The 72,089-nt window shown below is 43.4% G+C and overlaps 1 protein-coding gene across 4 annotated transcripts; it reads right to left on the bottom strand.

Moving 5' to 3' along the window:
- Positions 1-15,033: 15,033 nt before the first annotated feature.
- lmo3 (LIM domain only 3) lies at positions 15,034-66,204 on the bottom strand. Of its 4 annotated transcripts, XM_026146771.1 has the most exons (5): positions 65,569-66,204; positions 63,471-63,576; positions 60,967-61,180; positions 25,934-26,059; positions 15,034-16,553 (listed from the first exon to the last, which is right to left on the bottom strand). In XM_026146771.1, exons 2-5 carry the CDS (start codon positions 63,493-63,495, stop codon positions 16,448-16,450), a joined length of 471 nt encoding a protein of 156 aa, XP_026002556.1. In that variant the 5' UTR covers positions 63,496-63,576; positions 65,569-66,204; the 3' UTR covers positions 15,034-16,447. The 4 variants fall into 4 exon arrangements, with proteins under 4 accessions (XP_026002556.1, XP_026002557.1, XP_026002559.1 ...); XM_026146772.1 differs by lacking the exon at positions 63,471-63,576 and having other exon boundaries at positions 65,569-66,199; XM_026146774.1 differs by lacking the exons at positions 63,471-63,576; positions 65,569-66,204 and adding an exon at positions 63,981-64,899.
- Positions 66,205-72,089: the final 5,885 nt, after the last annotated feature.

Raw genomic sequence — 72,089 nt, 5'->3', positions numbered from 1 at the left:
GGACAGGATCCCTCAGAGTCTCGATGCTGGTGGTGTTGAAGATGAGGCTCGGGTGGAGCTCTGTCTGAGGTGGAGACGGGGAGGAGGTGGGTCTGAGTCTGAAAGGGAGAATGATGAAGAGCACAGATTTAAACTGTGCAGAGAGGAGGCTGATTGTCTCAAACAAGGCAGACAAGAAGATGATTGGACAGAGAAATGATGTCAGTGTAGAGACTGACAGTGAGGGAAAGTAGGAGAGATGTAGAGACCAGACGAGCAGCAGGAACACCAAACGAAACTTCATCTCCATTATCACTGTGCTATCTGATATGTTAGCCTTCTTATAAATAGCAGGTTCCACCTCGCACTCCTTAAATCCTTGTTAATCGACAGTAAATTAGGTACCCTCTCCTAGATGATCTAATTGGAACCCATTTATTCTGTTTGCTTGACGAGCAGCAGCTGCACTGCCGAAATGAAGAAACTGAAACATGAAGCAGAGTCTCGGCTTTTGTTGCAGCATTTTCCTGCCTAAGCTCCTGCACTGATACACTTTGGTAATCACATTGTATGATATGTCATCAGGTGTCACTCAAACAGGTTTTTGACATATTGCAGGGATTTGGACTGCAGATAGGTAACAAATAAACACGTTATTGAAGGATTATAGATGATATACAGTTCTGAAACCCTATGTTCTATAATAGAATAGTATGCAGCTAAACAGTGTGAATCAGAGAGTTTTACTTTGGTCATATTTAGTAAAATGATGCAAAAAATCAGCAAAGATTTTTACTTTGTTGATGACTTTAAGTCATTGACTGTGTGACTTAATCCAAAAAAAGAAACTCACAATCGGAGTGAAAGTTCGACACCCTCCGTGTGAGTCGACCATCCTGGAGAGACACTTGGATGTTCTCAGCACAGCCACTCTGTGCCTGATGAGAGGACGCATGCCTGAGGGTCCGAGCTGCCACCTGAACCATCAGTAAAGTGAATAAAAGACAGGTGACCCTCAACCAATCAGAAAACGTGACGTAGGCTGTAGATGATCAAAGTCCTAAAGAAAACCCAGAAAGCTGGCAGTCACCTCTGAAACATGGGGGCAGTTCAAAGCTCTTGATGGGCTGCAGCACAGTGAAACACTGAGATGTTGGAATGTTTACGGGAAGGCAGACAACAGAGACCTAATGTTTGATAATCCACATTCCCTGTTTGACTCTTCGTGGCTGGACTGAGCATTTGCTCGGTGGGCCGATGGGTCAGTTGAAGGGCTTCTGCCTGTCGGCCCTACAAGCACTGACCCACTCATTCGTTATCATTACCAACACTGTATTGCTCCGGAGCAGCGGGCCCTCCCCTACCTTGGCTGTGTGCTCGCACACTTTGGAGAACTCAGTTTGGTGTGGAAGAAGTGGAAAAAGGTGCAGCTGTAAAAAGACAGTAAAAACAGAAAGTGTCAGTTTGCCTGACATGTAACAAGCAGTACCAAGTCCTCGCAGTCACAGGAGGCTGCTGCTAGCATTAGCTGTGCAGAAATGCAGGGGGAGAAACTGCAGCACCAACACAGACAGAGGAAGCGGAAATTGGTCTGTTTTACACCATAAAGACTCGAGTGGATCAGAAAACGTACAGACGAGGCGGAGTTGGTAAGAAAACAAGTGTGAGTGTGTGCAGGGAGAGTGCTTTCCACTCCCGGATTAAGGAGGGAGTTACAGCAATGATGGTAAAGCAACATTAACTCATCATCACCAGCAATAACAATAATGAGAATAATAACACTATTATAAGAAGAATATAGACAATAACTCTGGAATGTATTTGTTGTGTTTAAAGCTCGTTGTTTTATGCTGCATAGTTGGTTTGTCTCATATTTGTGTTTCGTCCTTGTAGCACACAGACGTGCACTGTAGCGTCGTTTCAGATTCACACTCGGACACTAACATTAACAGAGAGAAGGCCGTCTCTCAGGAGCGACGATCTTCCTGGACCGCTGATGGTCCACGAGGTCCAAAGACGCTTTTCTTTGCGCTCCTGTTTAAATGCAGGCTTGATTATCTTATAAGATGATTCTGACCTCACTCGCCGCATCCTGCCAACCATGCTGCATGATCACATGAGTAAAAGGTGAATTATAAGTTTGCAGCTCTCATATTCACGTAAATATCAATCACACGTTTTTCTGTTGCTGTAAAAACACAAAAACAGAAGTTTAAACTTTTTATTCTACAATCTGTCACATTTTGCAGCATATTTCCATTCATAAAAAACCAAAGCTATATAAACAGTGGAGAGCAGGAGCGATACACCAATAATTAGTGTGGGATATTAACGTGACACCTAATTGTTCTGTAAATAGTTAAATAACACCAAAGCCTGAAGCATTGCTTGTAACGATTTCCACATAACGCTGCAAAATTTGTGCACGAGTTTTTGAAATTTACAATTTCTATTTGATTTTAATGGTAGAAAAGAATTTGCTAAAGTTTTTAATACTCAGATGTTTTTTTGTCTGTAATTTTTGGTTAATTGTGTGAATACAGTTTGTAAATGTGAGGTTGAAAAGAATGATACCAAAAAAGCAAGAAAAGCATTTTTAAAGGTGAAATAAAAGGATAAAATCAAACGTAGTTTCCAGCAGACTCCAGTGTGGTAAAGCCCTAAAGCACATCTAAGAATTAAAGCTGAATGTCTGGACTTCACTGTTGTTAACTGATGAACACAAAGAATAAATCCATGTGTAGTGAGATTCAGATTTAGGAGATTTTAAAGCATTCATTATAAAAACATAAAATCCCCTCATTGTACTGCAGCTTGCATTAAATTAATACGAGCTGCTGGAGACGTTGAAAGTAAAATGTAAAGAGCAGAACCTGCTGTGGTTCCACTAGAGGGAGGCATTTTAAAGTCAGCCGAGCTGCTCCGTGTTAGAAGTCACGTGGAGCAGATGTAGCTCATGAATGTGCTTCAGCTCAAGCAGGTTTCTTTATTAGATTTCCTGAACTGCTCCTGCGTGCTGCATTGTGTCCTTCACTGTAAGTAAAAACTCGTTTGTTCCTCCAGGGTCTGTCCCTTTCCTCAGACCAGAACAGGTACGTTTATAACCAACAGCCTCAGACACGCCCACTACGCCTTACTCACAACGAATGCAGCATAACTGGGACTGTGTCGACATCATCAGTTCAATTCCAGTTTTCTGTAGCGTCATCAGCAGAAATCCTAAAAGGTTGAAAACTTACAATAAAAAAAAGAAACAAGCCCCCAAAACATTAACACTGAAACAACCACAGCCATGAGCAGCACTTATAGGTAATTCCCAGTGTTCAGATAATATTTACCCATTTTACCCAGTGTGTGCGTGTGCGTGTGTGCGTGTGCGTGTGCGTGTGTGTGTGCGTGTGCGTATTGTATGTTTCTTTCTTTTTACTAACAAATGACTGATGAGTATTTTACTTAAAACAAGCACGCCTCAGCTGTCAGCCATTGTGTTCATTCTGTGTGGGAAACAGTTAAAGTAAAAATCTCTTGACTAAGTTAATATTTTTAATTGCTGCCATATTTTCAAACTATGTGAAGATCCCTGACAGAATCTGATGGATTATTAATTTAATATTTAAGACTAAAGTCAACAAGTAAATAAATAATAGATATTAATATTATAAAAATGGTACATATTTTTAAAAAAATAATTATTTATTGAATTCTGATTAAATAAACACTAATGTGGATGTTTCCCATCCATCTGTACGTCAGCACAATATGAGGGTAACATTTGTGAACACAGACATACATGATCCACTTCATATGTTTTAGTCGACGGTAGCACAGAGCCAGTAGCTTGTGCTGATCCCAGTTAGGGGACTAAAGGTAATTACCATCGGTAATTTAAATATTATTGATTTGCCCTCTTGCATGATGGAATTGAACACTTCAGCCAAGCAACCAGTTTTAATCATCCATCTGTGAGTTAAATAGAGTGGCGGGTGGGAGATTGTGTGGGTGGCAGGCTGCAGACAAAACTGATCTTTTTCTTTTTTTAAGAGTAATTTTCTGATAAGTCCACTCTTCAAGAGGCCGTCATTACTAATCAATCAGTGTTAACATAAAAGCCCCTTTTTTTAACTTAATTACAATTTTGGTGTTTTTAGATAACGAGGACTTTGCGCATTGTGTGTTTCTGTGCACAAAGTGGGATTGACAAAAAAAACGATACTGGCAATTCATTCATTAAAATATTTGCAAATCTCTTTCATATCTTCTTAATTATACTGAACCATAATGGAAGCCCAATTAATAAAAGCAGAAAACTCCACCTGGGAGACACACTTGTGCATTCTTCACTTTTCATTAGGTCATTTCTCACAAAGGATCGCTATTTCTAGTTTTAATATTTTAGTGTTCTAACTTAAGTTTTAGAATTCTCTGCAGGTAGCGCACTACATCATTTTGACAGTTCAAAGTACTGAAACCTTTGGAGTAAAGTGTTTTTTATTAAATTCTATTAACATAATTTATGCTTGTCAGACACCCAGCCTTAGCAGAAGCTGTGTTGGAGCTGTGGTGAAATTCCAGCTCAATATTTCATCCGCTGGTTCCCTCAAATGAAAGAATGGGCTGCTAAGATACATGTGACACAGCGGTGATGATTAGTGCCAGAGACAAACTGCCCAGCGCTCTGTGTCATCTTTCACTTATGGCACAAACCACAGAAAGTGTCTAAGATGAATATGTAACTCTTAATGTACCCATCACTTCAAAGAATTCATCAAATACATTGTGTTCTCCGCGTTTGTCTTTTGTAGCAATATGATCGATATTTCAAAATTAAGTCACCAAAATCCATCCATCCATCTGTCCATCCATCCATCCGTCCGTCCATCTGTCCATCTGTCCATCCGTCCGTCCCTCCATCCGTCCGTCCGTCCGTCCGTCTGTCTGTCTGTCTGTCTGTCTGTCCGTCCGTCCGTCCGTCCGTCCGTCCGTCCGTCCGTCCGTCCGTCCATCCATCCATCCATCCATCCAGCCATCCGTCCGTCCCTCCATCTGTCCATCCGTCCGTCCCTCCATCCGTCCGTCCGTCCGTCCGTCCATCCGTCCATCCGTCTGTCCATCCGTCCGTCCGTCCGTCCGTCCGTCCGTCCGTCCGTCCGTCCGTCCATCCATCCATCCATCCATCCAGCCATCCGTCCGTCCCTCCATCTGTCCATCCGTCTGTCCATCCATCCGTCCGTCCGTCCGTCTGTCCATCTGTCCATCCGTCCATCCATCCGTCTGTCCTTCCGTCCTTCCGTCCATCCATGTATAATACAATACAGATACATAAAAAACACTCCCAAAACAGAATAAATTATTACAAATAAAAATCTTTACTGCAGACACTAATTTTGTGTTGTAAGATTTGAGTTTCATGCTTTCATAGTGGTACTTGGGTACTTCTCAGGTGGTCCACACAGTAAAAAGTTTGAGAAACACTGATAAGTGTATGTGTGCTTTTGGAAAACATTTAAAGCTGCTGTACAGAATCTTTGAAACAAGCTTAAAACACTTTTAAAAACAGAGCTTCTACTTCTCTTTACAGCTCCTCACTCCACCAGGGCTGTTTGGCTCTTTCTGATAGTGTGCAAATGTGGCGCACATACTGCAGCAGTCATACAGACAACTGGACGGTCCAAACGTTGGCCTACCTATTACTGGCTGAGGTTTTAGTAGAGTTGTGGCTGAACCACATAAAAATATCTATACTTGTGTTGTTAAAATGTTATGTCTCAACCAACTACTGTATAATTGTTATATTTTTAGCAGTGTGTCATTAACAGCAAATATTGTCAAAAAAAGTAAGAAATCTTTGGGGGTGCTTTGATTCATTTTGGGGGTGCTGAAGCACAGAAAGGCCCTTTTCTGTCACCATGGGTACCTGCTCCTCCTCCATTGCCCCTGTTACCTCTGGTGTCCCCCTGGGGTCTGTGCTGGGTCCTTTGCTGTTCTCTTTATACTTGTTACCCTTGGGCCGAATCTTTGATAAATACAACTTTTCTTTCCACTTCTATGTGGATGACATTCAAATCTATTTTGAACTAGCTGAGGATGTCACGTCGTCGTTGCAACACTTCTCCGATTGTATGAATGAAGTTAAAATCTGGCTACTGAGCAATTCTCTCATTCTAAATGATAAGAAGACTGAAATTGTAGTCTTTGATACTCCCTCCTCTCGGGCTGAACTAACTGGTATTTTTGGGCCCTTTGCTGACTCCCTTTCTGACACTGTGAGGACCCTGGGTGTTGTCTTGGACAGTTCCTTCAAGTTGGACAAACGTGTCCTCTGTAGTTAAATCGAGTTTCAATCAACTACGTCTAATCTCTAAGGCCAAGCCCTACATACCATGTAAGGACCTGGAGAAACGTATCCATGCCTTTGTTACATCCAGATTAGATTACTGTAATTCCCTTTACACTGGTCTCCATTCTGCCCTCGTTCACAAACTGCAGCTCGTTCAAAATGCAGCTGCGCGTCTCTTAACTGGAACTGGCAGGTTTGAGTCTATTACTCCAGCTCTTTCCGACCTGCACTGGCTCCCTATTAAATTTCATATTGATTTTAAAATCTTATTGCTCACTTTTAAAATCATAAATAGCACCGCACCCAGCTATCTTAGGGATCTCCTTAGCTTTTATACCCCTGGGAGAGCGCTTAGATCAAATGCTCCTGGTGCGACCTAGATCTCGGCTCAAGACCAGAGGTGACCGCGCATTCGCCGCTGTCGCATCCTACCTCTGGAATAACCTCCCTCAAGCTATTCGGACGTCTGATTCAATTCAATCTTTTAAATCTCAATTAAAAACGTATTTGTTTAGCCTTGCTTTCCCCGCCTCCTAGAGCCCACATTTGTAAGTGTACTGTAACTTATCTTTTTTTGCTTTATTAATGTTTATAATGTTTTAACCTTCAGCCTTTCGGGTTGTGCCTACTATGCCTGGTGTATTATTGGTTAGTTTTGTCTCCACCTGTTGGTATATTTTATTTGTATTTATTTTATTTGTATTATTTTATTTATTTGTATTTATTATTGCTCTTATCTCGTTCTGTGAAGCACTTTGACATACCTGTGGTTTTTAAATGTGCTATACAAATAAAATTGCACTTTAAACGTTTTTTCTTCCCACTGCCATCACGTGCTTGCACCACAGCATTTTCTCTCTGTTTAGTAGAATTTGAAGCAGCTGTTGTGACAGTTGACTCAGGAATTGACTCTTTTTCTGCAGTCAGATTTATTCAATGACTAACGACATTTTAATTGTGCAGTTTATATTAAAAATCAATCAGTGCAATTATTCCTGCCACATAATTGTTTGTACATGTTAGCTAGAATCATGAGTTTTTACTGATTTCTTTTTATTCTTTATGTGACATGCAGCTCAGGGGTGTCCAACTCCAGGCCTCGAGGGCCGGTGTCCTGCAGGTTTTAGATGTCCTTGATCCAGTACAGCTGATTTAAACGACCTCCTCAGCATTTCTTGAAGTTCTCCAGAGGCCTGATAATGACCTAATCATTTCATTCAGGTGTGTTGCAGGACAGATCATAGCTATAACTTGTTCCCTGTATTGCAGTAACACTAAGTTCCCCTTGGATAAATGATAAATTATAGAAGACAGTTTGGCATCTTGTCCCTGTAGGCTGTCCCAGGTAAGTCCGGGGCCTCATTTGTGCTGTTTCAGGTTGGGAGAACCTTTAGCGGAGCCTCAGTTAATCTCTTTGGCCAAGCTGCTCAGAGAGAGTCTTGCTCAAGTGGTCTGCTTCATCTTAAGACAAACACTTCAGCCTCCACCAGCAGCTCCGCTTTTCTCTGCTTTCTCTCAGATTCAGTCTCTTTCCTGTGCTACCCACAGATTTTAAAACCTGCAAATACTGCATGAGGTGCACGTGAGGTTAAAGGCTCAGTGTTGGAGGTCACCAAAAGATGCTTTCAGGACTTTAACAGCATAATCTCATGTCACCAAATAAATGTTAGAGTGGAGGCACAGTCAGGTGCAACATGTTGCACATTTAACAGCAACACAGTGATCTTTCTTTATTACACTGCTTTGTATCCATATGGTTGATGACACACGTTCTCTCCAGTGTACACTTTTGCCTCGTTGTGACACGGACAGGAATCACAAAAACGACATTATGCAACATACATGTTGTGTATTGAATAGTCTACAATACACAACAAGAAACAAGATGGTTAAATAATTAAGTAAGGGCCATATACTATGATATACTGCAAGAATTTGTATATTTACAACAGTGACAAAAAGAAAGAAAAGTAAAAGTGAAGATAGAGTGGAGTGAAGCGTTTGCTCAGTGACTTCCTGTCCCCGACTCGGACGCCTCCAGATTCTGCAAAAGCAAAATAGCACTTTGTACCACAGGCTGAAAACGTGTTGGTGCACACATTAAAGGATCTGAGCTTCCTTAGAAAGCATCACAGTAGGGCTGGGTTTTTATAATCGATTTATCGATTAAAATCGATTCTGGCTTGGATAATGTAAAAGCGATTCATTAAAATCCTGAATCGATTTTTTAATATAAATTTATTTTGCCCGAAATGCCAGAATCTCAGGTGAAATCTCACAAACTTTCAACAACCACCAAACAGCTAAGACAGTAAATGAGAGCAGGTAGACGGATTCTGCACAAAGACTTAAACACACAGCGCGACCCGCGGATCAGAATCAGTGAGATGTCGCCTTTCTCACAGTCGGGGCTGAAAGCCGACAGCTCGCTGATTCTGATGCGTCGGTGGGTCCGCGCTTTGTGTTCACGCCCTTTATGCGCTGATTCTAAAGCTGTTAGTTTGATCTCTCTCCAAACAACATTGACCAAACCAGCAGCAAAAGAAGATCCGAACTACGCTTCACATAAACATCGTCATGAATTCACTCCGACTTTTACTGTTTTGCTTCCACCGCGATGCACAGCTCTCTCTCTCTCCCCCTCTCTCTCTCCCCCTCTCTCTCTCTCTCCCCCTCTCTCTCTCCCCCCCTCTCTCTCCCCCCCCCCCTCTCTCTCTCTCTCTCTCTCTCTCACAGTTTCCCGTCTAAAAATCTGTTTTCTTCATTATTCGCTTGCTTGTTACGCACAGGTCTACTGCTGTTTACAGGCTGTCGGACGACGTTTTTTTTCTTCGTTTTATATTCTTCCGAAAAGAAAACCTAATTTCTGCCGTTCAATACTGAACAAATTTAAAGTTTTTAAAATTATGCAAAATGCAAAACGCCGTGTCTCTAATAAAACCGCTGTAACTTCAGAGGTAACGTTCATGTGTTGATTAATGGTTTTCTTTCGTTTTTGATGTACTGCAGAATATTTTTATAAAATCCCAGAACAGGAAAACCTTCATGTTTTTCTGTGTTTTATCTTCAGCTACTTTGACACAAAGGCCTCGCTGTGACGCCTACACCTGTGATAAAGTCTTGCGTGTGTCAGCTTCCTTTTTATTGATACAAAAATATGTAAATGTGCTGATCTGAATTATAATATTTCTGACTGTCAAAATTTCCCAGATTAAAATCGAATTGAATTAAATCGAATCGTGGATCAAAGCGATTCGGGACCTTGTGAATCGGAATTGAATCGATTCTAGAAATCAGTGACGATACCCAGCCCTAATCACAGCATCACTCTTAGTCCTCCAGTTAAGTCTATTATTCAGGTGCATGCCCAAGTACCTGCAGCTGTCCACTCTTTCTTCACCATCTCCTTTTGTCTTGCTGACATTTAGACAGAGTCGATTTCTTCCTGACCACTCCACAGCCGAGAGTCAGGACGCTGCAACAGCATCACCCACCCTCACAAGAGGCTGATAAGCAAACTGAGTAAGAACCAGTCTCATCAGCACCTTCATGACATGTGACGTTAAGGCAACTGGTCTGAAATCATTAAGGTCAAAAGGGGTGGCTTTCTTTGGTACTGACACAAAATGTGATGTCTTCCGTAGCGTTGGTACCTTCTCCTGCAGCAGGCTACGCCCACACTAATGCGTTTTCGTTTGAAAACACTTCGTTTTCTCTCCGTTTTGGCTCCCGTCCACACTGAGACGACGTTTTCCCGCCGCTCTCAAAAACAAATACATTTGAAGACGGTGCGTTTGCGTCGCAGTGTGGACAGCGAAAACGGAGACTTTCGAAAACGATGACATATTTTAGTCATGTGATGCAGTCATGTGACCAATTAACCAAAGATAGCAGAGGGCATTATACAGCAGTTGTTTTGTTTGCTCTCAGTTTTGACAGCCCTGTTAAAGATTAATATCAGTCTGTACATGCTTCTCACTCGCTTTTGCAACTTTGTACTTTTGTGTTACTCGCAGCAACAACTCCGCCTCATTGTTAGTCCATTTAAAATACTCGGTGTTTTCCTCTGTGTTTTGCTGCGATGTTTCAACGAACCAGAAAGTAAATAAACGGCAGAAATGAGGCAGGCCGAATCTTCATGCGTTTCATGCAGGACTGGAACGTGAGTGTTTTTGGCTGTTTCAACGTGGACGCACAACTCTGTGAAAACGACTGAAAACGATAGTGTGGATGTAGCCTCAGATTGAAGAGTTACTGCAGGATGTGAGAAAGCCGGGCAGCACAGGACTTCAGGATGCTGGAAACGACATGATTAAGGCCTGCAGCTTTACCTTGGTGTAGTGGCCCCAGTTCTCTCCTCACGTCACAGTCATTTATAAAAGGGAAATTTGTGAGGAGGGTGTGGATGTATGGGGGAGGGAGCATGTAGTGGTGCATTGTTTGGTGGCCGAGGCGGTGTTAAGGTTGGCAATGTGTGAGGAGGGCAACAGGAGGTCCAGTAATGAACCTGCTGATAAACAGATTCAGCTCATTGGCTCTGTCCAGGCTACCCCCCGACTGCTGATCTCTTCAGTTCAGCTCAATTTCAATTCAATTTTATTTACACAGCACCAAACCACAACAACAGTCGCCTCAAGGCGCTTTATATTGTACAGTAGATCACACATTAATACACACAGAGAAAAACCCAACAATCATATGACCCCCTGTGAGCAAGCACTAGGGCGACAGTGGGGAGGAAAAACTCCCTTTTAACAGGAAGAAACCTCTGGCAGAACCAGGCTCAGGGAGGGGCGGAGCCATCTGCTATGATTGGTTGGGGTGAGAGAAGGAAGACAGGATAAAGACATGCTGTGGAAGAGAGACAGAGGTTAATAACAGATATGATTCAATGCAGAGAGGTCTGTTAACACACAAGAATGACAACCCACAGGTTTATTTCGGAGGCCTTGAAGGCCACGGCAGAGGCCGATGCTTCAGAGTATGAATGCGTATGAATGTATGTTAGTTAGAAAGCGCTGACAAAGCATAGACAACAGTGCTTGCATGAATGCGTGTTGTATAGAGCACTTTGAGCACTCCAGGAGAGTAGAAAAGCGCTATATAAGAATCAGTCCATTTACCATTTACCAAAATTTAAACTACAAAACTTACAGTGTTCACAGGTACTCAATGTTTGCCCCTCTGGACGCATAGCAAATGTCCTCATGACAGTTGTCCCATAGTTTTTCAAGCATGTCTGGAGTCACAGCAGCCACTGATGTTGTTATGCTGCCTACTGGCAACCGTGGGAAACTCATGGAAACTCGTAAATCTCCTGTTTAACGATTGAAAACACCGACTGTGTTTTCAATGTCATTATCAGTGAACAACTATAGAATTCAAACGCTTTGAAATCAGATTATTCTTTTGATACACACTGAACTGTATATTCTGCTGCCAGGACCTCAAGAGCTTTAAAAGTAAGAAATAAAATCTTAAAATCAACTCTAAAGCAGATGGAAAACCACTGTAGAGTCATTAAACTGGTGTAATATATGGAGAAGTCCTGCTCCTGCATTTTGAACAGTGTGAAGTCTATTGATGGGTATTATTTGATATTGTGTTCAAATAATTAAAATCTTACTCTCAGCTGATTCGTCCATTCTAACCATCATCATCTGGCCACTTTGAAGAATAGTGTGTGTGTGTGTGTGTGTGTGTGTGTGTGTGTGTGTGTGTGTGTGTGTGTGTGTGTGTGTGTGTGGAAGGTGGCTTGCTGTAATCTTCCGTTCATGGTTGAATTGGTAGGCTGGGGCCTAAATGGACATCTGGTAGAAGTTACTGCTACATCAAAAGAAAGACCCTGAGACCCAAGAGGCTGAAAGTCTGCACAGTCCTGCTTTCACTGACTGTTAGTTTGTTTCTATGTGTCCTCATTGCATCGAAGCTACTGACAGTGATAACTTGTGTAATGCTTTCCCTGGACACACGCACGCACGCATGCATGCACGCACGCACGCACGCACACACACAATGGTAGTAAACAGTGCAAAAGTTTGCTTATACAGACATAATAAGCACAGATGTAATGTCTCCACAGATAGTTTGAGATTAGGATCTGAGATACTTCTTTAAAGCAGAGGAAATCAGATAGATACTACTTTGATACAAAGAATCAGTTTTATGTTTGTCTTTTTAAGAAGCAAACATTGCGTTGTGTTTTGTGACCTACTGATTCTGCATTTTGTTGTCCTTTGGTACCGACAGCAGAGCTACGCTTTCGCTAGAAAACTCAAATCCCACACAAACAAAAGTACATTATGCCTACAATAAAGCGCTAATGATCCAACAACTGGGATATACTTTCCAGGATGCCTATCACAATGTAGGGGCCAAAGGATAAGGAGCCATTAAAGCTGTGTTATCTGTTCCAGATAGCGTCGGTATGTCTGTAAAGATCATTATTTTTGCCCCTGCAGCCACTTGGCAAAGGGAGCAGGACTATCCACACACCCAGGATCAGCTGTAAACCATGGATGAAGATGCTAACAATATGCAGGCTTGGAGCGAATCCGTTTTTGAAGGTTCTTAATAGCTGTTAAAGCTCACGAGTGAAGGGTTCTGCATCGTAGTTTTTCTTTATGCTTTGTAAGGTCAGTGAAAATGTCAAGGACATGTTTCTACTGCTCTCAAGGTTACATGTGTTCAGGAGGAGGGAGGGCAGTGCAGATCCCACTGAGAGCGTCTTACACTGTGATTAGAAAAGACTCTGGAGTAAAACGAGGTGTTTAAACAGTCTCCAAAAAAGAATGGATGCTACCTAAAATGTAAATAACAGAATGCAGACAATGGTACAGAAAACACATCAGTCAGAAATTTTACTTAAAAAAATGCTGCTTTTGAATTTGATAACAGCATCATGTACAGTCTTATGGCACAATAATCAAGTAATAACTATTACTTATTTCTTTATCTTCAAACACTAATGCATTTGTCTTTAAACTGCAACAGCTCAATTCCTCACTTAGCGACACTGTTGTCAAAACAACAGTTTTAATTGTGCTCTAATATGTATACGTCGTCTTTAGGTTTAAAGCAATTTGCAAATTTTAATTTATTTTATTTGGTTTAATCCAAACTTTTACTGAGAAAAGGGTTTTCAAAAATATGCAAAAGACACAAGTGACTTTATCAAGGTTAACCAAGGGGTTAGATCCACTCACAAAGAAAAAGCGTGTTACACTGTGTTAGTGGTTACACTTTCCTTAGAGGGGCTGAAGCTAAGGAGAGAGAGCAGGTCACCTACTGATCGGTGCTTCGATCCCTGGCTCCTCCAGTCTGCATGTCAAGTATCCTTGGGCAAGATACTAACCCCAAGTTGCTCTGCGATGCGTCCATTGGAGTGTGAATGTGTGTGAATGTAGTTAGAAAGCACTACGTATAGAGAAAGTACTTGTGAGACTGAGTGTGACTGAGTGAATGTGGCATGTTGTATAGAGCGCTTTGGCTACGTTCACACTGCAGGCGAAAGCGCATCAAATCCGACAAATGCGACCATCTATCCGATCATGCTATGACAGTGTGAACGGCACAAATCTGATATTTTCAAATCCGACCTGGGTCACTTTCGTATGTGGTCCTGAATCCGCGTTTGCTGTCGCATTTTATTTGTCGTGTGAACGAGCACACACACACACACACACACACACACACACACACACACACACACACACACACACACACACAAAAATCGGATTTGAGCATTAAGACCTGCAGAGTGAACGTAGCCTTTGAGCACTCCTGGAGAGTAGAAAAGCGCTATATAAGAATCAGTCCATTTACCATTTAAGTTGTTGCTATTGGTAAGAGGTGATTGGTTGTTTAATTGTGATTTCAAATGTTTTTATTTATAATGATGATTATAGAACTCCACACCAAACCTTTCCCGAGTTAAGATATGACATCTTGGAAAATATACAAAATCACAAAACCAGCATTCATCAACATTTGAATGGTGCCGACCATCACTGAGTTCCTCTTCATCATCACCGACACAAACAACATAGACAGTCCAATAATAATCAGCATCGAGATTCAGGGCTGAACATCTGACTTCAGATAAGTTGATAAGAGCACTTAGCATCTGTGAGTAATTCTTATTGGTGCCACACTTAAAAATAAAAACACTATAACGTCTCCATGTAGAGCAGAGCAGCTTTAACATCATCAAAGATTTTCTCTCTTTGTCAGATTCAGTTAGCTTAACTGTAAAGTCATGGAAACATCTGTGAAGTCCAACTTCACATCAAATAATTTACCTTTCCAGATGATCCTAAACTGTCAGTGTTGTTGAGGGCTGCAAGAGTAACATGTAAAAGAAGCTTTGTTTTTTCTTTTGCTCCATGAAACATAATCAAAATAGAAAAATTTGACACAAAAAACAAAACAAAAACTCACCTAAGTGGAAAAATGTAACTGTCAACCAAAGCTCTCTGCTCTTAGGTTGTGTGACCCGAACATCAGAAGGAGCAAAGACAACAAACCGATAACTGCACTTCTGATGACTCGTATATCATAAGCTGTAACACGGCACAGAGAACAGCTTCATTCCTGAGGCTGCTTTACAACTAAAGCTGCATCTTTGGGTTTGATACTGAACCCTCACTGCTTCAGCAAACACTGTCAATCAACAGTCAAATCAATAGGAAACAGAAGAAAAACACCATAACCACTGGTTAGACAATAAAACTTTATTACATTTGTGTTTAAAATTATTACAATTATAGTATTTACAGGCATTGTCCTAAAAATAAGATTCTCATGCTGGATGACACAAAAAGAAATCATTGTACAAGCAAGCAGAAATGAATGTACATCCACAATTTACAGATTAGAGAAGCTTCTTCCTGTCGTCCTGCTGACGGTGCCATGAGCTCAGATGGGTTCATACAGAAAGATGAGATGTTTTCCTCTCAGCTGACGAGGACAACGTCCCACTGTGGGAGGAAGGCGTTGTGGCCATGTGTGAGTGAAATGACTGAAACTATCCATGTTCAAAATTCTACAAACCACTTAAACATCCTCGGTGTCCATGAGTATTTCACTTTGACTGGAGGTTTTTAATAAAAGAAAAGCCGTCCCCACCTAAAACAACATAACCCATCACAGAATCATAGTGGCAGCGTCCCAGTCCAAAATACTGCATTTTAGGAACGGCGATAACTCTTGTCAAACCATGGAAATATCTCACACTTATAATCCTGTAACACTTAGTTTTTCTTATAGAGGTTTTTACACACTTGTGGGCTGCAGAAGGAGCTGACATGCTGTACTATTCCCCAATAAATCTTTTGACTGAGGTGTTAGCAAACAATTGCTTATTTACACATCCAGACATGAGGCAACTTCAGCAGCTGGATGTTTGTCCACCTTATTCAAAATGTCCAATATCAAGTCCACAATTAACCTTCATTTTTACCCTGGTTAAGTCTGACATATCTCCCTTCCCTGTTTGCTCTGCTAATGCTGCATGGGCAGCATAAAGGTAAGTGTTTCTCACTTGACTGTTTGTCAGGTTTGGAGTTTCAGGTTTCTGAAAGGATCCATGCAAAGCCTTAAAGGACGTATGACAGAAGTCTGTAGCCTGAAAGGATGTCCATGGACCGACACACGCACTCCCAAAAGTATTATTTTGCCACACTTGAGACAAAATGGATGGATTTCATACTTTTATACTCAGTTCTCAGCACACAGTTTTAGTGATTGACGATATCCGGGTCGAGTTCAGATTCAATCACAGACTGTTGAACTGTGCAGTGCAGTTGGGTGCGATGGTAGGTGGGACTAGTCTTTTTTAAAAGAGCAAACAATGCCAGCAGTTGGTTAAAAATTCCTTTTCAGGCCAGTATTTGTTGGTTGGTGGGAAAAGGCAGCATCCAAAAATGTTTTTCACACGATACATTTTGTTGTAGGCTTCCAGGGCTTTTCCCTGCCACGGCGTCTTTATGGCTATTCTGTACAACAGTGTGTTTGCCCTCTCAGGGAGTCTTTCTTACGTATGTACACGTGGGGAACATGGACAGGAAGGCATTAGCACTTTTTCTGGAGTTTCTCCCACTCTTCCTCTTCTTCCATGTTGGCCTGTGAAGGTCAGCGGACCTGGGGAGCATAGCCCTCCTTCATTAGCCCCTCTTCATAGTCTGTCTGGCACAGAATCATGTTGTTCTTCAGGAAGAACTTGTCTCCAACACAAAACCTGCACAAAGAGAAAAGAAGGAGAACGTTCACATCAGAGCATCAAAGTTTCATTAATGTGAGGCTTTAAACAGGCCAAGCTTCCTGACAACAAACGCTTCTCCCTAACTACTGTATCCCAACACTGTCCTTTCAACAGCAGTGTTGGGACTATGGTTGGAGATGATGCAGGGGCTGGTTTGAGTGTTTGTGTGTATGCATATGTTTATCTCCAAAGGTTGATTCTGTTCATCTGGACGTAGCGTTTTGTGGGAGAAACGTTTCGTCATCATCAGGCGACTCCTTCAGTCTCAGCTGACTGCAGGTTTCCCCAAATCTTAGAAACAGCACATTTGCATAATGACTGAAACCAGCCCACTGAGGGAACAAATCTCATGACCATTGACCAACAACCATGAGTCCCATTCACAGAGAGTTGGGGAATGGCTCCAATCACAGCATTGTAAGATGATGACAGATGTACCCTTAGGCCCCTCCTCCATTCAGAGATGGTCTTTCCCTCCTTGACTCCGCCCTCAAACCAGCGTTCCTCCCTGTCCAGGATGTGCACGTCCTCATCATTGAACGAGTGTCCACTGGCCTGTAGGTGTGAATAGACTGCAGAGTCCTGGCCTGACGAGGTGGCTCTTCTGTGTTGTGCCGTCCGCTTCACCAGAGGTTGTTTTGGTCATGAGAATCGTTCCTTCAGTGGCTGGTTTCAGTCATTATGCAAATGTACTGTTTGTAAGATTGGAAACCTGCAGTCAGCGGAGACTGAAGACGTCACCTGATGATGACGAAACGTTTCTAGGAGATTTTTAGGAGATTTACTTAATGACTGAGGATGCATCAAGATGCATATGTTTATATTTACTAATGGAGTGTTTAGTGTATCCTAACTAGATTATCTGTGTTTCTGGCCAGGGTTCCTTTACCCTTGCAGGAGAAACAAAACCCCACTGACCCAGGCAGCCCCACCTTCCTGTGCCTTGTTGTTATGGCGTTATTTTTGTGCCACTATTCTGAGCGCACGTAAAAACTATTTGCAGGTGCAAGTGTTGTATTTGGAGGAGAAATTTATTTTGAGTGAAGAAAAGCTGAATTTGAGTGAACAAAATTCATTGCTGCGTGCAAAAAATGTATTTCAGTGTTTGCTGTTATCCACACACACACACACACACACACACACACACACACACACACACACACACACACACACACACACACAACAGCAGCCCCTCTCACTCAGTTTTTGCATTTGCGCTCGCTCGCAATGTGTCGCTCGCACTCTCAACATTTCTGCCCGTGCCTTCAACTCTTTCTCTACACCGTTATATTTGTGCCACAAAACCAGCCAATCACAGACTTGGATGCAAAAACATCTGATTGGCTGTTCTGGTCTCCAATCAGCTTGAAATGACGAAATGCAATATCCCAGAATCCATTTCGTCCAAAACTCAAACGAGGCAGTGGCGGAGGAACACAGAGGGGCGGAGTTTGAAATATTACTCTGTCTGGGTCACAAAATAAACTTTTAAGATATTTTCATGTGAGAATGTTGCTGTGTAAACAACACATGGAGCAAACACAGCGAGCGCAAATGCAAAAACTGAGCGAGAGGGGCTGCTAGTGTGTGTGTATAACAGCAAACACTGAAATACATTTTCTGCACGCAGGAATGAATTTTGTTGACTCAAATTCAGCTTTTCTTCACTCAAAATAAATTTCTCCTCCAAATACAACACTTGCACCTGCAAATAGTTTTTACGTGCGCTCAGAATAGTGGCACAAAAATAACTCCATATGTTGTGAGAGGGCAATGAAGGTTATGATGAACATGTAAGAGCAGTACGTTTTGTTGTATTGTCCTGAGGGCTGCTTATCTCCCTCAGTGTGCAGGCTCACCAAAGTCAGCAAGCTGCAGTGCCGTCTTTACCAGGGGGGAGTGGAGCTGGGATGTGGGGAGTGGGGGGGGGGCAGTGAGCCTCTGACTTCCTTTAGTGTTAAGACTGCTGAGTTCATTGCTGGGACCTCCACACAGTGAGTGGAGCTCGGGTACCTGACATGACCCACCTGTATGCAGGAGTTATTCAGGGCTACATTGCAGGTTCAGAGCATAATTTCTTACATCCACCTCAATGGTAACTTTAGTTACAGTGATTCAAACACACTGTACGAGCACAAACAACAACAACAACAACAACGACCCCCACTCCCCATCCAAAACTGCATTTTTAAATTCACCCTGATCACCCTTCAAGCCAAATGAACACACGATGGTAAAATGAATAATATTGATTTTGAGAACAAAATATTTTGGAATAATTCTGGAATTCAATTCAGTTTTATTCATACAGCACCAAATCACAACAACTGTAAGGTAGACCCTGCAATAATACATACAGAGAAACCCAACAGTCATATGACCCCCTATGAGCAGCACTTTGGCGACAGTGGGAAGGAAGAACTCCTCCTGAATGGTGCAGGGGGGCGGGGCCATCTGCTGCGGCCGTTTGGGGTGATTTCAGTTATAAATGGGAGGGCGGGTCTTCCAGGAAGCAGTCAAGTCACTAAGGCTGCAGCAGCTGGTGTGGATCAAAAGAAACAACTACAACTGGGCAACGACCAGTGAGGGGTAATAGCTACGATGCCAGATGTTGCTGTTGAGACCTCAGGGGCTTGAAGACAGAAGACTAAAGATGGAGAGATGGGCCTGATAGCCGCAGTGAAGTGGTTACCCACGTCTCGTTCAAGACACCAGGTAGGAGAGCAGTGCTGATTACTCAAGTGATTGTACCTTCAAATCCTACAAGCTCTAATTAAAAAACAAAATATTTTATGCCTGTCAAACTGTTACCTTTCGTTACCTGTTACACTTGCAACTATTTCATTTTTACGGTCGTTTCAGGCTTTTCCTCTTCTGCCAGCAACGACATATTAAACATTGAATTGTTTTACACACTGGCTGCACATGCCCAGTTACCAGCACAGGCACAAAGTGACAGAGACCTCTTATTGTCTGTTAGCCGGTGTCTCTGCTTAGCTATGCTGTCTGTTTTTTCCCTTCCACCACATCAGAGTGGAGCCTCCACCTTTATCAGCACTGGCCTTCTCCCAGACTGTCATCAGGCCTGCACTCCTTTGCGCCTTGCTAACTGTAACCTTCCCGAGCCTCTCTGAGCTGTGGCCTTGACTTATTGGAGAAACTGGGCCAGCACAGGAGAGATGATGAGACTTGACAACAGCCCCATTGATTAGCTGTCCCCCAGGGCTGATCTGTGGGTAACTGCTTGCTGGATGAAGCCTCATATCTCCTTCCCTATTCTTTACACCCAGTGTTGCCAACATCTTTTCTCTCCTCAGAACCAGCTACGTGTCTTGTTAGCTCTAGGACAGCACTATTGCTGAATGATCAGATCCACTGTGGGGATCCTTTGTTTTCACTGATAGACCTCGTACTGCATCTAGTCCCCTTTAGTCCCTCAGCTTGATGTCATTTTAAAGAAATTACTTTTCCTTGTGACAAACATGTTATGCCTGAAGTGGGTTCAGCTGCAGATCCTTTTTTCATGGAAAGTGCGGCTGTCAGTTTAATAATGGTGATGACTGTTACCACCCAGCAAGACCTCCTCCTGAAACTGCCCGTGTGGGTGTGTCCTGCTGGCTCTCCTGCCTTTTTGCACAGCTGACTCCCATCAGCAATTAGAAGTATTTAAGGCCAGAGAAAGGTGTGCTAAAGGGGCAGAGAGCCATATTGGTGGTTGCAGCTAGTGAGCTGTGCGTGTGGGTTTGGTGGGAATAAGGTTAATATTAAATAAGTTCTCTAATCCAGTCTCTACATCTTTGCTCTGCACTAACAGCCCCATCACATAAGCATGGCCCTTTAACAGTTAAACATGGCAGTGGCCATTAGAGTCCTGCAGTGAGATGTGTATGAAATCAGAGTAATGACTGACTTTGAGTTTTCTGTCTTTAATCTGTGGGATACAGTGGGCTGGGTGTACTCACAGACCTACTAATGGCATGAAGACATGCCTGAATGACTGTGCATGAGTAGCGGTACATCCAAACCTGGGTGTAGGAATTCAGCTTTAAAACTTCAGCATAGCCTCTAACTAACCAGTCTGCAGGACTGGGGAATAATTAGACTTCATAACCTCGAATGATCTCGGTGTCAGCTCGTTTATTTATCAGATTTCACATGTTCTGGTGCACCACTGAGACATTTCTGGGTCATTTATAAAATTGCTTTATTGAAGGGTCCATGGGTCAAGGGGACTTTCATGTTTGATGGAGGCGATAAAATTGATATAAGTGAACAGTGCATCAGATGAGCGTGCCAGACACAGAACAGTAACACATCTCCATGCTGACAATGCAAAGAAACTGTTCAGAGAAACTTCAGTAAGATGTCAGAACAGATCTCAAGCTGAAAAAACAAAAGGTCACCCAGTTAATCCAGGTTTATGCTTCAGAGACCAGCTAAGACCAGACTTTAAAACGTGTTACCAGTTAGTGCTGACCTCAGCATTGTTGACTTATAGACTTTTAGACGACAGAAATCACAACAACAGGCAGGCAGGAGCTTTATATGTAAGGTAGTCTCTACAGTAACACACTGTTGAAAATTGTTGATGCTAAAATAACAGCCTACCTGTAGACGGGTAGAATATTTTTTGCTTTGTCATTGTGGTTGGCACTGTCTTTTTCTTTGTTTTATTTTGGTAGTTTTTAGTTTTAATGACCTTTTTTCTCTTAATTATTTTAGCTGTGTTGCCCACCTGTTTCCTCTTCTCTTGATTAGCCTCGTTGTGTCTCGTTGTGTTTTCATGCATCAAACTGTTCCCCGTGTGTTTCTGTGCTTCTGTTACTTTTGTTATTTTTTCTGTTATGTTTCCATCAGCCAAATAAACGGGTCGACTCTTGTTTTATCAAGTCTGCCTCTGAAATTTGAATTTGGGTCCTTTATTCTACACACAACATGAGAAGAGGCATCTAAATGGTGCTTTCAGTCTACAACATACATGAGACACACTACTTTTATTTGACAGTTTATGAACTGCCCTAATATAAAGAGGAGATATGTACGCTGGCTTAAATGTATTTTAATGTGGGAGAGAAGGGCTGACCTGCCCGGGTCTGCTGATGTCTGAATGATGTCCAGAAAGTAAATGATCAGGAAACTTTCTGCAGAAAACCTGGTCTCAGATCAATCCCACTTTAGGTGGAGCAGCTCTCATTTCTAAAGCATGTTAAGTATCCAGAGTTGGGACCAGGATGCAGACATTTGGTCCTCCCTGCTGTCATCCCCCTCCCCACAGAGACCCCAGACCATTAAAAGACAAACCTAAAAATCAGCAAAATTTAAATAAGTGTAAAAACAAAAATAACACTCAACTGCATTAAAAATGAAATGTTGTGTGCCGGGGTAGTGTCCTGTATTTATGGGAAGGCAGTCGATTTTGCCACTTTAGAAACGTGCTAGAGAGCGTCCCCACCATGAATGGTCCCACTCATACCACAATGAGTTTATTCATCTCCACTGATGTTAAAGTTGCTGAGGTGCTTTTTCTGATTTGGAAATATTTTACAGCGTTTGCCTGGGAAAATATTGTCAGTGCATGTGCTGATGTAGCTATTAACCACCGTTTCATATTCCTGTAAATCAGAACTGCTCTTTTTTAAGGCAGCAATCTTAAACACACCCGAGTTTGTGGCATTGAAGCCGTCCTAAAGCACCAAATCAGTGTCTTCACTCCAAACTTTAATATTTTATTTACTGGAGGGGCTGTTAGAGGAACTGCCTGTATCAGAGGAACTATAGCTGGGTTTGGGGCACAGCCTTCTCATGTTGCTACAGAACGCTGACGGGACTTTGAAAGCACAGTCAAGAAGTTGTAGTTGTTAAAACAACAAACATGTGGGTGAGCAGTCTCATGTTTGGTGATAATGTCAGGCTACTGCAGGATGTAAACAGGAAGTACAGACACAGCACTGAAGTCCCTCAGTAAATAAAAAGGTCTGCACTTCACCATCAGCATTTTGATGTTTGCTCAACAATCTCCACCACCTGAATATCCACACACCATCTCTCCTTAACATAAACTGATACACCTTCACCTTTATTTGCGCTCAAGGCAAGTGTGTCGTCTCCACAGTGAGTGGAGTGGGTCTGTAGATAGATGGCTGAGTCTGGCACACTTGCAGCAGTCCAGGTTTTTGTAAAAATGACAGGACAACACTGGTTTCATGTTGGAATCTTTCCCTGGTTCTTCGCTCCATCTTGTTTTTGAGAGAGCGGACATTAGCTAACAAAAGGCTACAGGCAGCGGTGGTCATGTGGCTCTCGTGTTTGGTTCAGCCCACCTGTTTTGCCACACCTCTGTCTTGAGTGCTGTTATTGATGGCTGCTCTGTGTATTTGAGCTTGGAAGTGTTACGACCCGGAGACCACTCCCTGAAGAGTCACGTTGTGATCGATTGTACGAGCGGCTTGTACTTTTGCTTGAGGAAGATTAAGCTGTGTTCAGATTTCTCCAGTGTGGGGGGAGCAGGCCCACGAGATGTCTGGTCTGTGCTTTACGGGCTCCAGGCCCTTTGAGCCCCAAGACTGGGAGTCATCTGCACACTCCAGACTTACCCTTTGTTGTGGGGGAGGTTTAAGGCTGCATTGGGTAGGGCAATACACATGGCTTTGCTGGCTGTACTGCATGGTGACCTGCCTCTTCTTTTTAATTACACTGGTGGTTCTACGGCCATGGAGGATGGGGTTGGCCCTCCCCATCATTCCCTATTGGATGCTGCTGCCCTCCCTGGGATGTTTGTTGGTTCCAGGGCACGTGGCTGGATGTTCTGATGTGGCTGTTGACGTTGGGGGTGGTGGCTTGGGCCTCTTCTGTGTTGGGGAGGGTTCTTGGGCACCTGGAGTCCTGGGGCCCTGTTCTCAACTCACACCAGGGTGACTGGACTCACCCTGGGGAGGCCAGGGTTGGCTGGCGGTTGCCTCTGGCTCTAAGGGACTCTCAGCCAACTGGATGGACGTGCAGTTGTTGCCGAGATGTGTGGCTTCAGGTCTTCAGTACTCTTGGGGGCTGCGCATGGCCTGGATCTTTCTCTTTCTGCCTCTGGCTCCTGGGGGGCATTACTGCGGCTTCCCACGCTGGTTATAAATTACTTTTCATGACAAAGACACATACACACACCACAGGGAGACAGTTGATTTGTCTATCTGAACATTTTCATATTTTTGTCTTCCAGATGCTGTATGTTCATTGCCATACAGCCTCTGGTTGGAGTCTCAGTTGCCTCATGTCTGCCACTAGACTTGTAGTCAAGACCGCCTAAACCGAGACCAAGTCGAGACAAAAAAGTCTTTAAACTGCAGCCAGGTGCTGCTTCGTTTCTGTGTTTCAGGCATATTTATGTGTTCTTGCTCTCGCACAGCCCTCCTCACCGCTGTCTCACTCACTGAGAGGACAGACGCTCGCTCCACTTGACTGTCGCGTCCATCACCCACATGATGATATTATCCTATATCAGGGGTGCTCAATCCCAGTCCTCGAGAGCTACTGTCCTGCAGCTTTTAGATGCATCCCTACTCCAACACAGCTGAATCAAATGTTTGATCACCTCTTCAGCATGCCATCAAGTTTGGAGAAGGCCTGATAACAAGCCATTCATTTGATTCAGCTGTGTCGGAACAAGGATGCATCTAAAAGCTGCAGGACAGTAGCTCTCGAGGACTGGGATTGAGCACCCCTGTCCTATATCCTCGCATGTGATTGGCCACAATATGGAGGGATTGGAGCATAGCTGAGCCACTGTGTGAGAGCTGAGCAGCCAAAGGAAATTAAGTGAGGAGCAGCTCTCGTTCAGTGGGAGTCGACTCTTCTGATTCACTACAAAGCGCTCTGTAAGCACGTCTCCTACAACTGATGCTTTTGAAATGACACATCATCGAACGTTACGTCGTGTTCATGGACACTGTTGACTCCAGAGGCGGAGCCAGACATTTTATACACCCGGGGCGTAGTATGCATGGTGGGACTAAACCCCAATTCAACCAGACCAGACCCAGAACTGATCCAGAATTAAAACAGGACTACAACAGTTCAAAATCAGGACTGCTTATGACTTAACCGATACAGAACCAGAATCAAAACTCGATGATAGTAGCACTAAAAATCACCATAGACCTGCACTACACTTATTTTTTAATTCTACCAAAGTCCACTATTTAGATTCAGAAAGGTTTATATAATTATTTAGCCTTGTTGTGCAAACAAGCCTGCATAACTTAATACAGCGGTTCCCAAACTTCTTTTGCTAGGCCCCCCTTTTGTTTAACAAGAAAAATGTTGTCAAGAATGTGGGATACTGTTTGTCCGTGATTTAAACAGCCCAGCGCTGCTCCCGATGAAGGGAAAAGCAATCCTGCAGGGAGACCTACCTCGGCACGTGCAGCTGAGGCCAAAGGGCAGATATGCTTCACCATATTTTCTAGTCTTTGGCTTAGAATGAAGTTGGTTTGGTCAGAGGGCCCGGTGGCGCCAGTGTCCGGCAGCCTCGCCTCTGTCAGTGCGCCCCAGGGTGGCTGTGGCTACAATGTAGCTTCATCACCAGTGTGTGGATGTGTGTGCGAACTGGTCGCACTCTAGAGCCCTGAATAGGAGAGGCTGAAGACTGACGTGGCAGAACAATTACTCAGTGCAAACTGTGTATAACTAACTTCTTTTCCTTTAGGATGCTTAGTATGTCTGGTTTGTGTGTGCATGTGGCTACAACAAAGCTATTTGTGGAAAAGCAACAAGTGAATCATAAGGACCTTGGAAACAGATACGATACACTTCACATACTTATGGCAACATCCTGTTTTTGCCATTGCCTCCAGAAAGTGTCTTCAGAAACCCTCCACTGTTTCCATAATCGTAATGAAGTTCTGCGAAATGAAACCTCATGGGCTCCCCTGAACGTTCAATACTCATATGCATGTCTCATGAGTCTGTGTATGACTGTTCAACAAATTCCAAGGCTTTGTGGACCAACTGCATCACCACTCAGTCATCTTCTGATCTGAGTAGATAAAACTGTGAGCGTGTTTCCTGTGGCCTCTGCCATCCCACAAAAGAGAAAACGAGGCGAATTAGAAAATACTGAAAACTGTTCAGTTCTTGTTTTTTAAATGAGTTTAAAAAAACTATAGCAATTCAATTAAACCAATCTCTGCTAACTATGGCCCTGTTTTTAACAAATCTTGAGCATCATGATGTGTTGCTATTGTTCCTTTTTGTGCATCTTGTACTGAACTGCAGTACATTGTAACAGTGTACAGTGCCTTGCTATCCTGACCAGCTATTTGTATGAGTACAGATATGAGAAAAGAGCAGAAGTTTGGTCCACTCACCTCTGATTGCAGAGCTGGCATGCGAAGCAGTCCAGGTGGTAGACATTTTCCTTGGCCCTCATAACCATCTCGAAGGCTGGGATTAGCTTGCTGCAGGCTGCACAATTCCCCGTTACACCAAACAACCTGAGGCACAAATGAACAGATGCAAACAAAAATATGTGTGTAAGTTATCAAATTAAGGAATCAGTGGAAAACTCCTTATATATCTAACTTAGCAATTGGCCTCAAAACTGTTTTCTAATTCGTACCTGCTTTTATTTTTCATACTTTGTGCATTAATTCAAGGATAATTGTAGTGTGAGAGTGCTGTTGAGCCAAGCAAGTAGTAATGACTTTATGAACTTCTTCACAAATAAACTTTTAATCATTACAGAAAAAAATTAACCGTCTCACCGACACATTATTACTTTCAATAGCACTGACATTTATTTAGACTCTTTCTCAGATCGATCTTTCTGAGTTAACTTCAGTAATTATTTCCTCCAAACCATCAACGCGTCTTTTAGACCCCATTCCTACAAAACTGCCCAAAGAAGTCCTGCCATTAAATATGACAGTCTCTCTATTAATAGGCTACATATCAAATGCCTGGGAGCAATAATAAAACCTTTACTCAAAAAGCATCTCTAGACCCAGCAGTTTTAGCTAATTATAGGCCAATCTCCAACCTTCCTTTATATCAAACATCCTTGAAAGAGTAGTTGTCAAACAGCTAACAGATCATCTGCAGAGGTTTATTTGAAGAGTTTCAGTCAGGTTTCAGAGCTCATCACAGCACAGAAACAGCTTTAGTGAAGGTTACAAATGATCTTCTTATGGCCTCTGACAGTGGACTCATCTCTGTGCTTGTCCTGCTAGACCTCAGTGCAGCGTTCGATACTGTCGACCATAATATCCTATTAGAGCGATTAGAACATGCTGTAGGTATTACAGGTACTGCACTGCAGTGGTTTGTATCATATCTATCTAATAGACTCCAGTTTGTATAAAAATATTCTGTCTCAGAGCGATGCTGAAAAACTAGTTCATGCATTTATTACTTCTAGGCTAAAGTGTTATACCGACTCGCTTTGCTGAATAGTGATATATCAGGATGTCCTAAAAACTCCTTGAAAGTCTTCTGTTGATCCAAAATGCTGCAGCTGAAATACTGACAGGGACTAGAAAGAGAGCATGTTTCTCACAAACGGGGTTCTGTTCATTGGCTCTATGATTGTAGGGTCTTAGTCTTACAGTATCAGCGTAACTAACAGCTACAGTGATCCAACGACCTGCATCAGTTTGGAGAGGCCTACAGCTCATCACCCTCTACAGAAGTCAGTACCCCCTGATGAGAATTTCAGACTGGCTGATGACCTCAACACCTTCTACTGCAAACTTGAAAGACAACCACTCATACCTCCCATCTACTCACCCTAACCCCACACCCACAGAAAAGACTAATTGGAGTCCTCCTTCCCCTGCCCCTCTGACCCGCTTCCTGTGAGGAAGATGTGTGTCTGCTCTTCCAGAGACAAAGACCCGAAAGCGTCCAGGACCGGTTACGCTAATGCCTGTGAGCCTGTGTCAACCAACCCCCCTCATCTTCAACCGGATCTTTAACAGATCTCTGGAGCTGTGGGAAATTCCTTCCTGCTTCAAATGCTCCACCTTCACAGGATTACAGTACTACAGGCCTGTCACCCTTAAGTCTGTGGTCACAAAGTTCATTGGAAGAATGGAAATTACATCACAGAGCACCTGCTGGGCCCCCTGCAGTTTGCCTACTGGGCAAACAGGTTGGCTGAGGATGCACTCAGTATGGGATTGCATTACATCCTGCATCACCTCAACCAGGATACTGTTTGTGAACTTCAGCTCAGCCTTCAACGAAGTAATCCCAGACATCTCCATCTGAAGCTCACCCAGCTTACAGTGCCCGCCTCCACCTGTGACTGTATCACGAGCTTCCTGACGGACAGGCAGCAGCAGGTGAGGCTGAGGAGCGTTACATCGCACACCCCAGAGGTCTGCTCTCTCCCCACTGCTCTTCTCCCTCTACACTAACGATTGCACCTCAGGAGAGCCATCTGCGAAACTTCTGTTCGTAGACGACAACAATGCCATCGGTCTGATCCAGAGCGATGAGGAGTCCACGTACAGAAAAAGGAGCAGCTGACCTGCAGTCCAATCCTTCATTAGTGTGCACAAACGTGGCCAAATAAAGAGGATTCTGATATAGAGCGCCTTCAGGTGACTAATGTTGAAATGTGGTACGATACAAATACAATTTAAGTGACTGAATCGAGATGCTTGTGAAGTGTGTTTGGAGGACACATGCATCACCTTATGTTTGTGTTTTGTAAAGTGTTACAGTGGGAAACACAACTTCTTATACCACCACTAATAGTAGGTAGTATTCAGATTTTACTGTGACCCGAGGCAGCTCTACATGTGTTCAGTGCTGAACCATCTGGAGAACAGGAGGAGCTGCACGAGGACGCTCTTCGTGGACTGCAGCTCATCATTCAACTCCATGATCCTCAACATCCTGACCACAAAACTGGACCACCTTCAGATCCCCCAGCTGGCCTCAGTCAGGCTCCCCCCCCCCCCCGACGCAGGGCTGTGTCCTCATCCCCCCACTGTAGCCCCTGTTTACACATGACTGCACACCAATCCACTCAGCCAACGTCATCATCAAGTAGGTTGCTGGAGCCATCGTGGTTGGGCTCATCTCTGACAGAGATGACACATCGTACAGGCAGCGGTAGAGAATTGACCCGCTGGTCCTCCGAAAATAACCTGATGTTGAACGTTCTTGAAACAAATGAACTCATCATGGACCTCCTCCGTGTCCTGACGAAGAATAACTAGAACAGGAGCTGCTGCTGGCCTCGTACCGCTCCTCGTGGAGAGCGTCCACTCTTACTGCTTGGGTGTTTGTTACGCAGGGACAACTGCTGAGAACAGGAAAGCTGTGCAGAAGGTAATTAACACCACCCAAAAAGTAATTGGCTGCCCTCTGCCAGCCCTGGAGGATATTGTAAGCCTCTTCTGCCTCAGGAAAACCAGCGGCATCACAGTTGACCCCTTGCATCGCACCCATCCCCTGTTTGACTCGCTGCCCTCCGAACGGCGCCTCAGGTGAATCGGCTCCACCTCCAGACTCACAGCTTCCTCCTCTGGGCCATTCGGATTAGTAACAAACATCCACCCATCTGAGCCACGGTCTGAGTAACCTCATCGCTCGGGCCGCTCACACACTCAGACCAAATCATCTGCACTACTTCCAAGATCTTTCCCACCTGCACTCCAACATGGGCCTTCCTGTTGTTTTGTTTATTTCTCCTGTTTGTTATTTATTCCTGCTGTCTTATATTTCTGCTTTGAGCTCAGGATTTACTTTCACCGTTGAACAAGTTTGACTCCATCTGTATCTCACGCATGTATTTTATTATTCTGGGAAATTCACTAAAGAGAATTATGGAGATGCAAATACTTCTGTTGCTTTTGGTGAACGAGAACGAGAGTGACAGGCGTCAGAGAGGATTTTTCCACTGAGACATACTTGGCCCAGTCACAAAAATACGCCACAGTGAAAAATAGCAGGGCCACAGCTTGTGCCATCGAAATAGATGGGACGTGGCCAGCTCTGTTGCCCAGGGAGGACCTTATTATTGTGTTCCCTGCTCCAGGGACATTAATGTGAGTATTCGTTACTACACAGTGACCAAGACCAGGCTAGCAAGAGCAAACACATATCTGATAACAAAATCATATTACAAAATAACCTATTAGGCAGAGTTCTGGAGGCACTTTTAGCCTCCATTGTTAAAATGATAAAACAGCATGCCACTCAGTCTGTAAGAGATCACCATCTGATGAATGAACTCGTGGGATATGCAGGGTTGTTTATTAACCTTCAGAAAGGATGTTTCCCAGAGGCAAAGAAGCAGATAGATTGTGCTCATATGAATATCTACAGAACTAAGGGCCGTTGTCAACATACCTTCAGACAGTGAAGCATCTCTCTTGTTACACAGCAATTGGGTGAAAAACAAATAGGACCTATTTGATGGATTAGTGTTGCCTTAATTAAAGGAATTTTGCCTTTCCATCGGAGAAATGAAAATTTGGTGGCATCTCTTCTGATTTGCAGAAAACTGGATTCTGTGGAAGCTTTTGCTGATTTGTCCACTTGCAGAGACACTGAGTGTTTGTGGACAGCAGCTTTATACAACAACTGTTTGAACCTTAAGTTACACTGTAGCTTCCTCACACTGTACACGGGCACATGTGAGGTCTTTGTCATTCAGCAGCTGATCAGTATTTGGATAATAAATGATTGCCCTTCAAAATAAATCATTCAGGACTCTGTTTGAATCTAAATGGTATTCAGTTTTGCCATTTTCTGGGTCTGTCCATGCTCTCTTCTCACCTCCTGAAAATGTATGGCAGCCTGTGCAGTGGAACAGAACCACCACCTGAGGACTTTGCTTTAGAAAACTTTAGCTGAAAGTCCTCAGGTGGTTTGATATGAGGGATGGTTAAATCGGTAAATAAGCCGACGACTTTCCTCTGAGATTGATTGAATTAAAATGTAACACGAGAGCACAAAACCTTGACATTAGTATCATTTTATCTCACGTAATGCAGAAGTGATTGCAAACTGTGCAAGATCGTATGCTAAAACAAAGCCTTTAAATTCCCTCGTGATGTTTGCACAAACATTAACTGACTGCTGCACATACACACCCAAATATGATTGGTTCTTGTCCAAGATGTGTGTTTTGAACAAAACTTTAACTATAATCACTCAAATTTCAATAAAAAAAAAGGATTCATATAAAAAGTTGCACTCTTTGGGAATCTCTCCATGTGTTTTACCTGGTAAACCGCATATTATAAACGATGAATTAACTATACACTATAAATTAGCTTTTCATTGACTTTTCAATCAGCCGAGTGCAACAACTCATTAAAGTTTGTAGACGGTGTTATCACAACAAATGAAAATAATTAAATGTAAATTTAATAAATTTAACATTATTTTTTTCTAAATGGGGAAAAAATCAAATTAATCAGTTTCGAGGAGACCCCCCCACCCCCCACCAAAAAAACAAAACAGTAATATTCAGCTATTAAACTAAAATATTTTTGTCTTATCAAAGATTTGTTAAAATCTTTAACGTTTGCTGCACTTTAATCGGCAGCTCAGTGTTTTATAAGCGTTGCCTCTAGCTAACAGAGTATTAGTCTGAAGGAAAATGGTTAATTTTGAAATGATGCATTAATTGATTTTCTACTCAAAAAAATTAATTTAAACTTAAATGTTTCAAAAATGATATGCAAACGTCATCGCCTACCTTTCTGTATGACTTCAACCATCTCCTTAAAAGACTAAACCTTCTACCAACCTATACTAATGGGAACATATTACCAGTTTGAACATTTCCTGGAGTCTCTTAAAAAGCCGAGTCTAAGCAGGGTTCAGTCTTTGTTGTACTGTTGGCTGCCAAAGGCTGTTCAAACAAGTAGTGCACAGTAGACCTCGGCTCACCCAGTGAGGAAGGAGGATGGATGAAGTTTACCTGCCATCAGTCTTTCACTGCTAGACCAGTTGTACAAGACCCCGGGCCTGATGGTACCAGACTGTCACTGGTAACAAATACAGCAGTAAAATAAGTACTGAGGTGCTATTCACATAAAATTCTCCTCACATGTCAATAACAACAAATACAAAGAACCCAAACCATTGATGTCCATAAATGATGTATAACAATGACGGGTAAAAGTGATTGAACACGTTTACTGGAATCTATTTAAGACTTCAGGCAGAAGCCGTGATGAGAGCTTCACGACGCCTCCTGTATGGTGAAACTGGTCGCACAGAGTGTTCGAGTGATTTTGGCCCATTCTTCCACACAAAGTCCCGAAGGTTCGATGACGTTTCAGCACCGGAGTCTTGCACGGTGAGGGTACATGCAGAACCTATTGTTTGTTTGAAACAACCATAGCTGCAGGTGCTCCTCGGCTCTTAGGCAACTCTTCTGACCATTTTTCTGACTCTGTCTGAAATCTTGTGCTCGCTGGAACGACAGTAGATTATTGTGCGACCAATGCCACAGTATATTTGGCAACCACAAGTTTGTGACAGTCTTACGAGAGCTCACCATGAGGTGTTTCTTGTGTGACACATTTTATAGGCCATCAGCTGATCTTAATTTGCACTAAGTGGCAGGACTGCTTTCTAATCACTGATACTGTCATGACTCTACATGCCTTTATGCATCTGCCTTTCTTCATGTGTTCAATACTTTTCCCTGTGTCATTATTACTTTTAACTTAATTATGGACATATATGGTTGGATTTCTTTGCATGTGTGGATCGGATGGGTTATTACTGACATCTGGTGAGAACTGAATAGAAAATTGGTGACGTGTTGCTTATTTTACACACAGATTTGTCATCTGCATCTTGTCCAGACTGTCGGTGGTACAGCGGTTGGACATGTCTAGTGTTGCTTGTGCTTTAAGAGAACACCAGGCATCACATATGCTTCATACCTGAGAATAATAATGTATCTTTAAAGAGGCCAAATGTTTCTTTTTCTTGATAAAACACTTTTTTGCTCATTTATTCAGCTTCCATGACTTCACCATACTGTCCCACACCACATAGCCCAAAACGGTCGAGTGACACAGCGGCTCTAGTGACGGCTTCTCTGTTGACCTGCAGGCACAGTTAAATAAATAAAGAGACATCAGTTGACCCGTCTATCATTCATTCGTCTGAGTTTTCCAGCACAGGAGAACAATTGGATTAATCCAGCTTGGACAGCAGCTGCTGATAGCAGCAGAGCTTCAAGCAGCCATCTGAAATCCTGATAGCAGTCTTGCTCTCCACTTCCTTCCCCAAACCCCAATCTCTTCTATCCCTCTTATCACATCAGTTGCTCCAGCCTCAGCAGGCATTCATCAGCTGCTGGATTAGAATTTGTTTCCTAACAAACCATTGATCATCAGCCTATTACTAGGCAAATGACAGTTAATTACCCACTACATTAACCACCGGGACCTGGGGACTGACTCCCTGTGCCATCAGTCAACATGATGAATGTGGCAAGTTCAGTAATGCACAACCATTCCCTCATCCGCCTGTCGTGCTGAGAACAACCCCTGGATCTCACTTCTAGGCACCCAGAAAGAAATCTATGGCAATCTGCATAATTACAGACCCCGGGTTAATAACAGCCAAAGGATTTCTAGCATCTCACCACAGGATTTTTAATGGGGTTGTTCTTTGTCCAGTTTTGTCTGATTTGGAATTTAGTCACAGCCAAAAAAAGCTTAAATGCTAAAATACAACAAAAACCAGCAAAACAAACGTTGAGAAAGGCACAAGACGGAGAAGGCAAACAGAAATATGGATCTGCTGCAGGTGCTGATGTTAATGTTAAGGTTGGAAGATCTAATCAGACTCACGCAGTTTACATACCCTGCATGTATGACTACTGATTGTTATTAACACATTTTTATTTCATTTACTGTGGGAATAATCTGAGACTCTCCTCCTGGAGTCCTGAGGAAGTCCTGAACCTGAAGCTCTATTAGTGCTTATCTGCAACTGGACGCTCCTAACGATGAGTTATTGCTTGCTTTCAGAGACTGGAGCCACATGGAGGAACATTGCCCTGACCTGTATGTCCAGAAGAGAAGCCACATTGTTACTTATTTACCGTCTACAGAATTTGCTTAAAGAACCAATGAACTACTGGTGGCGTCAAGCTAAGTTACAATGAAACCCTTAAAAAAAACCAACTTGTGTTTATTTCTTGTTTTCTAACCAGAGCTATCCCAGCAACACCAGTGAACTAGGTCCAGTCTCTGGTGCAATGTGTGCAATGTCGCACACACATAAAGATTAACAGCAAACACACAAGTATGAATCTAGGAAGCATGAATGATTGTTTTTTACAACTGGAATGCTCTAAAGTCTTGACTGGTACCAGGAGCAAACTTGAAGTGATCAATAAGTGTGTCCATTTGGCACTAGCTCACATGTGACTGCTATCGTCCAACCTTTCTATGAACAGCACATGTCAGAGCAGGACATTAAGGCACACTGTGAGTGAATGGACAGACACAGACAACTTTTCCAAGAGTTTCTGGGTCTCTGTTGAGGTTAACTTTCATAGTTCTTGATGTTTGGGCTGCCTCAGAGTGCCTCTTACTGATAGGTACAAACAGACTATGATATTTACCCTGAAACGCCAAAGCTAATTGCCCATACCAATCACTCCAGCATCAGTTACCATAGTACTGCGAAGCTGCAGGGCAGAACGTCTCATGTTATCCCAGCAGGCAGTGGTCTTCAGAATGATCAGTTGTTGTTGAGCAGTCCTCCTCTGCCTCGTTAACTGCTGGTTTATTATTGCACACTTGTCTGGTCGAGCTGTCACAACTTTAAAACCCTTAAGGACCCACAGTGACACTGGTGTCACTGCCCCTTTACACTTAGAGAAAAACTATTTATAATGGTTTTAACTTTGACTTTTAACTAATAAAGTCCCTAAGTGACGTCTACTGCACAAACTAGTTCAGTCATGTGACAAGTGAGGCACTCTGGGTGTTCAAGACACCATTTTCAAAGTCTTGGTCCACCTGGTTAGCTAATGAGACCACTATGCTAATTTTAAAATCTTTCTTTTCTTTTTGCAAAGGTAAGCTTTTACTCATTCAGCAATTCTAAACTTTAGATAAGATGTCATAGGTCATTTGTAACCTAGTTTGGTAATATTTCTGAAACAATTTGATCTAGAATCAGTTTGTTAAATATCGCTGTGACAAATATGTCACATCGGGCATTAAACTCCAAATTTTCTTTAAAAAAACTGATGTCACATATTTGTCACAAAAAGACAAAAACTGATCCTTTGCTTAGTCAGTTTAGCTCATTCAGTTATTTTAAGTAAACGTATTCTTTGTTGTTAATTCTCAGTCATATTTAACTAAATTCAAGCATAACTAATTTATTAAATTACCTGAATTTGTGATGGAACTTTACTTTAGCTTTGTCGAGGCGTTTTTCAGTTACCCCCCATTTTTTTTGTCATTTTCACTGTTTGGTAGAATGGATAAAAAGAAAAAATATAGTGTTCAAGATGCGCTAGAGTTTATCACTGCAGAGGAGAGTGAGTATGAGGGATGTGAAAGATTCTGGAGACCCTAATTACATCCCCTACAAAGACGTGGAGAGTGATGAATCAAGTGAATCCAGTGATTCAGACAGTTGTGATTCAAGTGATTTAGAGACAGAGCCACAGCCATTTGGACACTGGGCAGCCCAAAGCAGCTATCAAAGGACAAAAATTCTCCTGGAGAAAGAAAACATTCGAAACCCCTGAGATCACATTCAAGGGACCCTGTGCCAAACCTCCAGATGAGATCCACACTCCACTGGAGAACTTCAAAAACTTCATCACAGATGATATGCTGCTGTTGTTAATGGAACAAACAAATTTATACAGTGTACAAAACTCCAACCATCTGAGAAATGTAAATACCGCTGTTAAAGAACTAGAAATACTCATTGGTCTCTGAGGATGGGTCTATGCCAAATGCCTGGAAATCGAGCATACTGGGAAAATGACACCAGGTGTCCTATGGTAGCAGATAACATGTCCCGCAACCGATTTCAAACCCTGTTGGGATCTCTACATTTCACTGACAATACAGATTTATTACACAGAGATGCAGAAGACAAGTGCTGGAAGATCCGTCCATGGTTTGAAATGTTTCGTCCCAGAGGAGTACAACTCTGTTGATGAGCAAATGGTACCCTTCAAGGGGACACATGGCCCAATCAGGCAGTATGTGAAGGGAAAGCCCCAACCCTGGGGATTGAAAACCTGGGCCCGGTGCTCATCCTGTGGTATGCTCCATGATTTTGTTGTTTATCAAGGTGGTACTGGGAAGAAGACTTTAGTTGGGATTGGAGGAGATGTTGTGGTGAAGTTGTGTGAAACTCTGCCAGCTGAGCAAAACTACAAAGATTTGCTGATAACGTCTTCTCCTCAGCCCCACTTGTGCTCACACTTCTTCAGCGACAGATCTACCTTGTAGGAACACTTCGTGGAAATCGCTTAGCAGGTCGTCAGCTTGAAGATGAAAAAAGTCTTGCCCAGAGAGGCAGAGGATCTGTTGATGCCAGGGTGACTAAGGAGGAGAGCATGGTTATTGTGAAGTGGTATGACAACAAATCTGTTACCCTCATCTCATCCTATTGTGCAACTGAGCCTCAAGATACAGTCCGTCGCTTGAGCAAATCGGGCAAGGCATTTGTTGAGGTCAAAAGGCCACACATTGTGGAGTACAACACATTCATGGGGGGTATCGACCTGCTTGACGCCTGCATTGCAAGGTACAAGTACCACATGAAGTCACGGAGGTGGTATCTCTACCTGTTCTGGCAAACCACCATGCTCGGTGTTGTCAACGCATGGTTGATTTACCGCCGTGACTGCAAGCTACTTGGTGTCCAAAAGCCACTGAAAGAAAGAAGCTTCCAGGCAGAAGTTGCCACAAGCCTGATCCTTTGGAAATCACACAGGGGGGCCCATCACAGAACAGAATTCTGTTTTTAAAAGCAAGAAAGTGTTTACAGAATTACTTTCTAAATATGGAACAAATTGTATGCCCAATGTGACGCATATGTGACATTTCAGATCTGGGGCAGTGGGTGGAGCTATTACAAAAAAAACTTCAGAAATGTGTTATATATGATTCATTTGATATAACTTACAACCCCCGTAATTTTCATGAAAGTAGAAATAGGTCTGGGTTTTTAAGGGTTAAGCTCCCAGTTGTGATGATGATCTGAATCTGGTGTGGGTCCTCGTGTGTGAGCACACACCTGAAGACCCGGAAATTCAAGGAAACTGTTTTGTGAGCTTTTAGCTGAGATTCTGATGTTTCTACCAGACCTGGAGGCACAGCTCGTAAAACCAGATGTTCTCCTGCTGCCCCGGTACCGGGGGCGTTGGGGCTCAACAGGTTAACAACACCGTGCTTGTCCGATACAGCCTCAGGACATCGAAGCTCTCTGCAGGCACGTTCAAGAGTTTCTTGATATTCAAGTAATCAGAGAGTCAGTCTCCTTTCTCTTCACCTATTGTGGTAATCCGGTTGTGCATACGCTATAGGAAACTCAACTTTCAGACGATAAAGGATGCGTTCACACTTCCCAATCTGGAAGCCACTTTGGTTGGGTTTTTGGGCCAGCTTGGGGTTTTCTTGACCTAAAGTCTGTTTATTATCAGATTGAGGAAGCAGATAAACCCAAGGCTGCTTTCATCTGCCCCCTGGGCTTCTGTGAATTTAACTGCATGCCTCAAGGTCTGACAAATGCACAAAGCAAACTTCAAAGACTAACAGACCATGCATGGTGGATAGGCAGTTGAAAGAGGTACTAGTTTCCTCAATGACTTGTTGACTGTGTTCTCCAAAACCCTGAAAGAACATGAAGCAAGGTTGTTGGAGGTTGTACTGGTACCGGGCTGTGACATTTATGGTTTTCAGAGTTTTTATCGTTATTTTTTTTAAAAAATCGTTTTTATTGTTAACTCAGTTTTCCTGGGTCTTTTCCCAGGTGTTATGAATGAATCTTCTTTTTTTTTGGTACTGGTTTTATTTTGTTGTATTTATCCGCGACACCTTAAGGGCCGGTCCATGAAAAGACTGTCGGACATAAACCGGTTCATGGCGCAAAAAAGGCTGGGGACCGCTGGATTAAAACGATCACCTGTAAAATGTGTATTTTTCCAGATCTCGGTGTGGTACCTGGGGCATGTGGAGCCCCACAGTACAGTTGGGATGGTTTCAGAGAAGATCTCTGCCCCGTGCACCTGCCCAGGTCATCAGAAACTCAGAGAAACCCATCCGACACAAGCCTGGATTGAAGGGTATCGATTCCACAGTTCCAGGTCACTGGATGCTGAGTCAACCCACAACTTTGATGTGACTGTCCACACATCTCTGAATCCAGGCCTATTCGGCCTATTATAAAATTGTTGGTGTCCCTGTGACAGATTTATTTGGGTTTCCTAAGGAGCCTACATTACATTTTACAGTGAAAAACTATAAATAAAAATTCACCACGTCATATACCATGTCTGCGTCAGGACGGACCCGGCCATAAAACTCTAAAATTTTAACCTCTAAAAATGGGGAACAGGGTATAAACTGGCTTCCAATCTTGGTAAAATGAATTAAAGCTTCAGTTTAGTCACATAATGACTGTTTGCACAGAGGAAAAACTACAAATAGTGTGTCTTTGTCCCAAACATCACTGACGACACTATACACAATGATCAAAAATCCAGTGGAAGGAAAAATGTGTCTTTCTCTTCCTAACTTTCACGTGGGTCTCTCATGAAGACTCTTTAAAATATGATTGGTTAATAGTTTGAATACAGGCTAAATAATAACTGTCGTTGAAGGCGTGCCATTTTCCCCATCAAATTATACAAAACAGAAAAGCGTCCCGCTCTCGACCTCTTCTTCAGTTAATGTGGCCCATCTCATCAGGATGTGAGACAGACATCCAGCACACGTGACCCTCCTTCAAAGTTATTCGCTTGTGATTAAGATCACCCAATTTGATCCTTTAGCATTTTAGCTTACATGTGAAAAGCCCAATTTAATTACAGGAACTCCAGAACACTCAGACTGAAGCATTATTGGGAAGGTAATCGCTAAATGTGTGAAGTGAATTGTGGTATTGGGAGGTTAATGGCAGCCAAGCTTCCCTTGACACAACAGAACAATTATAGGGTGTTTTGGGTGCTTTTAACATCTCTGTGCCACCTCACTGAGCTGCAAGGTGGAAATTGCACAGATAGACAAATTTGCTTGTGTTATGCTAAATGCCATGTGACCCTCTAGCATATGACATAACATGACATAGTCACACAGTATTTACAAACAAGTTATGAGACTACTTTTATGCTTAAAATATTAAATGTATATAATTTAACTTAAAAGCAAATTTGATGCAAAATGAAGCTGAAGCTTGTTGTGACCTGACAAATGATAAATATGATTGATTGACACACCAATTGTTGCTCTCACTGTAACAAGCCATCAGAAACAATGTCTTTTTATATTTATTCCTAAGTACGAACAGCCTTTATATCAGAATCAGAATACTTTATGGAAGGAAATTATGTTTATCTATATATCACAGTGAGGCATTATGCACAGGAACACCTACATTTGCTGGAGTGTCTTGGCTCCTTATTGGTTGAAAATGCGGTGATGAAGCACAATGTGTGACAAAGAAAAGGCAGACAAATGAATTCTTGATAATGAATCTGAGCAAAGCCCGGGCCTGGTCAAACCCAACGATGACAATCCTCTAAGAAGCTTTCTGTAGCACAAATGTAGATCAAGTTTTTGTCACAAGATGAACAAAAAAGGCTGATACTAGCGTTAGCATTGCTTTACTCAGAACACTTTTCCCAGCTGAGTATGGTTCTGAACTTAACAGTGGCTCATGAATCGCTGCACAGAATATGCACATTTTTGGTAGGAATGTACATTATTGCATGATGTGAAAACATTGATTGTTGTAATATTTCATTATTGGCAGAGACCGTGTTAAGAGCCTAACCTGATACAAGCCAGGAGGACCCCAAGCTTTACTTCAGTTCTTGCTGACTGTTGTTTGACTGTTTTAACAGCCAAACAGATGTTTTTGCCACCATGAGGATTATTTGACGCACCGTTTGTAAAGTGAAACATGTTGAAGTTAACGGCAACATTTTTCCACATTTAGCTCAAAACCTTACAAAAACATGTCTTTTTTGAGTCATTTTTTTACAACATTTAGTAAAATAATTCTAAGTTTTTATATTTAAAAAACAGTTTTAATGTTAAATCTAAAATAATTAAAATAAATAAAAGCTTTATGAAAACCTCCGGTGCAAAAGTGTGCTGGTAGGGGTCAGATTTTGGTATTACCAGTATTTTGCTAAATGTTGTAAAGAATGACTTGAAAAAAACATTTTCTCTACGGTTTTGAGCTACATGTGAAAAAATGTTGCAGTTAATTTCAGCATGTTTCACTCTACAAACGGTGCCCATGAGGATTAACAATGAGGTCTGATATCAATGTTGTGTTTAGTGAACACTGAGAAATGCGCATAGAAAATAGTGAGAATAAGATAAGATAAGACTTTATTGATCCCACAACGGGGACATTTTTGCGTCACCTCAGCTCAGGTACAGATATATGAAGGAAATACAAAAATACAATTAAGTACAATCAATGAAAAAAAGTAAGATACACTATATACAATGGTAGCACACACAGTATGTGATTATGGATATAGTTGGAAATATGGAAGACATAAACTATATAGCTTGGAAGGTCATGGAAGGTCCATTATGCATGAAGTGGTGACCGTGGATGTTCACAGTGTCCAGTGACTCATGACATCGTGATTGAGGAGTTATAGAGCCTAACTGCTGTTGGGATGAATGATCTGTAAAAGCGCTCCTTCCTGCAGCTTCCTGTGTTTCAGTCTCTGACTAAAGGAGCTGCTCAGCCCACTCACAGACTCATGCAGTGGGTGATGTGGGTTGTTCATGATGGATGTCAGCTTTACTAACATCCTCCCCTCACCAACCACCTCCACAGACTCCAGGGGACATCCCAGCACGGAGCCAGACCTCCGCACCAGTTTGTCAATGCTGCTCTTGTCCCTGTCCGTGCATCCACTCCCCCAGCAGGCCACTGCATAGAAAAGGGCAGATGCTACCACAGTGTCATAGAAGGTCCTTAACAGAGTCCTGCAGACTCCGAAGGACCTCAGTCTCCTCAGCAGGTGGAGTCGACTCTGGCCCTTCTTATACAGGACGTCTGTATTTGTTGTCCAGTCCAGTTTATTGTTGAGGTGAACACCCAGGTACTTATAAGAGTCCACTATCTCAATGTCTTTCCCTTGGATGTTCACCGGTGTTGCAGGGGGTGACTTCCTCCTGAAGTCTATGATCATCTCCTTTGTCTTGCTGGTGTTGATTTGGAGTACGTTGGTCTCACACCAACCAACAAAGTCACTGATGACCCCCCTGTATTCCTGATCATTCCCGTCTGATACGCATCCAATGATGGCTGTATCATCTGAGAACTTCTGTAGATGGCAATCATCCGAATTATAACAGAAGTCTGAACAGGAAAGGTGAGAGAACCGTGCCCTGTGGCGCCCCCGTGCTGCAGATTACCGCCTCGGACACACAGTCATGGAGCCTCACATACTGTGGTCTGTTGGTAAGGTAGTCGATGGTCCATGCAGTCGGCTGTTTGCCTACTCCGGCTCCCTCCAGCTTCCCTCTCAGTAGTGTGGGTTGGATGGTGTTGAACCAAGATGGCGCCGCGTATGGTCGCCCTGGTGCTTCAGTGCGTTACAGAACCTGAATGCTCGGAAAGCTCCCGGCCCAGACGGCGTGTCTCCTGCCACCCTCAGACACTGTGCAAACGAGCTGGCCCCAGTGTTTTCTGGCATTTTCAACTCCTCACTGCAGGCATGTCATGTGCCTGCCTGCTTCAAGTCCTCCACCATAATCCCTGTCCCCAAGAAACCTAGGATCACTGGACTAAATGACTACAGACCCGTGGCTCTGACATCTGTGGTCATGAAGTCATTTGAGCGCCTAGTTCTCTCCTATCTCAAGACCCTCACGGCCCCCCTCCTGGACCCCCTGCAGTTTGCATATAGAGCCAACAGGTCTGTAGACGACGCCATCAACATGGCCCTACACTTCATCCTGCAGCATCTGGACTCCCCAGGAACCTACGCCAGGATCCTGTTTGTGGACTTCAGCTCTGCCTTCAACACCATCCTTCCAGACCATCTCCGAGACAAGCTTTCCCAGATGAATGTGCCTGATCCCATCTGCCGGTGGATCACTGACTTCCTGACGGACAGGAAGCAGCACGTGAGGCTGGGAAAGAATGTCTCGGACTCCCGGACCATCAGCACCGGCTCCCCTCAGGGCTGTGTTCTTTCTCCCCTGCTCTTCTCCCTGTACACCAACTGCTGCACCTCCACCCACCAGTCTGTCAAGCTAATCAAGTTTGCAGATGATACCACCGTCATTGGGCTCATCTCGGACGGGGATGAGTCTGCCTACAGGAGGGAGGTTGAACGTCTGGTGTCCTGGTGCAGCCACAACAACCTGGTGCTGAATGCCCAGAAGACAGTGGAGATTATTGTGGACTTCAGGAAGCACACAGCCCCACTCCCCCCCATCATCCTGACTGACACCCCCATCACCTCTGTGGACTCATTCCGCTTCCTGGGTACCACCATCACCCAGGACCTGAAGTGGGAGCCCACCATCACCTCCGCCATTAAGAAAGCCCAGCAGAGGATGAACTTCCTGAGGCAGCTGAAGAAATTCAACCTGCCAACACGGACGATGATGCAGTTCTACACTGCAATCATCGAGTCCATCCTCACCTCCTCCATCACCGTGTGGTACGCTGGAGCCACTATCAGGGACAAACAGAGACTGCAGCGTGTTGTGCGCTCTGCTGAGAAGGTGATTGGCTGCAGACTCCCATCTCTGCAGGACCTGTACACCTCCAGGACACTGGGGCGTGCAGCTCGGATCTCAGCTGACCCTTCTCACCCTGGACACAGTCTGTTTGACCTGCTCCCCTCAGGCAGGAGGCTCCGGTCCATTCGCACCAGAACCTCTCGCCATAAGAACAGTTTCTTCCCCTCTGCTGTTGAACACATGAACAATAACCATATGACTGTTCCCGCCACTAACACATGACCCTACGCTGTGTCACTGCATCATTCCATGTTTGGCACTGATCACCACCTGCACTCATGTATATATCTTTCAACGTAGCACTCTTAATTCTTATTCTCATGTATATATCTCATGTATAGCTCATGCACATATCTTTCTACGTAGCACTTTTAATTCTTATCCCTACTTTTATTTTTTCATGTCTATTTAAGTGCTATTTATGACAGTATGTTTGCACTGAAGCACCGCAGCAATTTCCTAATGTTGTAAACCTGCTCAACATTTGGCAATAAAACCCTTTCTGATTCTGATTCTGATTCTGAAAGCACTGGAGAAGTCAAAAAACATGATCCTCACAGTGCTCCCCGCCTGCTCTAAGTGAGAGAGGGATCGGTGTACCAGGTAGATGACAGCGTCATCCACCCCAATTCCAGAACGGTAGGCGAACTGCAGGGGGTCCAACACTGAGCCCACCAGTGGCTGAAGGTGGTGCAGGATGAGCCTTTCCATGGTCTTCATCAGATGAGAAGTCAAGGCAACAGGCCTGAAGTGGTTGGGCTCCCTGGGGTGTGCGATTTGTGGCACCGGAACCACACAAGAAGTCTTCCACAGTTCAGGAACCCTCTCCAGGCTCAGGCTCAGGTTGAAGATGTACAGGGCCACCTGACAGAGCTGGTCTGCACAGTCCCTGAGCAGTCTGGAGCAGATTCCATCCGGACCTGCTGCCTTCCTTGCCTTCGTCCTCTTGAGCTGATTTCTCACCTGATCAGCTGTGAAGCAGATGTGAGGCTGGGCTGGAGTGGGGGGTGGGGCTCGCTTTGTTGTGGATAGATGTGTGGATAGGGGTGAAGCAGGGTTGTGTTGAGAGGAGAGCATTGCACCCGGAGGGGGGCGGCAAATGGAGGGGGGGTTAATGGAACCTGGGGGGTGGGAGAGGTGATAAGTGGGCTATTGTCAAATCTGTTAAAAAACAGATTCAAGTCGTTAGCCCACCCCCGGCCAGCAGACTCTGTGGCTCCTCCATTGTCCTGGAAATGTCCAGAGATTTGTTTCATGTTCCTCACATTTACTGTCTTTGTCCTGTGAAATGACCTTAGTCAAATAAGCACTGTGATGATCACATAATCTACACAAAGAAAATGTATGTTATCATAAATAATCTTATTTTAGCGAACAGGAAATAGAGCTGTGTGTGTGTGTGTGTGTGTGTGTGTGTGTGTGTGTGTGTGTGTGTGTGTGTGTGTGTGTGTGTGTGTGTGTGTGTGTTGATCAAGCACTCTAAGTCATGGCAGCTGAGAAATCGTCAGACTGACAGCATGGCTGCAGATTGCTTTGACTGCCTCTTTAGCATTTCACAGATTTAAGTCCAATGGAAAACTGATACCTACTATCAGCAATCAATACAGCAGGACCCCCTCAGCACTACTGTGTCTCGCAGCTGCTCACCACTTTGGGTTTTGATGTCGATGCAGAAACACACTAATCATTTCATACCACCAAACCAATCACACACTGGATTTCCTCTCAGTGGTGAAACTTTGGCTTGACTTACATTTTCAGGCTCTTAGCTTGAACAACCATTCTCAGATCTTTCCTTAAAACCATTCAAGCTCCGCCTTTACAGGTTCTTTAAAGTCAGAAAACGCATCTTCGGTACCTTATGTAGCAACAGATAAGGCTTGCAGCAGCCAGCACACACAAAGGGATGCAGAACTGGATGTGCTGTCAGGTAACTTAATGAAGTTGTTAATTCTTTCACTGAGTCACTTGTTTGTCAATGTGCCCTGGCCAAGGGCAAAGCAGTTTTGCAGTATTAGCATTCATCTCTTTGGCCTTTTCATGAATAAATCAGGCTGTTAAAATTGCCACATTTACATCTCATTTTACAGGAGCACAGAAAGACGCTATAACTGCCGATAGTTAGCTTTGCAAGGCTCTTTTCTCTTTGGAGTATCTGTTATCACAGATCCAGGTGTCAGAGGTTTTAGATTTATTTCTTCGTTTATCATGATGCAGAGTACAACATCAAAAACACTGTAACACCTTACAACAGAACTTCAACGCACTGACAACAGGGTTTAAAAAACGATTGTACCAGTGCATGTTCTTCCCAAGTCAGCACAGAATACATTTGAGCAGTGCTGATTATCTGAAACACCTCACTGGCATGTGCACTGGGAACAGCCTGGAGCTGGGGGAGGGTTACAGTGGTGTCTGACCAGCTAGTAACTGAGAACTCAGAGGTTCAGTACAGATCTCATAGCAATGCCTATGCTACCCACATACTGTCTGTAGGTGGGACTGCCACCAACCAAACCGACCTCCTCTAACACCTGTAGCCAGATCTGCTTCCACGTCTGTATCTTATGTTCATTTGTAACACATGCAGATTCTAGGTTTGATCAATTCTATTACCATGAGGTGATCGCTTTCATCAGACACAAACAGGCTATGGGATGCATCAGTAACACACAGCAGCAGTGCTCATCACACTGAACCGAACCAGCTCCAGCTAATCTCAAACCACAGCTCGACAACTACATCTGCACAGATCCTCACTGAGCTGTTAGTCAAAATACTCTTGATACAGAATGGCTAGCTAACAGGGGTCAATCTTTCTTTGTCCTGGAACTCTCTACATCCCCAATCTGTTCCATAGGTCTTCAATCCTCCTGTTGCTGGACATTCATGCAAGCCACATGAATCATGCAGATGCATTGATGTCACAATAACCTCCTGTCACCTGCAGCTATTAAACACTAAAAGCTAAAGAGTGTGAGAAGTACAGGTCCACGTGGAAGTTTCTCTCTATGTGACGCTTCACTTTCCAGAAGTGAGGGAAAAACATTTGTGATGTGTGTGTGTAACGTGCATACAGGATGAAAACTGTGGATGATTCTCCACCACAGTACAAAAACCACCTGTGCCAGAACGTGAGGGGCTTGCAGTAGGGTCCATGCTGCATGTCATCATGTGTTAAACAGCAGTGTGTTATCGTACTCTCACATGCCTGTAGAGGAGAAATGGCAGCCAAATGTGCTGCAGCCAGCATTGACTGTAGCCAGGCAAGACATGGAGCCCAGGCTTACACAGTGTCCATACAGGGCACTTTATTCATACACAACATTAAACATGACAAAAAACCCAACAAACAAAACCAACTAACAAAAATTGCTCTAAGCTACAGCTACAAGGCCTCCTGCAACGTAAAGGCACACAGCCCTTTGTGTCGTTCTTCAATCAGTGTCAAACCAACGGGTGTTAAGACCAAGTGATCCTTGAATTTAATAAAAGATGTCAAGAAACAGTTTTGGAAAATGCGAGTCCATCACATCACAGGTTACCAAGTCTAATCCTGTAACCGCGAATTGGATGGATGATGACTTTTGAGTTTAGTTTTGGTTTCTTTACTTCTCTGCAGTGGACGGATGCATCAGTGAGGGTGATGAGCTAGAGTACCGGGCTGTGGTTGGCTGCTGTGTCATGTGGTACAAGCAGAATCATCTATAGTTCAACGTGACAAATACCAAAGATTTGATTGTGGACATTAGGAGGACGCCTGTTTCAGTCGAGGGGGGCGATGTGGAGGAGTATTAATACCTTAGAGTACACTTTGACAGTAAACTGGACTGACCACTGCCCTCTACAGGAAGGCCCAGACTCGTCTCTATTTTTGGAGGCGTCTGAGATCTTTGAACATCTGTCGGACGATGCTCAGGATTGTCTATAATTTATTTCAGTTTGTTACTGCTCTTATTGTCTTGGAGCGATTGTAACCACACATTTTCTTAGGGATTAATGAAATGTTCTGATTCAACAAAGGAAAAAAATAATCACAAATTTGTACATCGTGCACAGATAAATGTGTGTCAGCATCCCTGGTGTCGGTTTACACAGTTACTCTCATACTAAACTGACCTGTATGTGTGTTTTTCTGTATTAATGCATAACATCAATTTTTCTTTTTGTTTCTATGAAAAGTTTTCCAGTGAATAACTGAACAAATCTTATTTTTGATTTTCTTATTTTGCTGTAATAACGTACCTTACAACATAAAGCGACTGTTGTTGTGATTTGCTTCTCTATAAATAAAGTTGCATTGAATTGAATTAGTAACTTTGACTTCGTTTTGCAAAGAAAAATTTTTTACTCAGCATTTTTTGGAAGCCAGTCAAGTCCTTCAGGGAATGCAGTGATTGACTTGATGTGGTGATTTGGATTGAGGCCTGCGCCACCAGAAAAAGGCAGAGATCTGAAATATTTAATAATAATTTAAAAACTCTTTAAAAAACTATTGGCTCTGGTGGCTGCTGATGTTGATATTTTTTAAGCACTGCATTTTTATGTTACTATCATGACATTAAAAAAACCCCAACTCTCCCTAATTGTCTTAACTAAAGCCTTAAATATTAGAGCTCTCCTGCCTTAAAATACTCCCCACATAGCAGATTAAAAATAGGCTATACTTAAGACCCAAACCTGTCCTTAATCTGTAAAGCCTCAAGGATCATCAAGAGGAAAAGGGAGGCAGGTAATCCAGTAATATATGCATAGAAATGACCTGTGGCATTCCCCATAAAGATAGGGCAGTAAAGGTCAAATAGCCTCCAAACTGCACTAGAGTTTAATTAAAAAGACAGAAGTGCATTTTGAATTAGAATTTTGTAGTGGACGGGCACATTCACTGTTCAGTGAAAAGGTGAGCTGAGCCTGTACCTGCCCATAAGCCATAGCACCATCTTTCTATTCCTTTAATGTCAATATAGACCATTTTATTAAGACCATAAAGGTCAGTCTGGAAGGACAGAGGATATCAAATAAATGGGATGAGAGTAAAAACCACATAAGCTACCACTGGCAACTTAGTTCAACTGAGCTTGAGTCGTGTCAGAAGGTAGAGCAGCTGACAGTCTGGTGTCGATGACAAGAGTGGAACCCAGTTTCAGACACATGAATGGCTTCCCGGTTCTCATCTACATATGTTCCCCCAGTTCTACAAGCTGTTCGTTCTCGTGCCCCACCCTCCCTGCCTGCCAGACCCGGGAACCGCTGCCAGCCCCCTTCGATGCCTTCCCCAGACCGCAGCTCGGTTCATGTTGAAGCCTTTCACCTTCATCTACTAAAACGCCTTCAAACCTAAAATGAGGATGTGGAAGCTTCTTCAGCTCTAAGAGCAACTGGTGGACAGTCCCAGATTTGAAGCCCTATGGGAGTGTCCCTAAGTGGGTCTTGGACCCCCTATTGACCCTCTACCTAATCACATGAGCCAAGGTGTGAAACTGGGTGAGGGTCACAATAAGCCAGGGTTTCAGGTGAGCTCATTGTGAAACCTGGCCCCACCCTATCATGTGATTTCCTGAGGTCAGATGGCCCAGGATGCGAGTGGGCGTTAAGGCGTCTGGGAAGACAGTTGGTGTTGTAAGCCCCGCCTCTGTTCAAAGATGGTCGCTCACAGTGGACATAGATGCTTCTTTCACTCCTCTCTCAAACCATCTGTCTTCTCTGTCCAACATGTGAACATTGGCATCCTCAAAGAGTGACCTTTGACCTTTAGATGCAGATGGACTGCTGAGTCTTGTCCTGTGGAGGTGGCTCTTCTGTGTTGTGCGTTTGTGAAGTGGCTGTTTGGTCTCTCCGATGTAGAGGTCTGGGATACACCACATTGTTAAGTTTGTGTTTTGGAGTTTTGTCTTTGGGATGAACCAGTTTCTGAGCGTGTTGCTGGGTCTGAAGTAAACTGGGATGTCGTGCTTGGAGAAAACTCTCCTGAGTTTCTCTGGGGTAAGCCCAACTAGGATGACTGCATGTTTCAGAGGGAACCTGATTACTCCAAGTTTGTGTTCCAGAGGGTGGTGGGAGTGAAGGAGGAGGTACTGGTCCCTGTGTGTGTGGGCTTCAGGTAAACTTCAATGTTGAGGTTTGACATCCATGTTTGTGTCTGTAGATATAGAATATTTAGGACGTAGGACAAACCATACAATACTGTATAAGGCTCAGCCACCTATTTATTCCATACTTATTCTATACTTGGAAACAAGTGCAGCAATGTATTGAAACATACAGTGTACAAGAAAAACACAGTATTTCCAATTCACTGCCAGTTCCACCATTACCACTTTATTCTCCAATCCAGACTTGACCCTTTCTCAAGGTTTCTTGTAATTAATTAAGGTACTACTCAGGATTATTTCTCCAGGCTTCTTGAAGGACTTTCCAAAGCCTGGTCCAGGGCTTTCCATTAAACTGGTACTTGGTGCCACACGACCGCAGCAGTTATGTGTTGCACAGCTGTGCGCTACAAAGACTCAAAGTCCAAACATCTTTGCCTCCACTTCCTCTTTATTGTTCAGTGGACATGAATTGCAATTCCTCTCCCGGTTGAACATCACTTACACAACACTTCATTTTTTCACTAGTGGCATTCCTGCGACAGAGAATGTGGTCAAAGGCCATTCCCCTGTTTCCTCAGTGGGCACCTGAATATACTAACCTTTCCAATATAAACGCAGTAGTTCATAAATGGCTCTCATAAGTTGATCCTACACTGCTTCAGTAATGTGGGGTCTGGGCTCAGGGGTGCCCATGTCTAACCCATTTCCTGTTTTTCTACCCAGGTATGCTTTGACCTCACTGGCAGTTGTAACGCTGGACCCGTTAAGCATAGACAGGACGCGGACGTGATGACAGCACTACTTTATTTTCGAATGTGATCACACTGTGGTTTTTGTTGTCACTGGGACACAGACACTCCTGTTCCGCTCTCATGTCTCTGCCCCTCTGACTGTCACTGTGAACATATAAAGAGACATAATCACACTCATGTCCCAGCACACCTGTTCACCCCGCCCCTGCGCCGCCCCGAGCTCACTGCGTCACCCCTCTGCAGCCGGCCAGAGACCACACCCACGCCACAGCAGTATGTTTGGGATCACTGTCATCCTGAAAAACGAAGCCGCTGTCAATCAATCCCCCACACTACTGTCTGCAGTGCCGAACCACGACGTGGCCTCCACCGTGTTTTACAGATGGCTTTGCACGGGTGGGGTGGCTGTAGCAGGTCATTTCCTCATTGGAAGGTTGGTAGTTCGATCCCTGGCTGCAGCCCAAATATCCTCGGGCAAGACACAAACTCAAAGCTGCACTCTGATACGTCCATCAGAGTGTGACTGTAGACAATAGAGCTTGTGTGAATGTGTGACTAAGGCAAGTTGTGCGCTTTGAATGCTCAGAGTAGCAAAGTGCTGTATAGGAACCAGTCGCATTCACACACTCACTGTCGCATCTCAATCCCGACCTCTTTTCATCTATTGAACCAGAAATGTAAAATCTGCATCTATCACTCCATAAGAACTGTCGCCACTGATTTCCAGTCCAGTTCTTGCACAGTTTGAAACACCTCAGCCTTTTCTTCTTGTTTCTGACAAACAGTAGAAGCGACGACTGCAGGGCGAGATACAGCTCTCAATTATTTGCTTGGTTTTTTCCCCCTTTTTCTTAACGACATGACGCTCAGATGCTGTTAATGTGCTATAAATGTCGAGCATAGTTAAGGAAACCAGTGCATATTTACTAGGGGTGCAACGATACTCGTATCGATATTGAACCGTTCGATACAGTGCTTTCGGTTCGGTACGCATATGTATGAACAATACAACATTTTAAATTTATTTTATCAACTTTCCTTCTGACGATGCTGTCTGTGTTGAGCGCTCAGTGGATCTGCGTTCGACTACTCCGCCTAGGCTGCACTGTCCAGCGCAGATCCAGTGAGCGCAGCGCAAGCTAGCAAGACAGAAGCTAAGCCCGTTGCAACATGGCAAATTGAACCTCCCCCACCCTCATTCAGATCTGACCTTTGGAACTATTTTGGTCTTCATGTGATGTATGACCCTGAAGGTAAGCGCGTCATGGACTAAAGTAAAACAGTATGTCGGATGTGCCACGCAATGCTCAATTACATGGGTGGGAACTAGTGTGTTAGCGCAGTTAGCTCGTTAACGTGTTGGCCGTCCAGCCCCACGCACGGGGCGATCCGCGGTAGCTCGTTAACGGAGATTTGCCGTGTTGTGGCGTTAACGTCATTTCAAATTAACGCTGACAGCACTAGTGGGAACACAACGAATATGACTGCACATTTACTCCGACATCATCCTAGTGCAAAGACAAGTGGAAGCAGACAAAAACAACAAGCACGCATGCTACAAACTTTACCCGAGTCATTTAGACAGCCGTTAGCACAGGATTCTCCTTATGGGGACCTGATATGTTTAATATGCTGCTGAGAATATAGCCCAGAAGAAGCGTATAGTATAGCTTTTATTTTAAAAGAGCCATTTCTCTGTAATAAACTCTCTTTTCCAATGATGAGTGATTCCTCAATCAGTTAGATTTAGTTTTTTATCCCTTTGTTGTTTCAGCAACATTAAATATTAAAAACTGTACTTTTGAGTTAAAATATATATTTATAATTTGAATAAATGACAAATTAAAAAAGCATGAACATTTTTTTGTATGAAAAAATATCGAACCGTGACACCAAAGTATCGAACCGAACCGTGAATTTTGCGTATCGTAGCACCCCTAATATTTACTACACATTTGTCATATTTGGTTCCTAATTACTTTTTTGCATTTGGGCCACTTAAGGCTTACATCCAGCTTGTCCAGGGCAGAAGGCCATCAGTGCCGACTCACTGCAACATGTGGCCTACATCCACATGCTCACATTAAGAAGGGAGACAGAATGGATGTTGATGGAGCCATGAATCAGTGGAGTTGGTCTAAAAAGACTGAATATTTCAGAATGTCGATTACGACCTTCAATTATTCACTTGAATATCCTGTTCTTTAAAAAACAAGTAATCACACACTAAACTGCTTGTTACATTATTATTATAAATGTAATGATGGAAACAATTTGATCCGAATGAGATTTAAAATACATGAATGTTAGAGGCGAGAGGCTTTTCTATTCGCCGTCTGCCCGCCCCTGCAGATAAAGCTTGACTTGATGTCACAGTCAGGCCTGACACTGATATGGAAACTGACAATGCGTCATGAGCCAGATAAAAGCATGATGCATTTTTCATTTGTATTTACACACAGGGTTACACAGTGACTGTGGAGTAGAAAGTTGATCTCAGTGAGGAGAAAATGTGAACGATTAAACTGACCCATCATGTACATGGAGGCTTATCCCTCACTGATAGCCAGCTTTTCCAAACATTAATAAATCCAGCAGTGTTGATGGTGCTGTGCATTTGCTGGCAGTTACAATCTTACTAAAACCACTGTAGAGGAAAATTGAAGTTGGATTAAAAAATGAATGAACAGATAGATAAATGAGTGTTTTCCTGGTGCTGCCTTTAAAACGGATGCCTACAATTTACAGTTTTCCATTAACAGATGCCCAATCGCCTTTCCACTCCTGCATCCAACCTTGGACTCCTCACATTAGCACCGACACGCACGCCACAGTCTTCCTTTTCTGCACATTTTTAAACTCACATGTGTCAGTCTGTCTGCTCTCCATCCTCCGAGCTTTCATCCCTCTGTACTGTGGAAATCAAATATCAGCATAAACAGTGTTGTCATGCTATTACCAGTATCACCAGTGTAAGCTCTGGTTTCACAGGGGTCATAAAATAATCTTGTTGTATTTTCCCACATTCAGAGAGAGAGTGAAGCACAAAGATCATAGCTTTGACTGTGTTTGCATTTGTGCTGATTCTTCAGGTTTCCCCTGGTGTGTTTATTATTGTTGTTTTTAGTTTTTATTGCAGGTGTTGTGCTGGAGGATTACTATTTCTCTGCTGGTGGGACTACATCGTTCTGGGTTCCAGACGCCTGAAGAATTCTATTAACCTTGATTATGTCAGGCCTAATAACGTGTCACCCTGCTAAATAGAGTGGGGTTCACGTGGAGAAGGATGTGGGTGCATCATGCACTCGACAAAGCCAGCGGATTATAGAAATCTTCTTGTGATGTTGCTAACCTGAGTGGACAGATTGAGATAAACTAAATAAGTAGAAATAAAATAGTTAAGGTTGGTGTGTGTGTGTGATAGTGCAGTCACTGATTGCCCTGGGTGTGGCGGGCCCTGGGTGTGGCGGGCCCTGGGTGTGGCGGGCCCTGGGTCTCTTTGTTGGATGGTGGATGCTGCAGTTTGCTATATTTGCCATTCATTAATCCAAAGGCAGGGACCTCACATGACACTAGACATCCAATCAATTCAGTCACCTTGAACTTTGAAGATGAAAGAGTAACTAATCTCATTCTTCGCCGTCATTCCTGCTCCAAAATACTCCCCCCGTGTTACAGTCTGGATTGCTGTTGATCACAAACCGTTCACATCAAGTCAGTCAAGGACTTTTGTTCTCTGACAGATGACAGAAGCCGGCACTTGTCAGCAGGACTGGTCCTCAGCTTGAACAGTATTGTGTTTGAGCATCTTTCAATGCCAGTCTTGATCCGCAGTGAGCTCTTGTGCTCCCAGTAATCCCCGTAACCTGTCTTTGCTTTTCTTAGAAAATATAAAGGAATCTTTAAGTAAACTAAGTAAGGAATTAAAAAAAATTCCCATGTTGTTGCAGTATATTAATGACTAACCTCGTAATGTGGATGGATTATCTCAGTTGTTCTCCTGACTGAAGTTTGGTCCGTTTACAGCATCCTGCCATCATTCTAACCCTCAAACAGAAGACTTGCATAACATACATGTCCTACCTGCCACGGAGAACTTGTAGTAATGAGAATCGATCTGATCTTCATGTTACTCAGGGCTACCCTCCCGACACTGTTCGTGACTTGGGTATTATTCCAGTCTTGATGTACTCGTTTATAAAAACTGTCTCTTGACATTCTTAACAAACTACTTCTGACCTTTTATATAAATGCAGAGACAGAACGAATAAACCTCACTCTGTACCACCTACAGCTCTGTAAGGACCATCGGAGGTAATGTCCATGAAAATGGGAATTTATTAAGGTTGCTCCAGTTATTAATTGGAGATCTGATACTAGAGGCAGAGCCTGCTTGGCTTGTGCTGCTAAACTCGCTGTTGCTCCTCGACTTGACCAACAATCTTCTTTGTTCCTCACTTTTTGTGCTTTGCTGGAATTCAGCTTGAAAGAGCAAAGTTTATATTTCAATGATATTATATATAATATTTAAATAAACAGGAGGTTTGTCCTGTTTGCTCATTGAACTCAGTTACTGCACTGTTCACATAGTCGCCCGCCCGAGTGTCGAGTTTAACCCTCAAAGGTTGATCGTCATCACAAGGCAGGCGGCGTTTTAAAAGTGATAACTCAGGAACGAGGCAGATGTTTGAAACTGATACAACAGCTGTATCTACTGAAACTCTGACAAGTTTCAATCTCAATGACCTCAAGGTCAGAGGTCAAGTTCACACTTTGTCATGTTATTATTCCAGAATGAATTAAATTGATCTTCAAACACAGTACAGTGGTGCTGTGATTAGCACTGTTGTCTCACAGGAGGTCACAGATCCACCAGGCCGGGGCTTCCTGTGTGGGTTCTCTCCGGGTGCTATGGCTTCCTCCCACAGCAGGGCTACGTTAGTGTAAGTGTCAATGTGAGTGTGAATGTCTGTGCTTGTTAGCCCTGTGACAGACTGGCGACCTGTCCATACCCTCTCCTCCTGTGACAGCTGGGCTTCCCTGTAACCTCAACCCTTCACACAAAAACTCATCATGACAAAGTTTAAAAAGAAAAAAGTTTGCTTGAAATTCTTGTGAATTCTGTTAAATTCAGAACGATGAGTCTGACGGAGCTGCAGCACGGCTCTGTGGACAGAGGAGAACCTTCTGGAAGGGCAAACAGCACAACACCAATCAGGCCTGTGTGGGGGAACCCACTCCTAAGTAAAAGCCACGTGACACCTGGAGTTTTCCAAAAGGCCCCCAAAGGACCAGAAACCAAATCAACTGATTCTGGAATAAGACCATAAACTGACAAGAATACCGTCCGGATGGAAATGACGCCTCTGCATGATCACAAGCATCAATAACTCCACACACTGGTACGAAGAATGTCCCGAACAGTAACAGCACAGTAACACTAACAATCAGTACATGAGTATTGTTACTAACATGATGGTTGATTCATTTGTGCTGGCTAAGGGTGAAACTCACCGAAAGGACACGAGAAAGATTTGAAAAAAACGTTAGTGTGTCCTCGTTTTTATGATCGACGGTCGAATGCATTTAAGTAACGTACATGTTTTGTACTTGAGTATATCTCACTACTTCATACACCACTCCACTGCATGTCACATGGAAATGTACTTTAGTCTACTGCAGCTTTTAGCTTAAGCTTTAATGTTTTTAAAAGATGAAACCAGTGGCTCCACCTAACCTGAAGCTGTGGTTTGGGTAATATTTCACTTATCAAAGTGGACACGAAACACTCCACATATTCAGGGTCATTCACATCACGGAGCCCTGCTCTAAAAACTGTCATAGATTTAACTCCATCCATCTGCTTCTGCTTCTCCTTTTCAGGGTCGCGAGGGCGCTGGAGCCTATCCCAGCTGTCGCAGGGCGAGAGGCGGGGTCCACCCTGGACAGGTCGCCAGTCTGTCGCAGGACCAACACACAGAGACAGACAACCATTCACACCTATGGGCAATTTAGTATCTGCATGCGCTTATATAAATGTAACTTAAAGTTATTTAAAGTAATCAAAAAACAACATTTACATTGTACTGTGTTAACAAGTGTTTTAGGCATAAATACTCTGAGTACAGTCGAGGCAGCTCCTGTGTTTTTTCCTTCATCACATTCTGAGTTACTTTTAATAAGTAAGAAATGTATTACACACACTTTTCATGTGGTTGTTTTTCTGTGAGCTGCATTGTTTACACTGAACAGCTGATGGCACTGAATATACCTCTGTGACTGGACTGAACCAAACCTGCTGTCCTGAATGATCTACAGAGGAAACAGCTGAGAGCTGGAGCTAAAGAGCAAAAGGGAGGAAATATGAACAGTCTCATCCTGGGCAATCAGACGTCTTTCAGCAATAAGGTGGGAATGCTACTCAAGACCACGAGGGAATTCCAGGAGTGCAGTCTGTCAGTTGTCCCAGTAGAAACCACAGAGCACTGAACCTGCTGTAGAGTCATTGTGTATCACAGCAGGCTGAGCAAAGGCTGTAACTAAGGAGTTTTCAGGGTCATGTGATCCACAAGTTTTAAGTGTAATGTTAAAAGTAGAAACTCTAGAAGCACGGGACTCGATGTGGACACAAAGGTAGAGTGGGAAAAATAATACAGTGAGTTCAAACTAGTTTGACGGTGAGAACGCTGTCGAGAACATGTTTCCTGTTGGAGCTGCTGGTCGAATCTGAAGAGGGGGACGAGTCCAACGTTTTGGAGCCCAAACAGAAACAAACGATCCTACAGGAGGAAGAAAAGTCGAGCTGAACAGCAGGTTTATTAGAAATGATCGATGGAAGATGGAAGACAACTACAATGTCTGTGTCTATCGTGGGACAGGATGTTGCCCACTGCTATCAGGGAAGACGATTTGAATTTAAAGAAACTAAAATACTTTTTAAACTTTTGTTTCAGTTACGAATAATAATTGAGTCCGATTTGACTAATCAATAGTGCTTTTCATAACACACTGTATAGCACACACACATGTGCATCTGCATATATCTGTGTGTGTCTATACACGCACCAGGCACTTATTATTATTATTATTAGTAGTAGTAGTAGTAGTAGTAGTACTGGTCGTATTAACTGCAATAACAAAATAATTCCCAATTCGGGTTTAATAAAGTACATCTCATCTTACTCTCTCCTCTGGTCTGTTACTTTGCAACATCTAGCAGGGCAACACAGCAGACACACACACACTCGTTACTGTGTGCTGAATGCAACAAACATGACGCAGTGCAAAAATGCATGTTGTATGTATCACTTTTCAGAGTTTGATTTTGTAAAATTGTAGCAGAGCAGGAAAAGCAGAGTTTTACAGAACATTGGCCAACGACAGCATCCAAACATGAACTCTTACAGCAGGCATAGATCCTACAGTCCCATCCAGCTGTCACCCACTCTCACTGCAAAGATGAAAACAATCTCTCCATTCATAATTCATCTGACCAAACAGGTTTTATCAGTGGTCGACACTCAGCCAATAATACACACAGACTAATTAATGTAACAGATTACTGCTTCATCAGCAAATTAGGAGCCATGGCTGTGTCTTTAGATGCAGAGAAAGCTTTTGAACAGGTAAACTGGGAGTTTTCATTAGAATCTGCACAAATTTGGATGGTTCAGTCTTCATACATTGAATCTAAATGCAGTGTTAGGATAAATGATCTTACTTCCCAAACCTTCAATGTCAGAAGGGCCACCAGACGGGGCTGCACACTTCCCTCCTCACTTTTGGGTGTTTGTATGGAAAAACGTAGATGTTAAAGAAATTCAAAATGAAACTACAGACCATAAGATAAGCCTGCATGCTGACAATGTGCTGCTTTTCCTTTGGAACAAATAAACTCGTCTTCTTAAAACGATCACACTGATAAGTTCTCATCAGTATCAGAATACTCTGTTAGCTGGAGTAAATCAACCGGTGTGATCACCTCCACCACCCCACTGCAGCTGGGTAACATTACAAATTTATGTATACATTTTTCCACCAGCTATTGTTATGATCCAATGTTGTCAGTGTTTGTTTATGTGACTCCTCCCACCAGAGGATGGCTGTGGGTTTTTCCCCTTCTTCTCTTAGGAGGTGGACACCTGGGCGGAGTCTCTTCCTGTCCTGGGATTGGATAATTGGTTGATCACCTCCAGTATTTAACTACCGGATGACAGCCACCTGGCCCCCCCTCTCTACTAGCCTCCACATCCAACAAAGAGCCTGTGTTTTGAGTCATTGTGTCTTTGCCCATTGATGTGCAAGTATAACTGTGTGTGTGTGTGTGTGTGTGTGTGTGTGTGTGTGTGTGTGTGTGTGTGTGTGTGTGTGTGTGTTGTTAGTATCTTAATTTTGTAAATAGCTGTAAATACCTGGTAGGCGTGAGGAGCCATTTTTGTTGATTGAGTTTTCTCCTGTTTGTCATTTAGAAACTTTGGTAAGTGAATTGTCTTGTTTTTCATTTGTGTAGGAAAGCATAGGGACCATCAGGGAGTTCTGTTTGTTATTTTTAACACTGCTCACTGCTGAAGCAAATAAATGGCTGCTTAGCACTTTAAAAGATACTGTTTGTTTTCTTGCTTTGGTGGAGTGGGAGTGGGAGTGGGCCAATTTCTTGTTGCGTTCAATACACGCCCAGACAAAGAACGTAACACTATTGAACTATATTCCTCTACTAAATATGGCAGAAGATGATATCACAGGTTAAATCAACTAAATGTTCTGTCATGGCATGAGAAGTGAATACAACATTTTCAAAATCTGGAATGAACAACAGCAGGTTTGTTGAATAGCAGCTGTCCACACGTGTATCCCAGCCTCAGCCAAGCTGTGCATCGTAGCCAAAGCTAACATGGAAACAAATACATCACACATACAGTCCTCACTGCCCTATGCCCAGTTTGTATATTACTCAGTGGTTGGACGAGTGTATTTCTCTCTGGTCCGCACTGATCACTTCCATCACGTGGCTGGTGGTGCTCAGCTGCAGCCCCAGCTCCCCGTGTCTCTTGCTGGGGGTCTGCGTAAGTCTAGCAGCCTCCTGGGGGCCTGGGATCTGTTCTGGGGGATTCTCCTTTTTCTATTTCTTTGCTTATTGTTCAGTCTGGTGTTCGCCCCCCGACTGATGCAGCATAACATCCACAAGACAATATGAATAATAAAGTAAATAAATAAAACAAAAACGTTAACAAGAGGAGCCTACAGCGAGGCTACGGTGCTCCTCCCGGGAGAGCAAATATGTTTGACACAACAAAGGATTCAGACCATAATTCTGCTTGGACAGGACAAAAACCCCAAACCAAAACGCTGCATAAGGAACAATCCGTTTACTATTATTAATAAATTTGTCCATAGCTGTCAAACTGGCCGAGGATGTGAGAACATGATCACAGTGCAGCATACTGCAGCCACTTCTCTGCAAACAAAACCCGCTAACATCAGGTTTTGTGGGACGTGATGCTGATTCGGTCCGGGCATGCTCTCTCAGGTGTTAAACTCTAACACTACTGAGGACAACACCCACAACATGCTCATTTTACCCCTGTGATGCTATGACAGCATGAACTCTGCTACAGCTTCCATGAACGGTTTATTGTCAGTCCCAAAAGTTGAATCTGTTCATCTGAAACCAGCACCGCTGATTAACAATGACCATTGATCAGTGTGGCTGTTGATCAATGGTCATGATAATTTCCGTATTAATGACCATGAAACTGATGTTGCGGCTCACCGTTAGTCAGAGGTGCTGCTTTCAGTCATTATGCAAATGTGCCGTTTATAAACCTGCATCAGCTGAGACTGAAGTCTCATTCAGTCGACTTTGATGGAAGAGCTGCAAAGAAGAAACGTAACGCTGTCAGAAACCTTCATGTCTTCATATCCTACTCGAACTCCATTAAAACATTTAGCTAAAACAGAAGAGTGACCTCATCACAGCGCTAAGCATCGATGTGAAATTACAAAACTTTCATTCTCACAAATCCAAAAATTTAACAATTTCACAAACCGCATGCAGATTAAACTTCAAGGTTGTAATGGCGGCTCGCCATAAACTACAAGCTGATTTAACATGAACGTAACTTCAAAAACAACAGCAGCTGTTTCCTGACATCAGCCCACAGGAGGCCACGACAACACAGAAAGGATCGAACTTAAAGTGTTTCAGTATCTTCAGAATCGTCTTTGTGATGACGTAAAGTCAGAAATGGATATATTTGAAATTTTAATAATAATAATAGTTACATTCTTTAAAAAGATTTTAATTGGAAATAATTCATTTTTATTGGCTCCAGCCACCCACGACCCTGATGGATAATTAATGTTTGATTTATTCAAAAGCTTCTAACAAAGATGATTGTTAGAAGGGAAACACTTACTGTTGCTAATGTTTACTGCATTACAGTGGATGAAAAAACAATTCATTGCAGTGTTAAAATAAATAAATAATTAAAACCTTGTCTGTAAAATTAAAAAATGATTAGTTCCAGATTTTATTCCCATTTAAAGAAGTTAAATGATCCAGTGTTTTATTATCAGTTATACTTACAAATATACCAACGATTGTGTTTCTATACAGGAGCACAGAAACACTCGATTTCTGCCAAATAAAATCTTCTATTTCTATTTGTACGTATCGAAACTACAGTCTGTTCCAGTGAATATGCAGACCACGTGAACACACTTGGTTACACAGTACTACTGAAACGCACACACTGATAAATAGATAAAATATTACACAAAAAGAGAGCATGAATCGTTTGGTCATAATGAAATGTTGCTGTGCACCAATTAGGTTCGAGAGATAATGAATTACTGTGACGAGGTTTATTGTTTCCGGTGCTTTGACTCTTTGTGACTGTTGTTACAGAATCACTAACTTATTTATTTTCTGCTGTTTTTGTACTTATCACACACGTGCCCACAGAGACAGAGTCTGAAAATGAAAATAAAATATTCACATTTTTAGATACAAACGAATAAGTTTCCTTTTTAAAATTTAGTAACAACAGTTCTTATGTTGCAGTTGCCGTCACAGTAGTAAAATACTCCACCATGTCCCAGTTTGTAGGCGAGAGAAGCTATAAAGGACGTGTCACTGCTAATGTGAAATAACGTTTCTATTTATGGGTCGGACTGCGCGGAAAATCAAGTAAAAGTTCTTCAGGCACTTTATTACCTTTTAACTTTATTAATCATGATAATGTTTCAATATCAGAGTTGCTGCCATTTCCAATAAAATCATCACATTTCAGCGAGTAGATACATTAATATTGTAACATCATGCTGTCAGTCTTTTTTTAAAGAATTATGTACATAACTGACCCTTGTTATTCCGATACACCGATGCAGTTACTACCTGGAACCAATTTAGGAAGATTGGCTCACACTCCTGTGATGGTTACTAGTGCCTGTTTAAAAAGATTATATATGAAACAAAATACTAAGAAGATAAAAATAAAATACATATTGAAAATACAATCGAACATTTAACACTTGGTGTGCTGCGTTCGCTTACTGCCAAAACGTCAGCGGTCTCTCTTACCGTAGGTAGTCTCTTCGACACAGGATGAGATTGGCTTTGGTGTACAGAGTGGATCCCACCTCGCCCAGTCTGCAATCACAGCAGGCACACTTGAGGCAGTCCTCGTGCCAGTACTTATCGAGAGCCTTCAGCAGGTAGCGGTCCTTGATCTTCCGGTTACAGCCGGCACAGCCTTTAGGCTTGGTGTCCGGCTGGACGGAAAGCATTTGTATACCTGGGAGAAGCACAAACAAAGCTTTAAAATCATCGAGCAGGTAAACACATGAAGGATCACAGAACGATTAAATGAAAAAAAATCAAAACCTGGATAAACAGAGAACTAGACCTCAAGTTACATACATGTAATGCACTGTTTAAAATCATGGCAATTAAGAACATTGACAAGAAAAGTGAAATAAGACATAAAATCAGGGATAATGTGCTTTGATTTTAATGCAGCCCTCAGTCTTACACTGTCGTGTTTGTACAGTCAGTGTTATCACAAAATGCTCAGAGTTACAGATTTGTTTTTTAATTGGGAACTGTGATGACATTTACTACATGTATGTATGTTGTAGGTATGTGTGTGTGGTGTTTTCCTTTATTTGGGAATATTTACAATAAGAGCTCCGTAGTGTAGTGGTTTACAGATCGGCCCCGTCCAGAGAAGACATAAATACCTTTGGGCTTTTGCACCTGTTGTAAGAAAAATCTGGCAAATCAAACATGCAAAGCTGCTGTGAATCAGGGAGCAGTTCAAAGTAGATCCAGAATGAGGTTTAGTGCAAAGACTGCAGCAGCTTCCATAAAGGTGTTACAGTAAAGACGAGCTGTGCAACATTTATAATTCAGACTGAAACAACAGTTTCCCTGATTAGCACATCAGTCAGAGCAGGATGTGGTGCATTGTTTGATTAAAGAAACACTTCTTACAGGAACCCGACACTTTTCTGACCTTAGCACACATGTTTGCCTTACATTTGATTATGTCCAGGCAGAGCAGCTTTTACACAACCATGAATGAAAACACTGAGTTTCAGTGCATGCCCACACAGACCCCACGCCACAGTTTCCCAGCTCTTTTGCACCTTAGTCTTTGGGGGTGTGGTTAGAGCCGAGGAGGTTTGCAGTGGCCTGTATTGTTTGGCCTGAGCTAACTATGGGAAGCCTTTGTTGGGCCGTTGAGGCGGTGAGAAGGTGGGGGTCACTGAGTTTTTGCATGAGGCTGGAATTAGTATTCTCCTGCCATTCTCCGAGGAGTGGCACGGTCCCACTCCCCTTTGTCCCCCACCCCCGCCCACACACACAGACCACAGTGTTTAAGCTGCATGTTTAGCTCGGGTCATCTTTAAATATTAAAACCTGTCAGAGTTTGAGGGCTGCACCGTGTCGCTGTAGTCGTTTGTCCTTTGAGGTTACTAACATAGTTTTATTATGTTAGTTGGCTTAGTTGTAAGTGCAGACTGATCAGTATTTATTACCAGATAACTTGAACCTGCTGTTCACTGGAATAAACACAGCGTCCTCTATCGTGTTTAAATGTCACATGAAAACTGCGTTGAATGTGTTCAGCAGCAGGAAACGATGCAGTTTGAATGACATGTGTTTACAAACTATTAATAATCTGTAAAAACAGATGTGCGTCCTTTTAATCTCCCACAAATTCTGTAAAAAGTTAGTTTTTCTCGCCGCGGTGCGGGAGGCGGCTCAGCTCGTTTGTGTTGTGTTGGGGCTGCCGATTTGTTAATTGGCTGGATTTAGAGAACGGAGCGCATGGCTGCTCCCCCGCGCCCGCTCAGCGGCACTGATCCGTCCGGCCTCGTTAACACTACAAAGTCCCCGCGACTCATTACCAAACCAAAAGAAGCAAGAGTTTCCACAGCCCTTTTACTGTGCCATAAACTCGGCAGAGAGGAGGGGAAGCACGGCAGGAATGTGGCCGCTTCGCTTTTTCGATTGCCGGGGAAGTGCTGAACAAAAGCTCCCAAAGAAAGCTCGGAGTACTAATCATATCTGTTCACTTGCTGCTGGCTCGTAGCCTCCCTTTCCCCCGTTCATTGTGGGCTTCTAAGCTGCTGCTGCTGCGCGTCCGCAGCATCATCGTGTGAATCCCGAACGAATGGAGGACGGCGAACAGAGACAACAACGGTGTTCCAGTGCGAGCTGATGCTCGCGTTTTCACCCCGAGTTTAATCACTGTTGTCGTGGGAGCGCATTATCGTTAGAGGCCAATGACGGATTTCACAGACTCGCATTTCCACGCACCTCGCACAAACACATGGAACAGCACCGTGTGGACCTGTCTGCCGTTTAATTACCGACAAACGCACACCGCTCTCACGCATTCGTGAGGTGCTCTCGATAAAATGAGGCAAGTTAGATAATGGATCGTTTCTAGCAAAAGCAGGTCAGATGTGAACGCGTCGCCTTCGACGCAGAGATGCTGTAACTTGTCGTCGCAGAACACTCCAAACACACAGAAAACGTTCCGTTCATACAAGCCGAAGCCAAAGAAAGCGTCTTACCGAAACTTTTCTCCCTTTTCTGCATTTGTTGAGCCGCTGGAGCAGCCGAAGCACCACCATGCAACCCGGAACCGCCTGGACCGGAGATCAGCTGTCTGCAGGCAGACTGAGATCAGGCTTTGTTAGAGAGGGAACAATCCAGCACGGCGGCCAAAGTGGAATGAAGAGAAGGAGAAACGCCGGCTAATAAAACGCAGGCGGATGCGTTTGCTCCCGTCGGGCGTCGCACAGTGTGTGAGAGCACGTTTATCGGTGCGCAGAGAGAGGCAGGCAGCGAATGACAGAACGACAAAGAGATGCTTCCCCTCCACGACACTGGCAACCTCATCACAGCGGCTCCTGCTGCATGCTGCTTGGCTCATCAGCAGGCAGAGCAGAGGTTACGCACAGCGGCTCCCTCACCGAGCAGTAAGCGCGCTCTTCCCAAACTCTTACACGTATGAAGCCTTGTTTTCGACGCTATTTCTGCCACCTTTGTTTTCAGTGAGGCTCATTCTTCTGATCACTCACCTCTCTCAGCAAGTTTCAACCGAAGCCTAAACTAAAGCAGCGAATTGAAGCAGCTACAGATTGCCAGAGTTGGAGCAACTGGCAGCGCAGGTCGCCACATTGACCTGGAGCTTGGAAACAAAAGACTTCCAGGAGCGACTGCTTGGTGTGTCAGCAGCTAGCTACAGGTGGAAGCTGCAGGGAGCTCGGGTCTGTCAGAGACTGAAGTTTCTCTTAGTATTCTCCCACCTCCAGTCTTCTCAGCAGTGACACGATATGATCAGTTATTAGCAGCTGTTTGGTTAAAGGATACCTCCCGTACACGCCCACTTTCTTTGATTTTGGAGGGTCTACATTATAGATACAGAAGCAAATGCAATAGTCCACGTGTAGGTAGAGCAGTTTACTCCTAACACTGACACTAATATTGAGATGAGCAGCTCTCAGAGAGTCACAGAGGTAACTCCTTGCATTGTTTATTTCAGCCTACAGTACATCTGCACAGGGTTCTAATTATTAACATTTAAAAAGATCAGTCCGAGTTTAAGCCCCCAAAAGAGAAAGAAAGCACTGTCTACTGCTTGCACCTTTGTTTGGTAAAAGACTAGTGTGAGAAAATGCAAACATCACAGTGCATATAATGGCTCTGTGATTACACCAGCCTGTGGCAAAGGGAGGTCTCCAGCTGGGTTAACATCAACAACTCTGATTATCATCTCGCCATAGTTGCTTTTAATCATTCTTGTATTAAAGGACAAATGCATTCGCCAGGTTTCCGTGTCAAGTCGTGCATCAATTAGCGACCTAGTTTAGATGAGACGAGGCAGCGAGGAGGCCCGAGTGTCACGGTATGGTTACCCCATACCTTCCTCCCCACCGCACCACTGCTCCCTATCACACACACAGATGTGTCATATAAATATGATGATAGACAAATGAAAGTGTGGAAGGCACTGAAGGAGGAGACACAAGTCAATAGTTGGCATGCAACTCCAGCCAAAAATGCAGCAATAATGAGTTGGGTCATAAAATGCTCTCCGCGCCATTATGAGTGATGAGATGCATTAAAGCTGACAGGGTATTACCTGCCAGTAATTAGGTTTTGTCATGGATTGAATTATTTCAAGGAGGCCTATCTCGGTAATCATGCAATCTGCTGCAGTGTGTGTGAGGCTTCCACCCCTCTCCTGGTGCCCTTCCACCCTCCTTTCACTTGCTGTGTTCAGCCAATTATTCATTCTCCGTATGAATATAAGATGAAGACAGAAAGCAGGAGTGTATGTGGAGAGCGGGGGGAGCGGTGAGCATCGCGCGGCTAGCCGGGTCTTGTCATGCACCATACAGTACTCTGCCAAACGCAAAACCGGAGAAAGGGGACTTCTGCTACACACTATGACCCCAACCATCAGCCTGTAATGAAGACACAAACGAACGTGCACCAACACCAGACACGCTCTGAACAGCCTTGCATACATGACATTTCAGCAGGAAGCAAATCTGCTACATTTCCATTCGATCTCTTCCCTGGGAGCTCAACCAGCTCTTTACACGCAGCCCTCGCTGGGGCTAAGCTTTGAACCAAGAGAAGCAGAGCACTGATAACACATACCTTGAAGGAGCTACAGCCAGGGATGCCCAAAACAAATACTGCCGTGGTTTCGTCTTCTGTGTTCTCTTGACTTTGAATGAAAATCTCCAGAAGGTAACTTTGTGAGAGCTCGGCCAGCTCCCGCTTTTCTAAAGAAAACTTTGCCGCCAAAGTTTTATGGTTTGATAACTGTTAATAGCTGAGCTTTGACCCTAAACTCTGCTCCCCTCGCTGCTCTGTGGCTCCTGCAGCTCTGTCACAGAGCATCCCTTTCCCCCTTCTCCTTCCCTGCTTGTATCTCTGTGTGTCTCTCTGTTTCTCTGACAGGGAAAAGCAGCGCACAGTCGAGCCTCCTCTCCTATTTAAGCCCCTCCACCAGGTCCCCAGTCAGCAGCACACTCCAGCTCATCCAAGAAGCTGACAAGCACCGTTAGGGAAGGCAGCGCATGTTGCTCTAATGGACCTCATTAAGCTCTACTTACAGATGTTCTCTTAACATAATTGATCTGCAGCGAGTTGAGAGGACGGCAACCTATTCCCCAGCCCCCAATTATGGCCCGGTAATTAGATCCCCAACCTCCAGTTCTCCACATTCACCCTTCTAACATTCCGAAATATCAAAGTATCTCTTTCTCTCAAAGCGACCACCCCTCCCTACACCACCTCACCTCCGTGTCTCCTCCCTCCTCCCCACAAGACACTATTGACAGTCAGATCTGCTAACCTTTGTAGTGTAGCCAGATTAGCAGTGAACTCACTGCTATTGACAGCGCTCACTCAGTTTTCTATTCCTCCTTTCTCTCTCCTTGCCTTTTCATCCCCGTTGGGAGACAGAGAGAAAGTGAGTGGCACAGATGGAGGAAAGGGAGAGCGAGCGAGGGGGGAAACTGAGTCGGCATACGCCATAAAACATCCTAATGGTAATATTTGTCTTCATCTTTTACCTCAAATAATTCCTCTGATGCCAACTTGGAATAGAAAAGGTGTTGGGTGGAGATGCCAGGAGCTACAGAGTCGTGATAATGTAGCTTAATAGTGCCAGTCAGTGTCACTCCTGTAGCCCCAATGTTGAAACAGAAAGCGGTCGAGTAGAATGTCCTACTTTTGCATCACGTAAAAAACAGTTTATGATGAAAAGTAATAAAATATTGTTCCCAGATCTTTAAGTTTTCACAAATGTAACAAAATAGTTTTTCAGGATGTCAGGAAACGGGACACATACTCATTTTACATCGAGTCCACTTTGGTCCTAACTGATCAAACTCAATCCCTGATCTCAACGTAAGCTAAAGAAGTGCAGTTTCAAACACATGCATTCATTTTTCTACATGATAAATGTGTCTAAGTAAAAACTTTGATGTTTATTGTTTTATATATATTCAAAAAAATTTGATGAAATTTAAAAACTAACATTTCTATTTCCAGCCACCAGGCTGAAGAAAGAGTCCCACTGGGCTTGGTTAGCCTGTGGGACTCCGGAGGCAGCTGACAGGTATCGACAGGCCAAGCAGAACGCGACGCGGGCGGTGGCGGAAGCAAAAATTTGGGTGTGGGAGGAGTTTGGAGAGGCCATGGAAAAAGACTTTCGGACTGCCTCGAAGAGATTCTGGCAAACCGACAGGCGTCTCAGGAGGGGAAAGCGGTGCTCTACCTGCACTGTGTGTAGTGCTGGCGGAGCGCTGCTGACGTCGGCTGAGAAAATCGTCAGGCGGTGGAAGGAATACTTCGAGGACCTCCTTAATCCCACTGACACGTCTTCTTCATCTGGGGACGAGGGGAGAGACCCGCCAATCTCTGGGGGCGAGGTCACTGAGGCAGTTAAACAACTCCCTGGTGGCAGAGCCCCTGGGGTCCACGAGGTCCGCCCCGAGTTCCTGAAGGCTCTGGACGTTGTAGGGCTGTCCTGGTTGACACGCCTCTGTAACGTTCAGAATCAGAATACTTTATTGATCCCTGGGGGAAATTATTTTTTGTTACAGTGCTCCATTATAAACCAACATTAAGACAAGACAGACAATACGCTAACTAAGAATAGTACAATATATACATATATATACATACATAAGTCACTCATTAATAAAAAGCTGGAAAAGAAACATGTGTAGTTGTAGCAGCAAACAGTGTGTTAAGTGGATGCGTTGTACAGGGAGATGGCCACAGGCAGGAATGATTTCCTGTGTCGTTCAGTGGTGCTTTTCGGTAATCTCAGTCTCTCACTGAACGAGCTCCTGTGACTGACCAACATGTCATGGAGTGGGTGGGAGGTGTTATCCAACATTGTCTTTATCTTGGACAGTACCCCTGGACTGGCAGACCGGGGTGGTGGTCCCCATCTTTAAGAAGGGGACCGGAGGGTGTGTTCCAACTACAGGGGGATCACACTATGGCAGGGTGCTGGAGAGGAGAGTCCGCCCGTTAGTCGAACCTCAGATACTGGCTCTGTCAGGGCTGCCCTTTGTCACCGATTCTGTTCATATTTGTTTGGACAGGATTTCTAGGCGTAGCCAAGCGGCGGAAGGCTTCCACTTGGGTGGTCTCAGGATCTCATCTCTGCTTTTTGCAGATGATGTGGTCCTGTTGGCTTCATCAGGTGATGGCCTCCAGCTCGCACTGGAACGGTTCGCAGCCGAGTGTGAAGTGGTGGGAATGACAATCAGCACCTCCAAATCTGAGGCCACGGTCCTCAGCTGGAAAAGGGTGGAGTGCCCACTCCGGGTCAGGGACGAGAGCCTGCCCCAAGTGGAGGAGTTTAAGTATCTTGGAGTGATGGGAGAAGAGAGCCGGAGATTGACAGACGGATTGGTGCAGCGGCTGCATTGATGCGGACGCTGCACCGGTCTGTTGTGGTGAAGAGGGAGCTGAACATAAAAGCGAAGCTCTCAATTTACTGGTCGATGGTGGTTCGGGCATCTGACAAGGATGCCCCCTGGACACCTCCTGGATGAGGTGTTCCGGTCATGTCCCACCAGGAGGAGGCCCCGGGGCAGACCCAGGACACGCTGGAGAGATTAAATCTCTCGGCTGGCCTGGGAACGCCTTGGTGTTCCCCCGGATAAGCTGGAGGAGGTGACTGGGGAGAGGGAGGTCTGGGCCTCTTTGCTTAGGCTGCTGCCCCCACGACCCGGCCCCGGATAAAACTGAAGAAAATGGATGGATGGACATTTCTATAGTAGACAGTGAAAAACAGAACCTTTCCTTTAATTCTTTATCTATTAATTGTAATGAATTAATGTAACGACTGTGGAGGAGCTCGGTATCAGCAGGAAAAGCTGTTAAAATTTATAAAGAAAACCAATTAAAAGCATGGCTGCCTTCATATTTTTCAAAGCCATGCAGGGGCCATATCCCAATCCTTGTTGGCCGATTCTGGCCCCGGGGCCTTATGTTTGACACCCCTGGTCAAGTTCAAGTTGAGAAAATTTGGTAACCTGACACTCAGCACATGTTATTAGTCTGTGTCAGTGACCTTCAGTGTTCATGTTAGAGACATGTGCCATTATAGACACACACACACACACACACACACACACACGCACACACACACACACACCAGAGGTGTGGACTCGAGTCATTAATTTTATGACTTTAGACTTGACTTGAAAAAATGTTCTAAGACTTGTGACTTGACTTGGACTTTTACACCAATGACTTGGGACTTGAATTGGACTTGAACCGGTTTACTTGAAAAGACTTGATATTTTACCCCAAATATAAAATTTAACATGCATATTATATAGAGATTGAAAATGTGACGTCATTCACGGGTAGAACCGCAAAGGATTCTGGGAACTCGTGGCAAGCGGTACTAGCGCACGCAGGCTTTCAATTGAAATCAGTCACACAGCGATAAAAAGAAACACAAAAATGTCAAGAAGCTGTTGTATTATTAACTGCAATAGCCGGTCGCATGACAGCCACGGGAAGCCGACGGGTAAAGAGATCGGTTGTTATCGGATTACGTCGTTGAAGAGAAATTGTTCAGCCATGTTTCCGAAGTAACAAAGAGGCGACTGGATTGCAGCCATTCAAAGATCAAATATAACGTCCTAGAACCCTCCAGCTCACAGGTTAGTCTGCTCCAAGCATTTACACGAAGGTCAGTCTGCTGTTGTAGTTAATGCGTCATTTTTCTTAACATAATTGGTGATATAGGTTACAAGCAAGTCTGGCGCTGAACAGAAATTGTGGCGCTATGCTCCTTTGTTTATTGTGCATAAATAGTGAATTATCCTGACACAATATTGCGTTTCGCTTCTGTTATTATGGTACATTGACAAAAACATATACTTTTATTCACAGGATAAAACAGTTGTTTTGTATCACTAATTGCCCAGTACGATTACAGCATACAATATTATTGTCACTGCTACATTTCTGTGATGCTACCAGAAATTATTTCCACTACTAATTAATTACCATTGAGCTCAAAGGTCCTATTAATAAACGGTTAAGGAATGTGTATTTATGACGACGATTTGTGAGACTGGTAAATTTATGATACGTACGATGGTCTTTCGTTCTACACGGTGCATTTCAAGGTCCTGCACCCATCCGTCGGTAAACTGTACCTGGGCTTGTTGCAGTGACCGGAAGTTACTAAACTTCATGAGTGTATGCACTCACTCCAAGAACCGTATGATTATAAATATGCATATAAATATGCTACGATGAGATAGCTGACTTCATCTAACTAGCAAATGTTGTCCAGGCTACGTTGGTGATGCAGTTTTTTTAATATGTATGATATTTTTGTCATGCGATTTTAAAGCTGGTCCTACAACCGCATCCAAGAATAACATGCAGCTTATCTCAGAACTGTCGGTGAAAATTATTCTTGGAGCTAGGTTTAATTGAGCTGCATTTTAAAGAGGTGCAATTTCACAATTTGTGTATATTTTCTAAGTTCACTATTTTGTCATGTGTTGAGAAAAACACAGATTTTAAAATTACATGGTCTAATATTTACATTTAGCATAACTGCAACATTATTTTTTCATTTTTTTTTTTAAAGACTCGAAAGGACTTGAAATTCAAAGTTTCAGACTTGAGACTCGACTCTGACTTGCCTGACATTACTTGAGACTTGAGGATAAAGACTTGAGACTTACTTGAGACTTGCAAAACAATGACTTGGTCCCACCTCTGACGCACACACACACACACACACACACACACACACACACACACACACACACACACACACACACACACACTGTAGGCGTTTGTTTCTAACTGTCCTGTAAGTAGAAATACTCTGAACACGCTGCATATGGACGGATTTGCAAATATAAAATTTAAATTTTACAATAAAAACAAACATCAGGTTAAAAAAACTTCTCATCCCAATATTTTTGTACATTAATTTTTCTTCTGATATTCAAATATTAAACCAAAAATATTTGTTTATTGTTGTGTAAACCTGTTTAAGCAAGTCGTTAAAAAACATTAATATAAGAAATTTTGCTTGCTGATATAAATTAAGACTAAACACTAAAGGAGGCAGCGGTTAAAATCAGGCAAAAGCCAAAGTTAATACACTTAAAAACACTGAGTTGTGTTGGAGTCATTTGTCCAAAGGACCATGTAAAGTAGATTCAGACCAGCTGATTATTCAGACCCAGAATCAGCTGACTGATTTATTTTTGATCTTATTATGAGACTGAAGGACGATTTATAATTCTTTTTATGTTTGAATGTTTTTTTCTTATGCAAAAATAAAGATTATGTGAATTATAGAAATGTGGATGCTATGGTAATGCAATTGTGCATAACCGTCCAAAAACCCAACACTCCCAGAGGCTGGCATCCAAAGTGGGACTGAATCAGGTGGTGAGTAGAGGGGGTCAGTTCACTGGAAACCAGAACAACAAACACTGAGTCGCTGGGCAAAACTGGCAGAGATTCTCAGGCATAGCTGGAGGTAAATACACAGCTGATGATCACAATGTATGCAAAGAGCCAGCTGGAGGTCTGGCTCCACCCAGGGCGTGGTTACCTGCTTCACCTGCAGCAGAAGAGAGAAAAACAAGCATGCCTGACAATATTTCAGTAATCTGTGCTCATTTATTTATTTATTTAAGATTCTGATGTTTAATTATTACAGATATGTTTCCAGTAGCCCGTGTCTTGTATCTCAAATATTACACCAGAAATAATTTGTTTGTTCTTTTTCAACCAAGTTATTAGAAAAACATGCTAATAAAAGACTAAAAAACTACACCGATCAGTTATTTATTGTGGAACATGTAGCTCGACGTTTGTGTGTAAAGCTTGTGTATGAACAAACTGCCTGGTCATGTCAATGTGCATTATTTCACTATGGGAATAATAATAGCAATAATAATTAGTATTATTCTTAACAATATTACTGAAAATATGAATAGAAATGATGAAGAAACAGAGGGTCTGTGTGGGAACTGGGAAGAATAATCACCCTATGCTGGAGATGACACAGGGTAACCCTCGTTGGTCGTACTGTGTTGTTTCAGACGGGGGTGGTGTCATTATTGGTCAGGTGAATAGTGTTTTTCTTCTTTTCCCAA

This window comes from Astatotilapia calliptera, chromosome 17, assembly GCF_900246225.1.
Source record: "Astatotilapia calliptera chromosome 17, fAstCal1.2, whole genome shotgun sequence".
Classification (NCBI taxonomy): domain Eukaryota; kingdom Metazoa; phylum Chordata; class Actinopteri; order Cichliformes; family Cichlidae; genus Astatotilapia; species Astatotilapia calliptera.
The sequence above is the reverse complement of the archived record's forward strand: the minus strand, read 5'-3'. Positions and strand labels throughout refer to the sequence as shown.

Bases quoted from the DNA above. Each gene is read 5' to 3' on its own strand.
- lmo3 (XM_026146771.1), bottom strand. From the start codon at position 63,495: ATGCAGAAAAGGGAGAAAAGTTTCG. The intron at 61,181-63,470 runs GTAAGACGCTTT...TGCTTCTCCCAG, and splicing joins GAAAAGGGAGAAAAGTTTCG to GTATACAAATGCTTTCCGTC. The intron at 26,060-60,966 runs GTAAGAGAGACC...TTTGTGCCTCAG, and splicing joins TGTCGAAGAGACTACCTACG to GTTGTTTGGTGTAACGGGGA.